Raw genomic sequence first — 72,089 nt, forward strand, 5'->3', positions numbered from 1 at the left:
GTTTCTTGCTTAATAAAGAAAGCTGGAATTACTCACTGCTTTTTGGAATATGAGTGCTGTATGATCACTTTGCAATGCTGAGGAAAAGAGTAGGGAGTCTTAGACTGTTCCTGGAGGCAGTAGTGTAGTTTGAGCCTTGGCACAGCTGGTATCTTTGACATCATCTGAGACCAAAGACTGTCAGGTTATTAGCTATTAGCTCTACATAAAGAGGCACCAGTTAATGCACGTTCACAGTTATTTGAAATTTCCATCCAGCAGAATAAATGTCCAGTGCACAAGTTATACACTGCACATAGCCTGAAGGAATAAATTTGTTAGTGCTTGTCAGAACCCCAGACTAATGCACTGACTTGCTCAGGGTCCTTCTGTACCCCTCCTACACGGTGCTGTATGTTACATACACAGGTAAAAAAAAAAAAAGAAACAACACCAAAATCCAACATTTCAGTTAAAGTATATTTGGGTTATGAGCATATTTGGGTCTAGAGTGCAACATTACCAATTTCATTGTCTTAAGATCACCATCAATTTGAGGTCACTTGGTGAGAATTTTTGTAGTGCAAAACTGAGTGGCTGTAGTTTTGCTGCTGCTGGGGACTTGTAGATGGTTATAGTGGAGTTAAGGGAGCTTCCTGCTATCCATGTGAACAAAGATTAGCAGAACTTGAGCATGTCAATACTTCTGTAGTGAAGGATGTTCCCACTTGCCTGTCCTCTGAGGTCCCCATTACTGAGATGCATCTGTGTCTAGGACTTTCTGGAAATTGTGGGTTTCTTAGGGCCAAAATAAACCTTTCTAATGTATTGTCCGAAGAGGGTGTTTGGAAGGGAAACCAGCTACAAGTGCACTAAGAACACTGCTAGGTGGGCTGTTAGGAACTCCTTGAGACCATACCACTTCTATCTTCCCATTCCTCCTTTTTTGAAGACATGTTAAGTCCCATGTAGCCAAATAGTAGTTTTATAGGGTAGTGGACTTCTTCTGTCTGTGTTAGCTAGAAAACCCATTTAGCACTTTTCTCAGCTGTTCAAATACAACATACTTGGTATGGCTATTAACGTGACTTTCCTGGCCATCACAGATAAATGTTTGAGCGTGGCAGTGATGTGCTCACAGCAATTTGTTGCTAAGTAGAAATGTTGCTTAGTTTCGTATCAGCTGAAGTCTTTTCAATGGGTACAGCTCCCATTCCAGATGTTCATTTTAAAAATTTAAACTCTGAAGCTGTGAACATCTTGTCACACTTGGCTCTGGGGACAAAATGTTGATAGGACAGAATTTAATCGAGATAAATGCAATGAGGTGACAATATTACATGAGGTTGACAATATTACAAGCTTACCGCAGACATTAAAAAATGTCCTGCAATGAGACACCTTAGCCTAACTAGCATGCTGCCAAGATATTTTTCTTAGGCATTAATTTTCCCAGCATCTCCAGATATACCCATTGTCCTGTACTTAGGGAAATCAGTACTTTTATCCTCCTTTGCCCTATCTTTCCTGAAGATGTGCAAACTCCTGTTTATTTCACTTCCTCCAGACTGCAGCGAATTAGTTCCTGATGCAACTTGATTAACTTCAGCACAGAACCTCTAAGGATTAGCTTATCCTCACCATTCTCTAAGTTAAAAAACAGTCAATTTAGTCAGATATAACTGACAAACGGCCTAAGATTCTTGCTTACCTTGATGTCAATTGTCTTCATAGTCTAAAAACGGTGTGAAATGACTGATTCACTCTCAGATGCTTAAATGCCCTCAGAGTGTTGTGATAGCCTCACAAAATTGAAAGCCTTAGGAAGCAGAGATCAAAGCAAGCTCCTTTGATAGTTTCACTGCTTGTGCAACAAATTTCCTCCTTATAGTATGGCATAATATGAATTCTGATGTCTTTCCAGTGATATTTAATCCAGGTCCCAAGTGGGATTCTTTTGGTCTATGTTATGGCATGATGGATGTCCCATAGGAGTGACTCACTCCTCCCTGAAGTCTCCTGGAACTGGGTCAGTATGCAACAGGATATTCATTAAAAAAATCCATTCCTAAACAACAAACCAAAATTTGCTGTTGAGTTACAGACTCGTAAAAATAGGAGGTGATTGTTTAAGGCTGAATGTTGAATCCTTTAAATGGAAACTTTAAAAATTTCCTCAAGTGTTTTCTATAGAGATACATATGAATATTTTACTTACAACTTTTACTATCTTGAGAGGAAGCACAAAACGATGTGACTCCTCAAACAGAAATCACAAATGTGATTTATGATTCAAATTGATCTATCAGTTTCTGCTGACAGAACTCATGCCTCCATCTAAACTAGCAAAACTTTTATTCTGCAATTCCAGTAGAATCATTGACTCAATAATATGGGGGTGTGGGGGGAGAGGGGAAGAAAAGGAAAAGAATCGTTGCCCTTTATTTATGAAAGCTCTACCATACTGCAACAAGAACTCAAAATATACCAGAAGAGTTTCTGAGAACAGAATGACAAATTGATTTGATTCCTTAAAAAGTAACTAGGTGGCATGCAAGTGTTCTTCTGGAGACAGTACTCTGTGGAACTGTCCTGTTACCAGAAGGACTAGGTAAATTCTGTACTGCTTTTTTCAAGAACTGCTGCAATGACAGTAACTCCCTTCCCTGCTTCCAGGAGCTTCTCCATATTTCCTGTTTATTAGAATTGCTGATTTCTAAATGCCAACTTGGGATAAGAAAGCAAGGACTGTCTCTATAGAAGCAGTCCAGTTACTTGCCCTTTTTAGTCACATCTCAAAGGATGTGAACACAACAAACTTCTCCACTCCCCCAAAAGTCAGTACAGGGTGGGCAGTCCTAGAGCAAATTTACCCCTGAAACAAGATGGAGGCTCTGCCTCAACAGTAGCATTACCTTTCAGGCAACACATTTACAGGTTTGCCTAAAGTTGAAAGATCTTCACCATTTTCAGAACCTACTTAGGATGTGCCTGTGCTTTGCAGTGTGGAGAGCAATGGGACCCATTAGGGTATGTCAAAATGTAGTGATATAACAGGAATACACGGAAGACCAGATGTTCATACAAGAGGCTCTCTTCTTGGAAATGCAGGCTGTTTGACACAAAGGGTTTCACCCTTAGTTAATATAAACAGGCAGATGCAGCATTTCCTCCACCTCTTGTACAGAGCTGTGCCAGCTATTGCCATCCCATAGAAGACCAGGTGAATAATTTCAGGGGACTGCCATGAAAAAGCATCATGGTGCAATACTCAGCAATTGAATGCTTGGATTTGCTGACATTGTTTGCAGAACTGTTTCCGGAACTGTGATTCTTTCACGGTTGTTTCACATTTTCCTAGGTTGAAATGGAAATTGCCTAGATTCTATTCTGGTTCAGCTGTAGTTGATTGACTGGCTGTAGTTGATTGGTTGTTACCATAAAGGTTTCTTTATTTCTTTTCTTATTCTCCTCCTCTGTTGCATTGGTTTCAGTTTAGCATCTTGTCCTCCAAAGTGTTTTCAGTTTGTTTTTTTTCCCCTCTCACATACAATTTCAAGCTGCTGTAAACAAGCTGTATTGCTGGTGAAACAGTTTGAAAGGGTAGCAAGGACATGAAAAAATTAATTCCCATCAGAAAAGAGCTTGAGTATCATGTGGTTAGGTAGGTATTTGTACTTCCAGTGTGGTGATTAGACCCTTCACTGTTGGGCTATAGGAGGGGATATGCAAACTTCTTATAATACAACTTTTTGATAAACTGCTAAGAGCAAAAATCTATCAGTTCTATCAAATTCTAGATACACTCTGAATCTTTTTGCTAGAAGACAGCTTTAGCCAGATGTAGTTGAGCAAAATTCCCCTTGTACCCAGAGGGTGGATTACTGTTCAGTGAGCAGTGGCTGCTGCCATCATCCTACAAATGGTTGTGCTCACCTTGTCCTGTGTCTCTATATCATACACAGTATGACATAGAAAGTGGCCACAGATCCTCTGGTTGAAAAGATATTTAATCCAGCTCTTTATGCTTCTGGTCCTTGGACCAAATGTCTTCTGTTTGAAGCACTGCTGAGGGGGAAAGTTCTTTTTATTCCCATCTGGTTATGATTAATCTTCTCAGCCAGGCTCCCTTTGGCCAAGGAGGGGCCCAAGACAAGAATGGTCTCTCACCCTCCTAATTACAGCCTTTACCCTTTGCTTTAACACAGAAACACTAGTAATTGGAGTACAGAAATGCCAGTAGGTATATGTGAATATGTGAACACGGTGTCAGTTTACAAGGTGATATGTTAGAGCTGATTCAAGCCTGTACACAATCTCTTTCTCATTACAGAGGTGTAATTAATCACATTGTCTCATTAGCGCACTACTGGATTAAACAGAATAATTTTAACCTTCCTGCCTATCTACTCTTACACAACAGACGCAAACTTCCTTTGGCAAATATGATCAAGCTTTTGTGTCTGTGTGGACGTGGCTCTGCAGAGATCTTACCAGTATTAAGTTGATTTTAGTCTTCTAATCATTCACCCGAACGTGAATGGCATGTTGAAGTCATTGTCTTGGAGAGCATCCCTGCTCCAGGCATCTCATTGGCTAAGCTGAGGAATTTAGCTGGCTGGAGTCCAAGGTGGACTCCTTTGCTGATAAGGGCTACAGTGAAAGGAGCTAAAGGTGAGACACTGCCCCTCCTCTCCCTTAGCAGCTGCTTTTCAGCTGAGGCTTTATGGCTGGTCCCACCTGGGCTACATGGCAGCTGGGCAGGAGCTGTGACTGGGCTCTTACCTCTGTCCATGACCTTGGCCCAGACTCAGACTTGCTGGCTCAGGTTCCTGGCTTGGCTTCAGAGCAGCCTGGTCACTGAGCTGGGTTTTGGGCTGTGTCTGGCTATGGTCACTGTCTCTGAGCCAAAGAGGGGAAAGAATGATATTCTGTTTCCTCTGCCCTAACTGAAGAGGAGTTTAGAGGTAAGAGATGATAAGAGAAAAGGCTAAGGTAGTGAGCACAGGCACTTGGAGTTTGCAGAGCCAAAGACAACTGCACTGTGCCAGGTGGGAAGCACATGAATTGGACTGGTTTGTTCCCAGATGCCTGTGTCTTTTAAAATGATAGGCTGCGTCTGGAGATACAGATCCAAAGGCCTCCCCCACCTTGGGCGACCATGGGAGCTGTGAGGCCCCAAGAGGCGTCCAAGGGTTCCCAGTATTGACTCAATACCTGGAAGGATCCAGGTCTGTGTCATGACTCAGACCTTGATGATGGGAGATATGTCAGGGAGGGATTTCCGCTACTTGTCATCATATTTCTTATTTTTCCTTTAATATTGGCCAGGCAGATTCTCTCCTTGAAAATGAAACAGAGCAAGTAAGTATGACCCAATTTTGTGTAGAATTATAAAAATAACATTTTTCTCAACAAAATTATATTCCAGACCAAGATTTTCTGAGCTTCAACAGACTTAAAAAGTTTATGAACCTTTGAGATTCATTTTGCTCACTTAATTAAACTTGTTTCTTGAGAAAGACAAAGGGTGATTTACAGCCGTGTTTAGCTTGCATAACAAATGGTGAGGACTTTGATGGGAAAAAGCTGGTGGGCTGGTACTTTCTTCGGTGTCCACTGGTTTCTCCCAGAGAAAACAATTCTCTAGGGTCATGCAGGACTTTGCAACTTGCATTAAATTGAAAAGATGTCTGGAGAGACTCTTAATAGGGCAGGAGGGAGGTTGGCGCCTAAGTGAATCCTTTTATCCCCTGCAGAGGCTCCTGGAGCTCAGCCCTAGCTACTCTGGCAGGGCACTGCATAGTTATCTGATTATAGCAAAATATATTCCCTGACTGCATCTGAAACATTTTTTTGTGTTTAATAGTATGTGCTGAGAAGACTGAAACAGCTTCTGCTCTCTCAGCCTCTTAAAATCCTCTTTTATCTAATGCATTTGAAATGTTTTTGTAAATGTCTTATACACATAATGGGCTTCAATCTGTGCCATTTCAGCCTTACACTTTTGAAGAGAAATCTTACATTAAGAATCAATGGTCAGACAGCAAGAGAAGGTCACTCCAAGACAGTCAGGCTTGTACTGCAGGAGCACAAGAGCAGGTTTGTTTTGATGCTACCCCAAGCTGGTAGGCTCTGACATATCCTGACGTCTCCAAATAATGAGAAGTCCCAAGCAAGGCTGAGCAGAAAAGCCCTAAATTATTTTCAAATCAGTGAATGTACTTGCCTGACTGTTTCTTAACACCTGCTCAACAGGGCTGGACCCTCCCCTCTGTCCATCTCCCTTTTATCCTCCACGCCACCTGCGCAAGCCAGATCCTCAGCTCCTGTGAGGTCAGGTGATATTCCTGGTTGATTGACATTGCTTGGGATTTAGAGAAGTCAAAGACTGCTTTGGTCAGTGCTGTGCAGTAGATGATGGGTTGAATTAAGAAATCCTGTTTCCCCAGAACCAGGAGACTTTGAGCCTTTGTAAATCCCTTTGAGCCCCTCTTTGAGCCGAAGTAAATCAAGAGTGAGTCCACTGGAGCCACTGACATTTTGTTAGTATAAAGGCAGAGAAGAACACAAGCATTTCAGTAGTTGCCACTTGGACCTAGATTGTCTGTGGATACATTTTTAACCAACATCTTCTAAACGTCCTAGTTTCAGTGCAATAATGGTGGGAACTCTAATGTAGGTGAGGTGCCAGTGGGTGATTTTGTCATTACTCAGGCAAGCCTCAGAGCAGAGCTTCATTTAACTCCTCCCTAACATCTTCAACCTTACATTTATTAAATTCCTAGTGTATTTCGGGCACAGAACTAATTGTTACCAGTTAATCAAGATTTTGAAGGGGTGTAGAGTGATTAAATCACATGTTATTGGCTACCAGTGAGATGCAGAGACTGTGAAGAAACATAGCATTTTCCTTAGCATTGAAGAATTGGCTGCCCAAGTAAGGGAGATGCTTTCTTCTGGACAATTTATTGTGAAATCTTTATACCTACATCTTATTTTCTAGGCTTTAAATTGTTTCCCTTTTCTTTCCTAAAGATTAAACCTGATCCATATTTGCCTATTTCAGCTACTGTTACAGGCACTTACCAAGTTGCAGTATTTTACATATTGCTGATTTGATTTCACTACAGTGCCTTTGATATCACTCCACACTTGGGGGTAAGACTGTAAACTGCTGGCTCACAGCTGTCAGTTTTGAAACAAGAAAGCAACTGTTGGAAAAAAACAGGTTTCATGCTCCCCTCCCACCTAGATTTGGTATATCATCTATGAAATTACACTGTTGTTACATCCCGGGTGAGAAATATCCAGCCAGCAATGGGGGAAAGGAGTAGTCTGGCACTTCATGTTCAGGGCCAAAATGAGAACCACTTATTTGGAAAATGCAGTAAAACAGAAGAGTTCCAGTTGAGGCAGAACTTTGTGTCCCCTAGGAGGTCCCATGATATCAGACTTGAAGGTCACAGCATTTTGCAAAACAAGCAAGGCAGACTTTTACCACCCACCAGTGAAGTTGCTGTGCCCTGCAAGAGGAATGGGAGAAGGCTTCAGGCTCTCAGACCTTAAGCCAATGCTGACACCATTAGGATTCATTTCATGGCTCCAGGACTCCTTGGAGAAAGTACTTGAAAAAATATCCCAAATTCTCATTGCATTTCTGGCACAATGAATAAATTTGGAAAGAAACTGGATGCTAATGCTCACTGTACACACAGATCTTCTCAAAGCATTGCAGTGAGCATGGTTGTGTATGAAACCTTTCTTTTCACTCCTTTACCTCCCAAGCTATTAAATTTTATACTATAAAGCAGGCCACAGAGCCTTACTCAGGAACTCTATGGGCTGGAAGGAGAAAGCATTACCATGACCCAAAGCACCTTCCTTATTGACCAGGATAGTTGGTGAAGATCTGCTTCCCCGGACATGGTCGGAGCAGGCTTTGCTTTGCCACCCGTTGGAGGCTTCCCTTTTGCTTCTGCCTCTGACTGAGTTTGCTGGTAGCATTCAACACCTTCCAGCATCAGGGGATTACACTTGTGTCCCAGCTGGCTCTGGGCTGCCCAGCTCAGGCTGCGAAGCATTAAGATGTTCATTCACAATGGCACTGCTTGTGAATTTCCCGTTTTATTGAGAGAATTAAATCAGACAGAGCTTGATGTTACCCTCTAATTACTTTTTACTTCAGAAGAGGGAGTTTTAAGTGTACCAGTGAGGATAAAAATTCCTGGAAACTACAGCCCTGCTCCTCCCCAAGGAAACGATGGCCATGGTCCTGTCAATGGAGCTGGAGCAAGGTTAGGCTGCTTCAGTACTGCTTCAGATACAATATTTAATCTTATTAAACTTTATTTTTTTTTCTATCAGTTGAAAGGGAAAGGCATTATTGCTGGAGTAAGAGGTCAAGCATCCCCCCCCCAAAAACAATACTGAGGGAGCTGCTGAGTTCTTCTTTTAGACATGAGTTTTGAGGCTCTCGACCAGTTGCAACTCACAGGCATTTCGCAGCCATGTTGATGACACATTAACTGACATCTCTTTAATCACAGGGCGGGGTAAGGTGGCAATACTGGGTTTGCTGAAATCAACAGAGAACCTGCCATTGATTTTAATGGGAGCAAACTTGAGCTTGGGTTGAGCTGTGTCTTATGTGTGTGTGTGATTAGGGAAGGGGAAGAGAAAGGGAAGAAGGTCTATGGCTGTGTTCTTCACTTGTTCTTTCCAAGCAGCTGGTGGTTGTAAGGATGCACAACCAAATGTCAGCTTCTTGAGTGTCTGTGGCCAGCAGTCAGGCAGGCACTGCTGCCATGTTCTGGAGAGCCAGCCCGAGGGATGGCTGCAAGAGCCACAGGGTGTCCAGGACAGGCCCCACAGCACTGGTGGGACGGGCCCTCATGGTGTGGGGCTGGGCATCACTCCACATGGCTTCGGGCCAGGGCCACTGGGTGTTGACCTGGCCTGCTTGAGGACTTTAAGAGCCAATTTACACTGCACTGGTCTCTGCCTGCATAAGCTGGAATGGGAATTGTGCCTGTGCTGCATAAAACAGCTGGACAACGGAGCCACTGGCGCAAGCTGTTGTCCTCCGCTACTCATTCCGTGCTCACATCCAAAAGGCACTGCTCACCTGGACACATGGTGCATGAATATTTCTTTTCAAGGGTGTCCTCCATACTGAAACCACAGCCGCAATTTCAATTCCATTTTTTATTCTGTAAAAGTTTAATATTTTGCTAAAAGATAGTATAAAAAAATATTCAACCCAACAGTGTGATTGGAGTAAAGCTGTATGCAGATAGGTAAAAAGATAGCTAGAAAGCAGGAAAAGCAGGACGTCTAATCACTGAAGAACAGTTATAAACAGCAATAAAATTAATATCTACATTAAACTAGCAGTGCAAAGAAACAAACTGGAAGCAGCTTTACATTAAAAATACAGCTTTTTAAATACAGAAATAGCACCAATTTACAAAAGATAATCAGAAATGTAAACGTGGCAGATAGATTCAAGTATAAGTTATATGATCATTCTCCTCAACAACTGTTTTGGGACAGAAAGGTTTCAAAAACCCTGCAGAACATCCTGGGTATGCACTTCGCCTCAGTGCAAATACAAATTCTGCTTTTCCAAAGCTACTTTCCTGATGAGATGTTCCTAGCTTATTTAACTTCTTACCTTTCAGTGAAGGTAACAATAGGAAAGGTAAACTCATTCCTTCGTGACAACCAACTCTTCCCCCTCACTGGTCTAGTTCAGCAGCTCAGGTACCAAAAGTAGCCTTGATCCCTTTGCTGCCCAACAGCCTCAGTGGTCCCACTCTATTTTAGTGAGAATTTTGCATTGTCAAAACCAAGACAGCATATCAACATCCTTCTTCTCCCAGGCCCAAAATCTGCTTTCCCAACCATGACCCACTGAAGAGGCAGTCAATCCTCATTTCCAGACCTGCTGTAAGGAAACCCAAAACTAGGAGCAGAAATTGGAAAATGAAAATCCATTTTCAGTCCCTGCATTTTCAAGTATAGTTAGGTTAGTTATGGCACACAGTAACATCACTGACAAAGAAAGGCAATTTTGGTGACGATGCTTCAATTGGAGCAAAGAGCCAACATTACCTCTAATGCTCCTCTCTGCACCCAGTTGCCATTTCACTAAAAGGCTGCACCGTACTGGAGGGAAAGAGAAAAGACAAGTTTGGAGAATCGGCACCCACCATGTCACCTGGAACCCTAGCAGCCTGTTTCCTGCCTTAACAGCAAGACATGCACGCTAGCAGAAGTGCAGGGGCAGCATTATGCTAATTATACACTGCTTTTCAAAGAAAAATTAATCTAAGTGGGTGTTTTATTATTTCTTCTAAGAAATAATACAGAAGGAAAAACTGTAAACTTTCATAATTGTAGTGTCATTAAAATATAAAAAAATTAGCAGTCTGAAGATGTCTCTTTACCACCCCTGAAATTTCCTATGATAATTCTGCTATAGATTTTCTTTCAACAAGGGCTAACCAAGCCCTCCTTAAAAAGTTGTTATTGGTCTATTCTAAGAAAAGGCCACATTACTCAAACTCTCAGCTTCACTAAAATTCTTCCTTAAATTTCATTTTCATAATACATTTCATTATAAAAATAAAACCCCCTCATCAAATCCCCAACCCTCAAACAAAGTCCTAGCTTCCCCTGACCACAAAATAGTACATCCAACAGCATGTCTACCCTTGGAAAATCAGTACCAGTACCAAAGAGAGCTGATCATGCTGGCCTTATGTTTGCTAAAAATCCAGAAAAACGTGATGTCAAAGCAACACTTTGTCTTTTAAAAAGGAAACTGCACAAATTTAATTGCAGCTTGTTCCATGAGTGAAAACATACCCAAGCATAAGAGCATTAACTCTTAAAATTATGTCCTATATTATTAATAGCACCATCCATTATTTGAGGACTCTGAATGTTGACTGTTAAGACTTTTCTTCCTCATTACCTTCTCCTAAGGAATAAAGATAATTTTTTAAAGTTTTTTTATAGTAATTTCAAAATTTGAGGCTCCTGCTCTTTTCAGCTTCTTTTTATGGTTTAGGTAGACAAGATCTCCCTTGTCTTCCCAATAAGCTCAAATGCTCTATTAAGTAGGTAAGAAATTCCTGTAAGTGAAGAGTTAGGCACTTAAGCACATACCCCTTAAGTAGACAGCTAAGTAGGCACTTAGTAGACTCAGGTTAGACTGAATCTAATTATGTGGTTAATGAGTTACCAGTGGTCCTTGGTCATAAAGTCTAGACCAGATGTTTAAACAGGAGATGAAATCTTAGCACAGTCCTCTCAGTGGCTTGTCACTCAAATTATTTTGTCAAACCTATTTGAGAAATCAGGTTTTGTATTCTTTACATCTAACTTGCATATTTTGCTTAGAGTAGAAGTAAAAGAAAAATACAACCCAAGGACTAATAACAGTTCATTAACACAACTATAACAATGTTAACATTCACAGTTATTTTGGTCTTAATATTTTTCATATGTATACATTCAATCATACTGTGTTATTATTAGGTTTTCCTAACCACAAGTGCTGGGCAAATTGTACAACAACCAAATGACATTCAAGTAATCCTACCCTGAGAAAATCTGTTATTCTGAAGCTGCAAAAATCCTTTTTTGCACTAATCCCACTTCAACATACAAAATAAATAGCAAGAGGCTGCACTGCGGAGGCAGGATTTGACAGATTGGAACCAAGAAAGCAGTTGCTCTCACAACTGCAGAAGTTTATCATTTTCACCACAGATTTACTCAGGGTAAGTAGAGTACATGCAAATAAAATGCTTACCCCAGATAAGTGCTAGACATCTCACTTAAAACCACGAATAAAGAACCCCTGGGGACTCCAAAATCTCTTTGCATTTCCTCACAGCAATAGCATTTTCCAAATTAAAATCCCAAATACAATTTGATGCCCACAAGGCTGTGTGAAGCACGGAATCTGAATTCAAATCACTACTGAAGGAACAATTCAGTAAAAGGATTTCAGTACCACGGATGATTTGTGAAGAATATGGTTAACAGAACCAGCGGATACCTGGGGAAGCATGCCAAAAGGAGATTTTAATGTGCTCCTCTTGCCAGGTAAGAGCTTGTTCTCTTGTAATCAATACAGGGTCCTAAGACAATCTGTCCACTCTTCGCAAAGAGTGGCATTAGTCAGGACTGGTACCAGAGATTTCCAGTCTCCTCTGCACAGAGCTGGCATTTCTGATCTGGTTGCCTTCGTTTTTCTTCCATGCCACAGGGTCTCCAAGACTTCCGGGAGTTTTGAAAAATGCCTCATGATGTGCAGGACGAATGCTCTTGGGAGTGAGGGGAGTTGATGAAGGCTATTTGTGAAACAAAACCAAAGTGATTCAGCAGGGTTTTCTCAAAGCCTACATGCAAGCATGCAAACAGAGGACAGCTGGGAGACATTAATCCCTGTACCCTGCTACTAGGGAGAACCACGCACATCCTTTCAGAAGCTCCACATGAAAAGCTATGGGCTTTGCCCCTGCTTTTTGTTCTGGAACTGTATGCCAGTACATCACTGCTAGAAGATGAAAGCCTCTATCTCATTTCCAACTTAAATTTTTCACGATTTGTTCATATTCATTCATTCTTATGCCAATCTTGTCTTTTAGCTTAAATGACTCTTTCCCTTCCTTGATGTTTTACTCACTTTTGTTATTTGTTAGCATCAAGAGAAATAAAAAGTTAGTCTTCTAAACCCTGACCACTTCTCTTTTAGGTATCACTCTACTGTAACCTCTAATGCTAATATCTGTAATAAGACTGGCTGCCAACCAGTCTCTTATTATAGCCTTTTTCTAAAGCTCGAAAAATATAACCATAAAGTAATGTTCATAAAGTTTTCATATGTTCAACCTGCTTGTCATGCATTAGACAATAGGAAAACGAACTATAGATTTAAGAATGTAAGCTGAATTAGTGTCAAAATGTCACTGCTAATAGTTGTAGAGACCCAGGTAATGCAGTGTGACTTGAGTGTTTCATGTCACTCGTATTTCAGATAAATGAGTCTTCCTTCACTTTTAGATTTCTCTTTTTTTTACCCAAAAGCCTGTTTCTATGGTAAATTTTTAAAAATAGCTTTATAAAAAATATGAACAAGCCCCACAAGAATAGTTGATTTCCCTCAGTTCTGATGCTGCTGTTATGTTTCCATTATGTAGTGAAGAGAGATCAGAACAGGGCTGAGGGGGTAACCCAGGACACTAGTACCTGAAGAAATGTTGCAGCAAACTGACTACTGAATTCTGACAAACAATCTTCCTATCCACCTGATGTGTTTCTGTAGCCATTGCATAACACACAATGGTAATGTCAAATGGGGAAATGACTTAGATTTCTGGGGGATTTTAAAATTCCTATAAGAGTTTTAAAACTAACCATTTCACTGTTCAGGACGAGATGCTGAGCTATGTCTTCAACACTGTCCCAAGCCCTGTGCCACTGTTACACATGGACACACACAAACTAAGTGGAAGACACCAGCTCCCAGTGTGCCAGCTCACCACCCTGACCCAGCAGCGCCAGCCTGTGGCACAAAATGCCTTCCCGCCCTGTGACCTGGCATGTGTCTTTCATCATCACTCACTCACACCTCTCCCCCTTACCTGCTGCAGCTTCAGGAGGGTCACCGGGTGCCCCACACACACGGGGGAGTCCAGTTTAACAGCACTGCAAGATCTTGTAAGCACAGGACTCAGGTGCAGCGCAGGGTGAGCTGGCTGCTGTAGATCCACGGAAGGGGCAGTTGAGACCTTGGGGGTGACCATTGCTGTGGTGCTTATGAAAACAGGGGTTGTTGATGCCAGGCTGGACATACTGAAATTCATGGAGGCAGCAGCTGAGAATGAACCATCGGGAACCGGGGAAAGAGGACTGGTGAATGAGGGAGAACAGACGAGAGGGAAGGAAGCCAAGGCTGCTGATGGCACCATGACACAGGGTACACTTAGAGAAGGTAACTGGTTTGAAGCTAGGCTGATGGCACCAGGGGCTTGGTTCGCAGAGAGCAGGAAATTAAAACTGCTTAATCCTAAACCAAAGAGAGAGGAAAAAAAAAGCATTAATACAGTTGGAGGTAAGTTATTGTAACTTCATCCAAAATAGGAAAAAGGTGTGAAAATAAAGAAAAGTCTGGCTAGGAAGTAAACTATGACAAAAATAATAAAAAATAAGAAAGAAAACTGTCACAAACACCTGACTCTTCTGTCCAGCTGCTTTTCCTCACCTTCTTCCACATCCCCCCCTACTGTTTGTTCACTGTACCCGCATCCATTTAATTTGGTCAAATTAAGTACCAACCACACACACCTTGTTGTTTTCTGCTTCTAATTTCAATTAAAAGTGACATCCTGGCTAAACAAACTCTTTTTTTCATTAACAAGAATCATATGCTCTGCTGTATGAAAACATTTACATTGCTTTTAATGAGAAAGAAACCCCAAACTAAACCAAACCCAACAAATGGGAGACACCCACAAAGACAGACCACAAAGACATTAATTTTTCTGAAAACAGCTGAAATATTGTGTTGAAACAGAAGCTTCTCTGGCTTCCAGTTTGTCTGACCTTCCAAAACACCAGGATCAGCATTTTCAAACTGACCATCTTCATCCTAAGTCATATCCATAGACCGCACTCTGTGCCACAAGCGAATCAAATACTAAAGGACTAGTCATGGCAATCTGCCACACATGTGCTGTTCCAACAAAACAGTCTTCCACTGCACACAAACCATGGTGGACACTAAATCCTATTGCAATATTTTCAGCTGCTTCCCCTCTATCCCTAGGGTGTCCTAGGATTGACTACACTCGCAGTGCCTTGGTTTTTGGGGGGTTATCAGGTTGCATCCTGATGATGCATGTTACAAGGCAGTACAAAGTTTGTAGGTAACTAAATTCATCCACTCAGGGGGATGCTGCAACTCTAATTTGGCCCCCTTACTGCCAAACCTAGACTTCCAGCTCCTCCGACTTTTGAATGCTGGATAAGCATCCTTTTTGCTGCACATAATTCAAACATGCAAAACCCACAATAATTATCTCTATTAATGTTTGAGAACCTCAGAAAAATGCCTGTCTTTTCAGAGGAGCAACAGTTCACATGGAGTCAAGAGAGTTCAGAGCTGTTAAACTACTACAGAGAACTGCCATCAGGTTTTTTGTGCCAAATATAGACTTATTCACCTATTTGTAGCACACCATATTTGCTCAGTGAACAGATATAGAGGTTTGGCTGTCCTTACCAGTGGTAGGCTGAACATAAAGATACTGTGGTTGGAAAGGTTGATTGGCATTTTCTTTAGAGATGTGCTCATTTCCTGGAGGGGGTTCATCAGGGTCTGTGTTCTGAGATCGTTTTTCTTGCTCCTGACAATCTAAAGACTCCTTGTTTGCAGCCTCTGGAGCAGCAGGACTTGCGAGGTCAAGATGGTAAGTTTCTAGATGCACAGCAGAGGGACAGCCATTTCCTGGGGTAGATTCAGCCTTGGGTGATTCCAAAGGCTTCTAAGCAAAAACAAAAGTGGAAACAAAGTGTCCAAACTGAAAAAACACAGTGCAATACCTCTCATGCACCCTCCTCACCTATGGAATAAAATGAGTATCTCTACAAAGATGCAGCACAAACCTGATTAGCAAATCACTAAATTAGAAATTTTGACTGAAGCGCCATATTAGTGATGCCTGAGCCCTATGCCCTTTGCTGTAGTTCACTTTCAGTACTTGGAAACACTAGATAAGAAATACCTGATCTCTGGGATTATTTTTTATTGATAAGGAAAACCACTTGCTTCAAATGATTTCTATTGAACATTCAAATGGCTTATATGATATGGCCTTGAGCCTGACCCCTACTTTCAGTAGTTAAGAGAACCCTGAGATAGCTACACATCACCTTCACCATCATCTTTCTCTCACCAGCCTGCAGTGGGCAACACCAAACTGGAGAGAGAGGGACTCAGGTTGTAGAGTAGTGGGAAAGTACAAACAACATTTGCTATAGCTCAGCGGAATAAGCAATGCTGCTGCTGTCTGGAAAAGCCCAAGCTAACAGAGGAAGATGAGGAGAAATAGTTACATTGACTTCTTCCCCTCTGACACATTGTTTTGTTCAAGACAATGATTAAGACACTGATTCCAAAGAGCAGCTGAGCATCACATCACTAGGCAAAGCAATCACAGTCCATTTTCCCCTAGCAATGTGAAAACATCTCCCAGTTAGTGCCTGTGCTTCCTGACATAGCTCCTTTACAATTTTATTAACATATGGGAGGCAGCATTTGTATCTCTAACAAGAGTGGTATAGTGAGTTTTCACTTCTGAAAACATTGTCTTTGGCAAAAGTCTTTCCTCGCTATGATAAAGCCTAAGTGATAACGAAAATCACTTTACCTTGGGTACTACAAGTGAGAGGGGCAGATCACTCTGCTCCATAGTCTGCTTTTTAGCAGCTGGCTCTTCATCATCTGCAGGTGAAGAGGGTGACGTGCACTTGTGGGAGCTGCGTTTTTGGCAGACAGTTTCGGCACTCCTGTTTCCCTTGTCTCCTGCAGTGGGCAGGGTCTCGCTCAAGTTATTTTCCTGAAGACCACCACACAACATAAAAAGGGATGAAGATGGGAAGCACAGGAAGGGTTGGTTGGGGACCAGGGTAGCTTTTCCATTTTCTGTTTTGGAAGCTGCTGGCGTGGAAGGATGTGGAGCCTGGCTGCTGATGCCAATTGGTAGTGAGAGGCTTGGCACCTCTGCCTGAACCACAGGGAAAACTGCCTGAGGCAAAGGGTTAACACAAAAATCAGAGTCCCCAGGAACTGGAAGAAGGGAGAAAGGTGAGGTTATGCTTGAGTTCCTTGCTGAATTTGGTATAGTTTCTGTGCCACAGGCTTTACTCCTAAAAAAAAAAAACCAGTAATGAAAAGAAGAAAAACATTTAGTCCAAAATTAAACCCCTATTTTATCCTTAGAAGCAAACAGGTACATTTTTGGACATAAACGTGGAAAAATCCCCCCACCCACTATTTTTACACAGTTTACAAGGAGGGTCACTGTTTATTATTTCTAATTACACAGAAGCAGACTTCTCAGGCTTTTGGTGGAACAATAATGCTTTTGGCTGCACTTGATTAGAGTCAATCATTCACAAATGAATTCAGATAGGGATAGGTGTAGAGAAGACAGATAAGAAACAGAGAGTCTTTTCCACAGAATCATGATTTGCTCAGCCTATGCAGACATATATAAACATACCTGAATACAAAGAACTACAGAAGCGAAAAAACAATGGTGGTACAAGTACAGGTGGGTATAAAATGACCACAGAAAACCCGCCACGCTGACATTTATCAATATTAAAATAGTAATAACAAGACTCTGGCAACTTTTTTATCTCAGTCTCAGCAATGGAATCTATCCTTAAACTGAGCATGACAAGCACAAAGGTGAAACTGGACAAGAGTTAACACCAACCTACCTAGTATCTTCCTCTATTTTCTGCCTGCAGACAGCTGCAAGATTTATCATTTTGGAACAATATTCATCTGAATTCACAATACCAGCTGAAAGAACAAAAGAGGTCTTCAATTAATCCCAGGTAGGTTTACCAAGCATATTTTCATACTGGCCATATAAAATAATTGCTCTAATTTTTCAGTCTTGAGACATTTTTATAACATTCACTAATCACCTAGAGCTAGAACCTGCAAGACACTCAGAACTCTCAGTCTCACTGGAGAGGTGTTCAGCATCATTATTTCCTATAAGAGGGGACTGTGAAAAGCCCTGTAATTGCTTTATCTTTTTCAACAACTATTCATTAGATTGGTACAGTAAAATTCATTACATTAGGAACCATAATATAAACAAGCATTTTGTGGCTAAAGAATCTATGCCAAATTTTAACATAAGAAACTGTAGTATAGTTAGTTAGTAGAGAACAGAAATATTTCCAGAAAACCAACTGCAGATTTAAGACAGTATGGCCCAGATTCACCTCATCTAACTTTAGGCACTTGACTGGAAGGTCTAAACCACAAATCTCGTCATCACATGGACAGGTAAATATAGATACCTCCCAAGAGTAATTCACATATTGAACTGAAACACTGATTCAGACAATCAAGTGCCTTAAATTGATGGGCTGTCATTTGAGCAGATACAGTGGCATACAAAACAACATGTTTCACTAGTAGTTACCTTGCCTCTCTTGATGTGGGCTGTTGGGCTCAGAACTGACCTTCCTTCTGGTCCCTTCACAAGGCTGTGCACCATTAAATGAAGCGTGACGTGTAAACCTTTGCTTCCCAGCACCACAGATCTGATACTGGGCACAGGCTCCTCTCTCTGGCAGAGAATCAGATCTTGGGCTATGCCCTCTCAGCTCATCTGTAGGGACATAATTTTATACAACAGTCCTTCAGGCAACATAGTTCATCATTTAGGCTTCTTCCATGTTACCAAACTTGGCCTTAAGGGAAGAGGTAGCCTCCATACTATTTCAATCCCCACAACACTGAAAGAGATTTAGAGCTCAGCAGGCACCAGTAGACAAGGTAAGAGCTTCCCTCCTATCCATTCCATAGTAGCCAGGAGGAGAAACAGTACTAAGATGGCATTAACATTATCCTTCACTTTTACTTGGTCCTGGCACTGGCCTGACCCAAATCTCAAAGCCGAAGGGCTTGCCTTTGCTCTGGCTTCCAGATAAGAATCATCAGCTTACAGAGACACTCTGTCCCACTGCCTCATTCTTTGCAGACAAACCTTTTGTACAAGGGGACATCTCCAAGAAACAGCCCTACTCTACCCTGGTAAGTCCCCTTACAAAGAAAATAATTCACTGTATAATTATTGTGGAATTACTGAGATTTTGCAACCCAGAAAAGCTGTGGACCCGAATTTGAAGATGTTGGCATTATCTGCCACCACTCTACAATTCCTGCAGTTATGCATAGTATATCTAAGTCAGTAGACACAGTATCCTTCAACATCCCTCCACAGCCCCAGCTCTTGAGCACAAAGTCTAATAAGGGCCAATGTTGACCTGGCAGCAGTTAATAATCACAGGGTACACAATGAAAGCTGAGCCATGCTTTACACACAGAAAGCAACCTTTATCACTTGAGAAGGGACTGTCAAAGCAAAAAGAAAATAAAAGCAAGCTATACAAGTTACCAGTCTTTCCAGAGAATTCCACAGGCCCAATCCACTTGAAGGCTGGTTTGCGTCCTCGTTCCTCTGTGACGTGAACTTTCTTGATCAAGCCTAGGCTGGTGAGAACGTTGGCGATATCATACAATCTTCGTACCTTTGCTAACAACAAAATGCAGAAATAGTTAAGATAGTCAGGTTTCAATGGATACAGTGTATAAGTACATGGTAATTTCATTCCAGAACATCACCACAGCTTTCACAGATGAGGTGGGTAAAATCAAATTGGGATGGACTTAGGCCACCTCCTATGAAGCCTGCCATGCCAGCTCCCACCTGATTGTCACTGCTGCTCAGGTTTAAGCTCCCCTACCTCATTTTGATGGAAATAGGTTAGAGAATGATTACATCAACAATTTTCCCAGAAAAGGCAGGTACCTTCACATGGGGTAATAACAAGCTGGGGGCAAGAGGCACAAGAGTCCACAGCTAATCCAAAGAGGACACATGTTTATCATTTTTAAAAATTGTAACACACTCAGAAAAATCTCTGTGACTCTAGTAAATAACATCTTTTACTTGACTATGATACCCACGTGTTGCTCAGTTATACTCCTCACATTTCTCCTGATATTTGGGGTAGAATTTTAAGACTGAAGTGCAAGTACTTTATTTTAAAAGTACCTTAAAGACTTAAAATAAAAGTCTTTATCTTAGAAAATTATTTACTAATACTGAGTTTTTCCATGTTGTCCAAGGAATTGAGGTACTAATCCCACTAACTGAAAAGCAAACTGCCATCCAGCTGTGAAAGACTGCTGGGGTAAAAAGGAGAAGTAACACATTTCTGCAGAGAAGAAAATTATTTCCATCAAATTAAATATCATGTTTCAGTTCAATAAGTTCTGAAACATCATTCAGAGCAATACAAGAAAGAGGGTTTAAGTATGAAAGAAGTCAGCCAAAAAAAAAAATCCTTCATTCTGAAGCTAAAACTTGGGAGATAATTGTCAAAGTGACTCTTCCCCATACCAAGCTGTTTTCACAAACTGACACTTGCAATTAAAAAAACCCAAACCATACTTCAGCAAAAGATTCATGACCCGCTCTTGCTGTTACCTACTGGTGTCAATCCAAACATGCCCTGGTTTTCTTTACTCACTGATTGATTCATTTGCCTCTCATTAGCCAGCTTACTTTTAAATTTGCTGTGGTCCACTGTATCCTGGGTTTCTTCTATCAGTATCTTTGCTGCGATGTCCAGAGTGACTATCTTGGTCTTGGAGACAAGGAACAGCATGACAAACTTTTGGCTCATAATCCGCAATGACTTGTCCTTTCTGCTGTTTGCAGAAGCTGTGTTACAAATAATACCCAAGCCTCTTAGCATATGTCATCCATCACGGCCAGAAAACTAGTAAGTAGGTTTCTCACATGCAAAAGGAGCAAAGTATTTACTTGTCAGGAAGCAGAAATCTTTTGAAAGGCAGCTGAGTAATGCAGACAGAAGTGTCTCTTCAAAAGGCAATAAAAATTGCAGAAAGAGCTTTTAGAAAGTCAGATTCCAAAGACAGTGTTATGCTAGGTTACACAGTTTTGTGCCACTATAATTTTGTGATTCCAACGGACTTTGTAACTTAAACCATTGTGTTATGTGGGCAGCATGAAACAGTGGACAAATGAAGATGGCACCTTCTGGCAGGATAGTGTTTACTGTCAGGTACAGGTGAGGAAAGAACTAGAGTATCTAGTAGAATTCCTGCCAGTTTGTAGCACAGAGGGAAAAGTCTGTCTTGAGACCTATGTTAGGGACAGAATAGAAGGATGTATTCCGCACTCTCCATTCAGCACCTTTTTGGGAAGGATAATTTTTTCCTATTTAATTTAAAAGTAAAGCAAGGGAAAAAGTCACAAGGTAAACTGAGAAAGAGACTTGTGTCTGTGTATTATCACACTCAACAGTTATCTTACCAGAGCTGCAATCTGGTTCTGAAAAGTCCAGTAATGATCTGTCCTGGGAATGAGGAATAGTTTCCTTTTTCCGTTCTCCAAATTTGTACTCTAAGTCCTGCTCCTTAGGCTGGAAGGTCATTAGCTCTCCATACTGCAGCTCTCCTGCTTCCTGAAGCATTTTCAGAGTTTGGCTGAGGTTGTGGCGGCCATGCCAACAGTACTGGTTCTTGGCCACACGGCTAACCAAGTGCAACGACTCCAGGACGTTCACTATATCATAAATTCGTCTCCGTTCAACTCCTGTTTTAAGGGTGGGGGGGAGAGGGAGGAAGACATAGATGCTCATCAGATTTAATGTGCTGTTCAGCAGAAGCGAACAGAGAACTGGCTGTTCTCTAATACTGAGTGTCCACAACACATTTTTCACTATTCACCTGAACACATCCATATTTGCACAATTAAGACCTGATTTATGTGTGGCCAGCCTCATTGTATGCTGCTCTTTGTCTATTTTCTTAACTTCCTGTCCAGCCATGGCTTCAGCCTAAAGCACTTAAACTGTGTTTAGAACTGATTGCAGTCTGCTCAGCCCCATTCACTAAGACTGCCTAGACTGCCCTGAGGTTTTCAGAGCATTTTGGCCCTTCCTGACAGAGAGCTTCAGAGCTCAGACACATAACTATGCACAAGCCTGTGTGTAACAGAGGGCAGTAAAGCATCTGAGCCTGGCACTGACATGGTGTAGAGATAAAAGTCCCTCATATAGGAACCAGTGGGAGTGTGGTCCTCTACTTGCATTTCCAAGGGCACACTTACTTTTACTTGCTAAGCAAGTACCAAGCAGAGGAGCATTAAAAGCTTCACAAAGTGCAAAGCAGCATAGGATGTGACCCACTGTTCCCAAATGCAGCAGAAATGAGTCCTCAGTGCTAGCTGGGTCTACACCTATGGGAAATCCATGAAATATGCCCAGCTTGAGTTCTGCCTGACTGATGTGAGCAAGGTTGGGGACTGAATAAGAACAGGTTGGTGGCTCTGCTCACTGTCCCGAGTACTTGTGTCCCATGCTGTTTGAAGCGTGGCTGTTATAGATAACACAGGGCACTATAAGGTGGTGACATCATCTGCACCTGAAAGCTCCTAACAGTTAATATCAGCAGAGCAGAACAAGTGCTAGTTAGTGGGAAAGGTTTTGAAAGACTTCCATGGGGAATGCAAGGTCTTGATGCATCTATTTACCCTTCTGGAGAATATGGATAATACCTACCAGCCTCAAATGGATATTAGGTGAAACAATTAATGAGTATTTCTAAGAGGGTGAAAATCTTGGATTGAAACATACTCCTGAAAAACAAGAGTACTACACAAATCCTGGTGTGTTTCAGGCATCAGCAGTATAGCCCCCTTCGTGCCCTTTCCATTGTTGTTCAGAGAACAAAGCAATATACATTTGTAGCAAAAGCTGTATCACATCCCTCATTTGTTACACAGAGAGCAGCAACATGTGAGTAATTTTGTTGTCACTGAGGCAAGTGGATACAAGCAAGCAAGGAAGAGAAAACAAAGGGAGAAGGACAAACACGCCCTCTCCTGGGAGGCAAAATTTCCCACAATAAGTTTTAAAAGAAAGTTTCTACCATTTAGAAAAGCAAGGTAATGTCACTCCCAACACAAAATAAAGAACTATTCATGTTCAGCTGTACAAGGCTGGAGCACAAGCATCGCATGCAAACACATAAAGGAGTAACTACAAAATCCCAAAGAATAATTAATTTTAAAAGTAATATAACTAATTACCTAATCTGAATTCTAGCCTATTTCCACTTCCCATTACTAAGTCAAATAAATGAGTATTTCAAGGCCTTTCTTAACAGAGTCACAGAGGACATCATTCAAATCTAAGATAACCTTGAGAAACATGAGATCTTGGAAGACATAATGTCAGACACGTTGCAGAAGTCCTGCAGTAAACCCAAGTAGTTTCCTACACCTAGTAGTTTGCAATCATTTCCTCAAATATCTAATTTTGACAAAATCTGTTGTTTATAAGTCCTTCTTCAGCGGTTTTTTTTAACTTCTGACTCCTTCAGTGTTCAATAAATTGAATATTTAAGAAAGTAACAGAGTTGGTAAACAGCTGGAGTCAAGATTTGTCCAGCGAAAAGTACTGTCAGAAAGCAGACTTCAAAATGGTAGTATTAATGGCCAGTCTTCGCAAGCGAAGATCCGGGGAAGGTCTTTACACCTTCCAGCCTGCGCATTGGATTTTTTAGGTGAGACACAGTGTGCGCGGAACTGAGCCCACCCTTTAATCCTAAGGTTCATCTGTCGGGGCCAAGCGAGCTTGGACGGTGGCAGTGAGGTCCTCAGGACGTAGATGGGTTGCCTTTAAGGGCTAACGAGCTCCATCTGCCCGGGGAGGCAGCAAAGACACTCAGGAACTTTAGGCATTTCCAACTCTTGATTAGTATGATTAAAAGAGCATTCAGACCATAGGAAAGGCAGATTTTGAATGTAGTCTGTTAGAAGATGATCTTTGGAAGGCCCACCCAGGTGATCAGTTACCCCATTTTTGCAGGTATACATACCAAGAACTGAAGCCACTTCATCCAAAGAAATAGTAGTTTTCTCTGTTGACAATGGGTAATTTGGATAGCGAGCTAGAAACTTTTGGCACAAAAGTCCTAAGCTTTTCTGTTTTCTGCTGGGCCTCTGCTTTTCAAATTCATCAACCGTGGTGTCGTCTACTATATCATACTGTTAAAAAATAAATGTTAACCCTTTAGTGCGGAGCTTTAAAAGCAAGACATAGTCAAGTGAGGCATATTTCAGGTGCTAGCAATATTTAAGCTCAGATTTTCTAATAAGGAAAAAAACCATGGACTTCTTGCAAGCACAGAGCACTCGGGTGACACACTTGCAAGCCCTTTTTAATTCATGACACAAGATATCTACAGAAAAACTCTTATCTGCACTATCATGAAATAATGGTCATGCATAAGGAAAAAAACCTGTAATACCAAAAACCCAAGACTCGCAGATGTTAAGATCCTACTCAGAAAGAGTACTTCTTTTTGAGAGTAGAAGGAATATTCCCTCAAACAGTTCTGGATCTAATAAACCAGAAGATGCAGAAGACATCAAAGAGTTCCTGCAAAACCTCTTTCAAAAGATTTTGCTGCCCTTCACAGTGACTTTATCACTCTAAGACAGCAGTGCTTGGGGAAGGGCTGGGGGCACAGTGCTAAGAGACTATAAAAGGCACTACCCAGTCTTTGAACCTTAAACTCAGTCAAGCTGTTATGTTAAGGCATTCTGTAAGATGGTCTGAACATGGTCTTTCTGTCCCTGAAGGGGTAAAAAAATAAAAAACAACAAAACTGTGATGCCAAGTATGTACAAAGAGGTATGTTTATTTATCACAAAATGAGAATGATGGAGGGTTTTTCTGGTAACCTTGGGGTTTTCTTCTGTGTCAAAAAAGGGAAAATAAGTTTTGCTCTCTGGCAAAGAAAAGCTGAAGCTGGTGGCCACATTTCCTTGCATATGGGATCTCAAACTGTCCTTTGTTAGTTGTGATTAAGTAACCTTGTGGCAGGCTGTTGCTCTGATAGAATTCTTTGAGTTTTATATGGTATGGAAATAGTAGTATTCTTACAGGAACACTTCTAGTTCTTTTATAAGTTACCTTTCTAAGCAAAGAAGATTATTAAGTGTAAGTTTTATTAACTAGAAAATATTTGAACTCTTTATAGTAGCCACCCCAAAAATGCTGTGTGATCTTAGCAGGCTCAGAGTGGTAATGAAGTAATCTCTAACATAACTATCTTTTACTTACTGGATGCTATTTTAGGAATAATCTTTTGTTATGATCATGCAGAATTCTCTAGACTACTGTAGTCACTGTACTTGCTGTAAAAACTACACTTCAGTGTGATCTGTGGCCTATCAAATGATGCTTCTCAGTAGGAGGACCCCAGAACTCTTTTCCTGTCACTGAAATCACCAGGGAAGGATATTATACAGGAAATAATCCAGGAGAGGAAAAGTAGTGGTTGGAACAAAAAGAGTATGAAAGAAGAAAACTGTAATGACAGTTACTACAACCTGACAACATTTTCTCCAGGGACATACTTCCCAAGGCAAGGACAGGGATCAACATCTGCATTGCCCAAATCTTGGTGAGTAAAAATCTTCCTAACACTTGACCACTAGTCTGGGGGCTGGGATGGAAAGAGGGAGAAAGGTTTCAGCTGACCACTTTGCAGGGTTGTTGTGGACAAGGTGTAAGATTTGAAAACCATGCTCTTTCATTGTTGAATTTATTTTTGAAAATGATGCCTGTTTAAAACTGATCTGGCAATTTACTTCCTAATGTGGTTCAGAAGTACTGAGGAAATATTCCTTCACTGTCCTTTTAAGTAATATTCAGGCTCTTGAGGAGGTCTCAGGTCAGTTACTAGTAAGACAGTTACTTTTAGTCTTTTGATGTCCTATTGCTCAGCCAGTGCTGTGCAGGCAACTGTCCTTGGGAGTGTCTTATCATTCTGGAGTTTTCTATACGGATTGAGGGATCGGCTGGAAGAAAACTGAGGAGCAATTTAAGGAAGGTCTGAGTCCTAACTGAACATAAGGTAATCGTGTTCTGAGTCTCACCTGTAATGAATCAGGTGTGTCACTCTGCTCACTGTTTTCTATGGGTCTGAAGAGCTCTTTCTTCTTCTCTCTGTCCCTCATGTCAGGGCTAGCAGCACTAACAAGCATCTTCAGGTTAGCAGTAGGGGTCCAGGGATCAGGCTGAGGTCTGTCAATGATCTTAACAGGTGTAATTGGATTTCTTTCCGGTGTGCAGCCTTTTTGCTTCGATAGATCAATTGGTTCATTCTTAATGGGAGTCTTTGGGGCCATCCTGGATCGATCAAATATGTTTTCCTATTAAAAACAAAGTTCTTTAAACAAAACAGGAAAGAAAACATTCCAACAATCAATTTCACCGTTCTTATGAAGGTAATTGTAGTGACTCATGCCTTGATACTCATAGATATATTTAGCACAGTTCTTCTGCCTTTGTTGGAAGTGGTAAAATATTCTACATGCTGCTGTACTGGAGGAAGTGTATATGAGATACTGCCTTGAAATACAGAACCTGAGGTCAACGAATGCAACTTGTGGTATATTAGGCTTTTAAACTCTGACTGTTATTACAAGACATCATTGCCCTCAAACATAAATCACCAAATCGCAGCAAAACTGAAATAAAGCACTGGTCATATTGCACTTAGCAAGAAAATACACAGTTCTGTTTGAAAGGTGCCTAGTTAAAAGCCATAGTGGGGATGCAGATCAAACTGTCACAAAATGTCAAACTGAATCGGATGTGACTTCTTGTGCAAGTGAGAAAAGTTTTGCATCTGCACTGTCATCTGCTGCTCAAAGAAACAAAGAAATCTCCGTAACTGTTCCTTGACTACAGCTAAGAGCTGCTAGAAGGAAAAGTCTAGTTCATCAGCTGATCTTTATCATTCCTTGAATGAAACTCAACTCCTTCCACTCCCTAGCTGCAATCAAACTTCTTTCATATTTCATCTTTGGATCCATTTTTGCCCCTTTCTCTTATTTCAAGAATTATCACTACAGATCAACTCATTTCAAGGGACTGACTGAAGCAAGCATCAGTGGTATCCTTGAGCTGAGATCTGTTTTTTGAGCAACAAGAAACACTACTTCATTCTAGCCTATTAGTGTAAATAGCTAATGAAGATTCACAGAATTAAGTAAACAGGATGCCACATTGGCTTTCTTTGCAGGATATCAGAAACTGTGACCCAAATATCCTAGGCCTGGTATAGAACTTCCAGAAATACCCATGCAGAAAGTCACACTTTTTCTTCTTGCCCAGGGAGATTAATGTTCTCTTTAGATAGTTCAGGTATCACTTAATTCCCCTTAATACCCTATAAACAGGACACTGTTTTCTGGAACTCTAGCTAATATTGTTCAGTGGTTTCTGGATTTAGCATGCACCTTGAGTGAAGTGAGACAGAAAGCAAATTGAACAGATTATCATCAGAAACCTAGAAGAGCTTATAACATGCTGTAATGGGTGATGAAACCCATTTGAAATCACAGCAAACTGCTTTTAAACTAAAATTCAGGTTTGAAGTTCTTAACTCTTCAGTGTAACTATGGCTCTTTGGTCTCAAACTGAGCAAGTCTTCCGGCTCAGATTAAGATTACAGCTGCATTTTTTTTCCAAATTAGTTTTAAAAGTCTAACATGACAACTTTGAGGCTGAATATTTTGTGCTGCAACAAATCCAACTCAGAAATGGCATAAAAGCCAATTAATATTAAATATTAAGTTATACTGGTTTGCTGCAAGAACTTTCCTAAGTTTTGGCTTTTATTTGAAGTAATTTAACTATTCACTAGTTGAGATAGATATTTAAATAGGTGATGCCACAAATCATCTTAACAGGTACAGTCTAGCTAGAAAGGAGAAAGAAGTTTTAGTAACAATTGAAACTGGCTTTTACTAGGAGCAGGTTTGTATCATTGAAACTGGAAACAAGTTTGGCACATCAAAAGCACTGTTCTCTGAGCACTGATGAAGAGCACGTCTGCATATGTTCATCTATGAATTACACAAAAGGATATAATAAATACATCTCTTTTTACAATTAACAGTCAGCCAGTTGTAACTTACTATACTGTGATAATTAGGGATCAATTTAGAGGACATGGTAGTTCTTAGTACATATGTTCACATCGTGATGGCACTCAATATATTCTCGCAATTTCACGTTTGGCAGTGAATCAATTACTTAAGTAATGGAGAAAGTCTACCTTCTCCTCAAGTTCCTGTTCACTGTGGCTAGTGGTAATGGAACTGCAGTGAGGGCAACTGAAGCTCCTGTTTCAGCACCTCAAATTTTCGTGTTTGTGCAAATATCACAGTGAAAAAAATAATGGCTCTACATGAGAAGCATGTCTACTCCCTTTCACATATTTATTTCCTACTTTTGTAATTGCCTACTAAGGTAAGAAACACTTTTACCCTCTCTCCTCTTTTTTCAATAACTGCAATGCTATACCATCGCCATCCATCTGTACTGCATAAAACTGCAAGGGTAGTTGATGGAAGCATGAGCTTGACCTTGATCCAAGCAGAGATAGCTTACAATTACAAGAGGACTGGAAAGGCTTAATGAACTTACTGTGTAACCAAGAATTCAAACAAATCTGAGATAACAGGAGTGGAATCTGACAAGAACTATGTGATCTTTGGAGGACTCAGACTGAGCATGGACAGCAGGACACAAATTGTGTCTATTTTGGGAGACATTACTGAGCAAGGTTATGCCCAAGACTAGATATCCTGTCTCCTGGCTGGTGAGGCAGTAGGGGAACAATGAGCTTGTTTCTCCTGAGTGGCCCCTGCTTAGCCTTTTGACTTGGGAACACCACTTTACATATACAGACCAGAAGGCAAGCAGAGTGGGCATGTGCATCAGCACGGTCAAAGTGGTGCTAAATAACAGGACCATACAATTCCCATGTCAAGTTAGGTCTGGTGGTTCTTACCTTTAGAACGGTGAGTTTCTGCAAGAGCCCACCACCTTTCCACATGGTACCTATTGGGATGCTTGACATCACTTAGTGAGTTTGACTTAGGTGAAAGCTAAAGTGTTTCCCTGGGAGTTAGTGCCAGAGTGCAGTCACTTACTGACAAGGGTGGCACGACTAGGAGTTCTTTCACTGGACACCCCACTGTTCCAAGTGCTCACAGGTAAGATGCTGCTGTACGGACCAATATGGCAGGGCAGAGCAGGTCCGATGGGCAAACCCCAAACGCTGCCCATGGGAGCGAGAGGAGCCCGATCCAGGGCCCGAGTCATCTCCCAGCCCCCCGGGTCGCGGCTCTGCACTCGCCCGCCGGTCCCGCCGCCCTCCTTCCCTTCATCCCTCCCTCCATCCCTCCTCTCCGCCCGGGCCGGCGCGGGGCTCCGGTGCAACGCGTTCAGGGAACCCGCGGCGCCGGGCACCGACCGGCCCGTGCCCTGCCCGCCCGCTCACCTTCTGGGCCGCTTCGGCGCGGCCCCGCCGCCCCGGCCGGGCGCTCGCCAGGTCCCGCAGCGCCAGCACGCTCACCTCCATCTGCAAAGGGAGAAGGCGCCCTTAGCCCGGCCCTTATGAGGAGCCGCTCCCGTCGCGGCGGGACGCGAGGGGAGCGCGGAGCCGGTCTGCGCTGCCGGGCGGGGAGCGGGCAGGGAGCGGGGCAGGGAGCGGGCAGGAGGGGGAAGGAGGGAGGGGCGGGCGGCTCCGCGGGCTCCGCGCCCTCACCGCGGCCGGGGCCGGGGCGCGCGGTGGGCGCGCGGCTGTGCCGCTCCCGCCAGGCGCCCTCAGACATCGCTTTACAATCCGGCCAATCAGGCGCGGCCGCCGGGGAGCCCCGGCTGCGCCGCCGGCCAATCAGCGCGCCGGCGGGCGGCGCGCGGCGTCGGGCGCGCGGGACGGGGCTCCCGCCCGCGCGGGGCCGTTTCGCTCCTTTTCTTGGCGCTGCCCGCCCTGCCCCGCGCGCCCTTCCCGCCACCGGCCCCGCGCCCGGCGGGAAAGCGGCGGCGGCTGTGCCGGGGAGCCGGGATGGCTCCTGCCCGCTGCCTCCGCATCCGCCCGTGAATTTGAGAGAGGGGTCCAAGGGCTGAGCCAGCGGCAGGCGGGTGCCGCCTCGGCCGCCCGGTCACCGGACCGCAGAAAGCGGCACCTGGGTGTCCGCAGTGGGGCAGCTCCGCAGCCCGGGCTGTGGTCGTGCGGCACAGCAGCCCCAGGCAGCCTGGACAGGCTGTGATCCTCCGCTGACATCCACTGAAACGAGCCTGCTACCGGGAAGGTAAAGCGAGCAGGCGCCATGGGTAGCGGTCTGGACACAAGAGACTTTTCGCTTTCTCCTCAGATCAGCCTGCTCTATGGTTTTCCCTCCTTTGGTAGCTCACAGCCTACCGACATAAGAGAAGAACTGAGAGAGACCCTTGTCCTAAGTTAACACATCAAATCCTGGCAGCCTGTGAAGCTGTGCAGTGCTGAATTTTTAGTTGTATCTGTTTTGACTATGCAGACACAATATTAAAAAAAGGATAGATAATTGTCAAAATCGTCGCTTTCTGCTGTGCAGAATGACTTCAGACTTGAATGTGATTGCTCTAAGCTTGAGAACCTTTCTGAAGAAATTTGCTTTGTGCAGTGTAATTAACTTTGCTTTTTAAAGTGAGTTTGTACTTAAGATTTTTTTTTTTTTTTTTGCTATGATAATGGCAGACATGCAGTTGCATTATTCCTGTCTTGTTTTGTTATGGGAGGGTTTCCTTCTCAATAGTTCGTGAGTTAGTAATGAGTTGTCACAGAAGAAAAAAATCCATTGCACTGTTCTGATTATAAAAATATTAATTTGGTAATTTTTGAGGAACATACAAACTTTCTTTTCAGTAGGGATACAGAAAACAGATAGACATTAAATCTCTTGCTTTAGCTGTAATTTATTTGCTTTTAATGTACTCTGATTTATTTCTTTTCAGCAAGTTCCAGTATACCGCAGTTTACTGAAGAGAATGAAATATAAACTCTAAAAGAACCTCTTTTTATAAAAAACCCCATCACCAACAAAACAACCAAAAACTATACAAACAAACCCTTCAAACTTTTTAAGCCTTACTCTTCATACTGTCCAGAGGAACACTAATTGCGTAAGTGCAAAGTATGTATCTTAATAGGTATTCACAGATACGTAGAGAAAGACAATTCTAAGATGTAAACTATTACTGCTGCTGTCACTCACAGGAACCCTGAAAACAGACTCATGAGAATTGTAAGATATGCAGAGTCATGGAAAATCTGAACAAGAATCTTGTGTTGCAGATGTGCCCAGGCATGCATTCTAGGCTCAGGTAAAGAAGTTGAGAGGAGAGTTTAGCAGCTGACAAGTTGCTTGTGTGCTTAAGTCCCAGTGATAGGAAATTGCCATCTGGCCCCTTTAGTCATCTACTTAAGCTAAAGTGACATAGAAAAGTACGTTCTCACACCCTTATCTTAGATCTGTCACAGGCAATTGTGTATCCGCTGTCAATTCATAACACCCATTATAACGTATTACATGCAGGGAAAATTTAATAGATCTAACTGCATTTGCAGCTCTAGTGCAGAGACTGCCTGGTTAAGACTTTAATGGTGGTTAGGGCCTTAATATTTGAGTCACTTGCTGAAATATTATGGCATGTGCTTGTAGAAGGTCATTACAATGATTGCTTCTGGCCTTAGAAATCTGGTAATTTATAAGCCATTAATCAGAATATCCCTACGTTGGCATGAGACCTGTGAGGCCTAAGTCCAAATACCTGTCAACCTCAACTACAGGCTATGTAGGCAATGGGGCACATTCTGCTTGAGATGTCACTGACTGGAATGGATCTGGGGCTTTAGCTGACACCCAAGACTCGTGACTTTTCTTACTGTAGGTTAAAAATGCCTCTGAATATAACTTGGGTTACTATTAAAGCTCTCCACAAGTCCTCAAGGGAGAACTAATTTGAATGAAGTTTGACACCTTCATTTAATTTTGCTGTCGTTTTACACACACAGCATTCCTGGCAGCAGAACCGCGTACTGCTTCGAAGGACACTGGCTGAAATTATTTAATGGCTGTTCTGCAAAAGCCATGATCTGTTGACGATGAGGCAAGTGAGTCAGATCTCTGATGGGCTGGAAGCCCAGCTTGCTTGATAAGTGAAAATCGTCTCCAGAAGGTGTTGTGGAGCTCAGCATAAGGATGAGAAGCAAAAAAGCGGAGTTGGAGGGTGAGAGGCATCACTCCTGTGCTTAAGGGAGGTGCTGGAGCCCACTCTGGCACTGGGGTACAGTAAGGCGTATGAGTCACATATATACACTAAGGTGGGAGAAGTGAGACATAGCACCACATGGACAGCTGTTGGACATGCAGTGGGTGTGCAGGGACGCTGGGTGCTGGTTTAGTCTGAGGAAATCGTGTGTATTTAGCCTGGAGAAGCTCCTTTTGTGGGAGGTATTGGCAGTGATTTGGATTCTTCTGTATAGGGATTCTTCTGTAATATGGAAGCAAGAATGTTCGGAATTAACATGTTAATATGAAGCTGTTACAAAAGGTGACGAACATACATATAACATAAAAATATATTATTTAATTATTTTAAAAATATTTTTATATATATATTTGCTAAGCTATGCTAATCTTTTCCATAAGATGAATACATAGTATTGTAATGAGTTTAATTCTTTGCTCAGTGAAATAAACAGAAACCCAGATCTCTGATACCCTAACTGGTAAACTTGTTGTGAGTTAATGAGAACAAAACTATGACATGACATTTCCTTTTCTATCTGTAGCAGCTGAAAAAAGGCAGCTGATTATCAGATAAGATTAATTGTTGCAGCCGTACACACATATATCATAATATGCTCCAAGATGATTTTTCCATCTATCTCTATATGGACAAGTAATCTACTACAACTGGCAGGAAGAAGTTAACAAATTGACTACTAGATTTAAGCACAAGTGTCTATTCTTGAAGGAGTTTCTTATATAATTTTTTTACAGGACCAAAAACCACTATCTGATTATTTATGATTTTGAATGAATGATACATGGACTAATATATATATTTTATTTAACATGAATATTATTAAGAATTAAACATTCCCATTCATTTCTTTCCATTTGTTCTAGACTTGAAAATACAGTATTTTGTGCAAGGTAGCGATGAAGGTACCCATTCTTCATGATAGAAAGACAATAACTTTGGCAGAGGAGATGGGTAAAAACAAATCACGTCAATGTGTTCAATAGTACTTCTCACCGTGGAATAGGAAATAGTTTTTAAGGTCTTTAAACCTGTGTGACTTCTTGTAATGCAAAAAAAGATGGGCCAAAGACGCAGTATTTCTTCTCTTTTCTCTCCTCTTCCCAGCTGCCTTTTCCTATGCACTCAGTTATGATGGAAAATTATATTTCTCTGTCTGTTTTGGCTGATATTTGAAATTTCAGCTCAAAAGCTACGAGTGAGGAAGAGACAGATCCCCATACAGATCAAATTAAAAGCTTTTATTTCCATTAAAAGCCAGATTGAGTCACCAGTTGCTGAGTCATCAGGGAAACTGTGTACACCAGCGCTCTCATCAGTTAAGGTAGTGGCGTGCCCGGTGTCTGTTGCTGATTGTTTCCCAAGATTCTGCTGGCTTAGGTATGATCTCCTCCTTGCAGCAGCTTGGAAGTTATCACCCTTCAAAGACCTCAGGCTGCCTGGGGCTGGGCGTGTTCTGCCCTGGCATGGACTCTTGACATTCAAGAACAACCAGAAGAGGTTGCATCAGGAGTGATTCTATGGACATGTGACATCAGTAGCTGTGGCTAAAATACAGAAGCAGGACTGGGAGTGGGACCTGGGCCCAGCAAGGCCCTTCTCCCACCACTCTGTGGGGTCATGTGCTTTTAAAGTTTACATTCACTGTGATACAGAGCCCCAGCTCTGAGAGGAGGGACAGAGAGGTGCCACAAGTAGACTACAGCTGGGTGGTCCAGTTAAACAACAGGGAAGATGTGTACATTGAAAACCTATCCAATAGAGAAAGGCATTGAATGAATCTCCCGTTTTCTGAGTGCTGTAGTTGCTTAACTGCTCTATCAGTATCATTGCTTTGTCCCTTGGCTCTGTCTTATCTATAAAAATAGTAGGTGATATCCCTGGACTCAAATCAAGGAAGGCGCTGATGATGCTTAACCTGAGGCTACAAGTTGGTAGAAGGTCTTCAGATCTTTGGTATTTCCCATTGCCTAATTCAGGTGCCATTCTGCTCACGGTTGCAGATTCACAGGAGGCAGCTGACTGTTTGCCTAGTGGATAGTGTAGGCAGGTGCTCCAGCTGGTTGGAAAAATCCCTTCCAGCAGTGGAGAAACTGGCATGGCCATGCCTCAGTCCGTTTATAGGTCTGATGTCACGGAACCTGTCAAAGGTCACATAAGGAAGGAGATAGCTGACTAAATCACATGGCCCTTGAATCAGCTTTGCATCTGAAAATCATTTCCAACTGCTGCTGTTAAAAAATCCTCCATAAAGGATTGCATTGCACTCCCGATGGTTATTGCATACTGAAATTGCTGTTTGCATACTGAAATGAATGTTCAGGTCTCTGTAAGGTTCCAATTTCATTATTCTAAGTGGGATGTAGTTTGCTTAATGTCCCATACCATAAACCTTCTCTGCTAGGGCTCAAGTAAATAACTTTTCATTAAAAAGAATTGCAAAAAGAATAAATGTGTTTGTTGCAAAACAGTTTTAAAGGTATTATAACAGTTACTGAAATATTACATGGTGATACCAGAAGGTCACCACGATAGTTGGTTGAAGCCCTGTCTTCCTGCACACTGTATAATATCTTTACCCTGGACAGCCCTCAGTCTAAAAGGATATTATTTTTCAGCTGGTTGCTACATCAGAGAGATGCTGTGTGCAAACTGTCCTCTTAGGTTACCTTTAGTGAAAAGTTCTTAAGTACCTCTGCTTTGCTTGTTTAGATTCATCCTAAGATAAATTGGGACCATACAGCATAGGATGCTATTCAGACACGAGACCATACACTTCTCATGCAGGTGCAGTCTCCATTGATTCACATTAGAAGTCTACAGTTCTTTGTTTCTTTTGTGGAATATCAAGAAAATACTGATACACAACCATTCCTGCCGAAAATTTGCAGGAAAAGATTTGTTGTTCCATAAAACTATCAGTAGTTTAACTCAAAGAAGGATGTACTCTGTGCTGTAAATATTCAAAACTGCTCTCTAGTGATTATTTACTATTATTTCATTGTGAAGAATGGTTCATCAGTGCTAGTTTCCTCTATGGACCTGCTACCTGAAAGTTTAACTATTGAATGGTCAGTGAAATAGAATTCCAAGTATCTTCTTACAGATGAATGGTTTTCCTTCCTGATTTCCTACCTAAAAGCAGGACAACTGCTTCCCTTAATAATTAAAAAATTTCTTTTGAGAGCAACATGGAAAATATGAATTTGAAAACCAGATCCTTATCTGGAAATTATTATCATAAATGTTATAACAGAAGTCTCAATATGACCCTAGTTATGTGATACCCAGGGAATTCTGTAAGTGTTCCTCTAGTGGAGGAACAAAAACAACAGATGGACAGGCATGACAGAAAAAGAAAGCCTCATACTTCTTAATTTTTTAGCATGGTAGTCCTGGCAAAGACTGACATATAAACTCCTGACTCATTTCATTTCTCTGCTCTGTACTCTTTGATCTGATATGATTGTCCCTAGATTATTAAGCCAGAGGGACCATTAGATCATCTGGTTTGACCTCACCTGTGTTGCAGGCCATTAAAATTGCATTCATTACCCCTGTATTGATCCCAAAGACTTATGCTTGGCAAAAGCTTGTGTTCCAGAGAAGCATGTGGTATTGATCTGAACACAACAAAAGACTGTGAATCCATCATTTCCACTATTACTAGTTTAAATATTATCCCATTGTCCCTGTTTGTTTTTTTTTTCCTTATTTCTAATTGAATTTTGTCTGGCTTAAGTTTCAGGTAATTAGTTCCTGCTATGCTTTTCTACCTTAAACTGCAAGGCCTTCAAGTATTGCTTTTTTCCATTGCAATAATAAGCAGGTCACCTCTTTCTCATTTTAAAAAACTCAGAATAAGAACCTTCACTTCTCCCTAGAAGCTATTTTTTATTTTTATGAAGCAGGTAATTTTGAGTACCATCACGTAGCACATACAGGACAACAAGGGAATCAGGCCCAGACATAATAGGTTTAGGAAAGGCAGGTCCTGCTTGACCAATGTGACCTCCTATGACAAATTAACCTGCACAGTGGATGAAGTAGAGGCTGTGGATGTTGTCTACCTACAGTTCAGTAAAACTGTTGACACCATTTTTCACAGCATTTTCCTGGAGAAATTGGCTTCCCATGACTTGGACCAATGCACTGTTTGCTCGGTAAAAAGCTGGCTGGATGGCCAAGCTCAGGGAGTGGTGTGAATGGAAATACATCCAGCTGGTGGCTGGTCACGAGTGATGTTTCCCAGTGCTTGGTATTGGGCCCAGTCCTGTTTAATATCTTTTTTTATGATTGGACAAGGGGATCAAGTACACACTCATTAAGTTCACAGACAACACTAAGTTGGGCAGGAGTGTTGATCTGGAGGGTAGGAAGACTCTGCAGAGGGATCTGGACAGGCTGAATCAATGGGCCAAGGCCAATCATGTGAGATTCAACAAGGTGAATTGTCAAGTCCTGCACTTGGATCACAATAACCCCCTCCAGTGCTGCAGGCTGGGGTCAGAGGTGCTGGTTGACAGCAGCTGAACATGGGCTAGTAGTGTGCCCAGATGGCCAAGAAAGTCAATGGCATCCTGGCTTGTATCAGCAATAGGGTGGCCAGAGGGACGAGGGCAGTGATTGTTCCCTTGTATTTGGCACTGGTGAGGCCACACCTTGAGTACTGTGTCCAGGTCTGGGCCCCTCACTGTATGAAAGTCATTAAGGTGCTAGAGCATGTCCAGAGAAGGGCAGTGGAGCTGGTCAAGGGTCTTATGAGGAGTGGCTGAAGGATCTGTGGTTGTTTAGCCTGGAGAAAAGGGGCTCAGGGGAGACTTTATTGTTCTTCTTGTCAAACAGTCTTTATCTCCTATATGACAACCCTCTTCACCTGCAAATTTTACCACTTTTAAACTTTTGTCTTTGTTTAAAGTTTGCACCTGCTGAGAAGATACCAGGCACTACTGTTCTTTCACAGCATGTTTTAAAGGCTTGCTGCTTTGGCAAGTTACCATGCATCAGCAAAAATGTCACTAGACTCACTGCCCATCAACCCAGTATGGAAAGGAGAGCAGTTCCCACTGGTCCTTCACGTTATATATACACTGGGCTTAAACAAAACTGCCTGGCTGGTGCCAGCTTCTATAAGGCAGGGCTACCAAATCAGATAAAGAAAATCACTTACTAAACAAAAAATGGAGAAAATTTGTACTGCCAGCAGGATTGAAGAAGCTCTTAGACATTGGTAAGGAATTGGTAAGATCCAAACTTAAAGAGTACCTTAGGCAGATTTCAGCCTCTAAAGTAGAGAGCTTTTGCCAAGACAGCCTCTTGTGACCACCAAACAGCCATTGTGACAACCAAACCCCAGAAGTCAGCACTTCTGCAGAAGAAGGAGACCTAGGGTTTTCACTTGAGCACTCCCTGCCACCTGGGAAGATACTTGGCTAGAGCCAGGGCTGAAACTGGGCTACCTACCCCATGACCATCAGCTGTAGTTACTGTCAATAGCTAGCTCTAAACTGATACAAACATATTTATATGGCAAGTACAGCAAAATGTATTTGCCTTTTGTAGTGGGAGTGAGTGATAATACACCATTTAGGCACTTGGGAATGTCAATGCCAATTTATAAGTCCTTGACTTTCAGAGTGGAATCCGAAATCCAGTGCTAGTCATATTCAGCATTTGCAGAGGTGGCTGCCACACTGAAATATAAAGCCCATGAGCATAGTGGGAAGCCCTTTTCACCCAGACAGCAGGAGATAACAAGGACAAGGCTGAGCCTTTAAGCGTAGTTATACAGGAGTTTCTGTCCTGTGTGATAGAGCCTGGTGACCAGTCTTCAGAGCATCTGAACTTTGGGGTGAAGTCTTGGAACTCAAAAGTGTACATTGCGCAGATGCTCTGGTGACTATGTGGCACATTATCTGGAGATTTTGGTTTCAGAAGTGTATTGCCTGGATGTTGAATGAGCTGGTGCGGTGCCATCTGACCCTGCACTCAGGCTAATAAACCCATATTTTCAGCCTCCTCCCTTCCATCATGGGTGAAGTAGTATTCAGAACTACTATCACTTATGTAACTTTTCTTTCTTCCATGCCCCTACTTTTCCCCTTTGCCCCAAGACCACTAGCCAGTTTGCTTGAAGCTACCCTAGATCTGTCATTTTATATGCAGTGATATCTCTACTACTTTTCAATATTTCATTTCTTAGAGTTCTGAACAAAGAGAGCTCCATGGTTCTTCAGGGGACTAATTGCAATCTGGCAGAGCAGTCGTGCTTACTGGCTGGACTGCTTCCACCCAAAAGCAGTGTTTCCAGGCTATAGTGTGGAGAAAGGCGGATGAACTCCTGCAGGGCTGTCCCTGGGGTTATAAACTAGCACTAAGCTGGTTCTGCTCAGAGCAATATGAGGTACCTCCACCTGTGGTGAGCTCTCTCTGTAATCCAGATAAATTGCCAATAAGTAACAGAGCAGAGCTGGGTACATATCTGAAGTCCTGTACATCTGTGTTTTTAAAAATAATGACACTTAAGGAGAGCAATGATCCAGCATTACATTTGATAGATAGTAGGGGCTTATTTGACCTGCAGAGGAATGAAGACATTTAGCACCTTCCAGAAGCAGACCCTAAATCTCTTAGTATTTGTAAGGATTCAGTATTATACTTAAAATGCACTTCAAGGAAAATAGAAGCCAGCTGATACTTATGGTTGGCACATGAAAGCTGTAATTTACCAAAATTTCCTCCCCAGTATGAAAGGAAGCTCTTGGAAATGAAATAAACTTAGATACCTATTTGTAATGATCCTGTCAGGGCTAGAGAACAGATAATATTGTTATCTTATATGTTCTTATAATACAACATTCTCTAAATACATTTCCACGTCTCTGATGCTTGTAAGCCAAGAGTAATATTTTCATCTTTCTCTGGTGTATGAACGAGGCTGTTTTGGCAGGGGTCAATCAATGCCATAAAATTAACACTATAACCCCAGCCTAATATGGTTTAAAATACCAATACAGAATGGAGGTATGAGACTGTTAAACACCAAGTACCATTTGTGTGATGTTCAAGACGTGTCCTACAAGCCTTGTAAATCAACTGGGGAATTGTCACGGGTTGAGGCGGGATAGCGACACGGTTTTTATGATACCAGCTCTTTATTACAACAGTGTAGCTACCTTTATACAGTTCTGGATGACACATGTACACGCACCATTGGTTTACCACTAACATAACAACTCATGATTGGACATAGCCACACATGTCCGAAGACAATAGGTCAGCATTCCTGACAGGAACCAATTCTGTGTTACAGTCCTTACTGCCCGTGGTTAACCCTCTGCCAGATGTAGGTGTTCCATCTTCAGTATTTCAGCTTACAGAGAGCCCAGAACCAACTGGGCTCCCCCACAAGGAACTGCTAGGAATTTGGTGCATTTTAAGACTCAACTTAGTACAACAGCTTGTCAATCACAGTGCAAAGGATCAGACATGAAACTAATTTACAAGCCCAAAAAGCCCATCTACCCTGTAGACAGTTGCTCTTTGTGTTTCCCTTTTTGCATTTCTTTATGCAGTTGTTGATGAGAGAGGATATTTTCCTGTGACTTTGCCTTTAGTGTAAAATAATATATTTATTATTATATTATTTTACACTAAAGGCAAAGTCACAGGAAAAGATCCTCTCTCATCAACAGTAAAATTCCCAAGTGAACTGTTCTTAAATGTTTTTTAACTTAACAATTGTGTGCTTAGGCTTCATATAGTTCATACAAAACAAATGGGAAATAAGACATTCTGCTAGAGCCCTTGGAGTGTGTTTTGAGCAGTGGTTTACTAGCAAGATTGTCAAACTCAGTTATTTGTATTATTTTAGAAAAATACAAACAATACCTCTCTTGGAAGCAGAGATAACATTGCCTTCTCTGAAATATAACTATGGCATATGCCCTGTGGGGAAGATGATAGCAAGAAATCAGAGGAAGGACAGAGAAGGAAATCACTTAGATTGGGTCTGGTCAGGCCTGTTGGCTGCAATTAGCTTGTGTAAACACACTCAGTATGCATTTTATTAAAGACCTCCATGTACAGACAATCTGTCAGTTAGAGGAAGGGTACCAGAGGCAGAGAGGTTACTTTGAGCACAACTGTACAACATCCATGTTGCCCAGCTATTGTAGTTAGTGCTGATGAGTATAGGGAAACATAGGAATGACCCTGTTAGACTAAGACAATAGTATGTCCTGCTCAGTCTCTGTGTCTTACAACTAGAAGTCATCATCATGGCTAGGCTTCGCGAATGAAGATTTGAGAAGGGCTCTACCCACGCTTGCTACAAGTGCCCTGATAGCCTCAAGTGAAGTACATAAAACCAGAATACCCAGGAAGTGATCTTTTCCCTGATCATTATTCCCAGATCCAGCGCTTTCAGGAACTTCCTGAGAAAGCATTTGCATCTAGACAGTAATGTTGAGCAGCCGCCTCTAAACTTAGCCTGCACAAAGTCAGTTTGAACTCAACTGCACTCTTGGCCACCTCAGTGCTCTGCCGTGACAAGTTCCACACTGTAATTACACAGTTGGAAAGTACTTTGAAATATGCTGTCTTCTGACTGAGTACAAGGGCTTTCTTTACATTTTGCTGCATGTTAAGATGGTGAAATTCAAAAAATGAAAGATCTGCTGTAATATACTACTATAAGATTGGTCTCCAAGTGTGTTAATGCTGCTAGTTGATTTGCAGGTGTAAATTGTGTATTTATGTGACAGTGCTGTTCTTATTGCCCAATAAGCTGTGTTTGAGCTGCAGTGTGTGCAACCAGAGGCTTCTGGTTCCTTTGGGAATTCAGTTATAGTGTGAAACTAACTCGTTTCAGCTGCTTTGATTGAGCAGGTGAAAATGGAAAATAATTTTCAAATCTTTGGGCCCTGGTAATCATTTGAAACCTCTGAATATGCCTGCACTAGAGCTTGCTAACAAAGTTTGCAATTGTCTGAAATGAGGCAATGCTTGAAGTAGAGAACAGTACTGTTTTCCTCTTGAATGGCTGGAAAGCTGCAAAAAATAGGTAGTCAATCACATGCCTTTAAAAAGCCACTTATATTCAGTGCAAGCATTGAATGAATTGCTTATTCAACATATCCAGTGTCTTCCTGACATGTCCTGTGTAGCTGGGAATGGCAGTAATTAGGCTTAGTGCAGCGACTTGTCTCTTTAAATGAAATACCAAGAACTGATTTTACTGGTACTGCCTACACTATCAAGGAGGAACGCTGTATCTAAACTTGAGAATTGGCACCAAATATTAAATGAAAGCTATTAATACTTTTTGATTTGGCTGATTACCAACAATGGCTAAGTATAAGCTCAGGGCTTACTTTCATTGCTTGGTGATTGTTAATAATCTAGTGCCTTTGTTTAACCCTTGTCACTCACTAAGGAATCAGAACTTAAAGAATCACCTGTTCTCACTCAACAAATATGGAAGAAAGTAATGAAAAAATTTTAGCATATATATTCTGGCGCTGTTTACAATGACCAGATTAGGTTTTACCATTCTTTTGTTGCTGCATCAACAACAACAAAAAAATGACTAGAGCCAATAAATCACTTGGAATACCAGCCTGAATGGACTCTGGGGTCCACACGTAGAGGCTTACACTCCCTGCCTCGGAGACTGGGTTATCTTGGAATAAGAACTAGACAAATCTGCCTCTGAGACCTGAACTTCTTGGCTTTCAGGAAAATATGATTAACAGCCATGAGGGCAGCTTGGTATCCAGAATTCAGGAAACGTTTTCAATCTTGCATTTCTAACCAGGTTACAGCCACGGAAGGATGCCTGAAGCACTTGTTTCAGGCCCAGAGGAGAGACGGGATTTCAGTTCATCCTGCAGTCAACTGGATTAAGCTTGACCCAGGCTCTGCACATCTTGCACTGAATACCTAATTCTGCACTTTCTGCAGCAGGACCTTGGCTTTAGGAATTCTACACACAGCCCGGCAATGCCCTTATTCAATGTGAAATTGAGATCAAATGGTGTTCATTCACAGATGCTGAGTGTTCCCAATTATGTTGGATCTGGACACTCCTGCATGTTTTAGAGGACTCCTACAGAAAGGTGTGTAGTGAATTGGTGTTCCTAGGGCACTAGAGGGAAATGTGGAGAGTGATTTGGAAGGCGAAGTTGCATCCCACTACCACCTCCGGTGAGGCATCTTGGTTGCACTTAGTCCAAGAACAGCAGGCATTCTCTAGCATTTATGTCATGCAATAACATGGCTTTTTGTACAAATCAGAGAACAATTGGGTCTGCTGCCACTGGCTGGTGACTGGTGACATTGACTCAAGGTCATAAGCTTGTTATCTTCACCAGAGATAAGCATGAAGTATTTACAGGCATGAAATGTCCTTGCACTGATTGAGACTTGATAACTTCTCTAGCTGAGGATGGGAAAATACCTATTTCCTTGGGAAAAGGCTTGTTTCATCAGCCTTGCAAACATGTAGAAAATTGGTTAAAGTTTCTGCATTCCCCTGGAAATTGGAAGGCATACTAAGTACAAATCATTCAGTAAGTACATGCGTGTGTACAGTGAGCTTAGGCACATCAGTCTTAGGTGTGCCTAATTGAAGCTCTCGAGGTTTTGGTTTTTTTGTGCTGCCTGTGTAGATGTAGTGTGATATGGAGTAAGATTTGATTCATGAAGATGCTAATATTTAGAAGGACTGGCTGTCAGTCAATATTGATTCTGGAAATTTACTGTTGCTGGAACGAATTTGACAGAATAAAAAGTCTGAGTGTATACCTGTCACTACTCATTTGTCCTTCCTGGCCATTTTTATAGGTGTGACAGTTGCATCTGAAATGAAAAAAAACATGTCAATAGTTCAGAGGTGAAAACAACAGTTGATGTAGAGGATGTGGTAAAAAAAAATGCAGTGGGTAGCCTTCTGTTTGCCAAGTGATTTCAATGAAAGTACACTGACATACCATCTGTTCAACGAACAAGGTAACTCAAAATGGAGTGTGAAAGGCCCTATTAAATCAGAGGGAAGGACAGAAAGACATGCTTTAGCTACTGTTTTTGAAATACCTTGTAACTATTCTATTCCTGAAGAAAGATCCATGACTAGACATTCAGCATGCTATGGACAAGAACTGTGAGGACTTAAGTGTGCACTTACATCTGGCCAGTACATCTTTCTCGTGCACTCTGGTTTACACCATCACCAGATTTGAGTTTAGAGATGATGTTGGCATTTTTGTCCCATACTGCAGCATGTGTTCTTGTTCTCCTGGTGATTTTTCCAGACATTTAATGCTCAATAATTCTTCTCCCTCATGGGGATTCCAATGTTCTGTACTCTATTTGTATCATGCCCATGACACACCTTTTTCAGATATTTAATAATTGAAATATTTACCTTTAATTGAGTGGATGGTATACTCTGTCTTTTCAGAATTGACCCTCTTGACTTTTGTTCTGGGAGACTTTGAAAGACATAATGGATTTGATACACTTCGTAGGACAAGTGTTTGAGAATTTTTTGTATCGTTCCTATCTTTCTACCCTACATGTTGTTATTGAGAACAGTAATATTGACACACCATTTTCAAGTGAAGACATTCACTTTTCTTATGAAAGTACAATATGTGTTTCTGCAGAGTATTTAAAGAGAGGTTCTCAGAAAAGAGCGTGTTGTGTTGTTGTGTTTTGCTGGAAACTGCCTTTTATGAGCAACTGGACTTCTCTGTTCAATATGTTGCAATATATCTAGTGTTGGGTCCAGATTTTGATCAACTGGATGACAGTAGCATAGTTAAGTAAAACGATATGATTAACTTGATTCAGCCTGGACTTTAGTCTTTAAATAATCTTGCTATTTCTTGATGGATGACGAGGATGTGACAGGAAAAGAAAATGGAGATGGAAAAGAAGTTAGATTATTTATTAAATGTTTAGTATGACCATGCTTCAGGTATAGTAATTTTCTTTGCTGCTCATTCTGGTTTGTCTGCCCCTTGCCTTTCTTGAGGACACTGCCAGCTGATCTGTTTGCCTGACTGCTCCTCAAATATCTGGAATGATTGAGCTTAACAGAGTACACACACTCTCAAATCCAGGTTATAGTAATTTCATACTTTCTTTAACAGACATGCTGGTTTTGGAGTTCCTACCCCTGGGTACAGAAAGATTACTTCTGATCCGAGAGGAGTTGCCTGGCCCAGTTCCCAGCACAGCTCCAGAAGTCCTTGGCACTGGGGACAGGGACCAAGTATCTGAAGGTGGGAAGAAGAGAGATGCAAGAGCTTCCTGGGACAGGATTGCCTCTTACAAAAGACCACAGGCAGCCCAAGGACATCCTGCCAGCCAAGAGGCTGATGATCTTTCCATAGCCCTTCCCCTCCTTCCCATCTTTTTATTCCACAGTTCACCAGCACCCTTTTAATAGGCTGATACAGCTTTTTCTGAGGATGTCATGCATGCCAGATCATAAGATCTACCAGGCTTTAAAAAATGTCTATTTGTGGCATGTTTTTAATTTAAATCCATTTTTAAACTGGATCATTCTACTGGTATGGTTTAGAGCATGACATGCTTACAGTTGCCTCAGCATAAAATTGGAGAAGAGTGAAGGAAATAATTTCTGGAGTCCAGAAAGGAGGGGCGAGGAGAGGAAAACTCTTCTGAATTGGCTTTGCAACAAAAAGAAAAACCTATAGTGTACCAACTATCTCCGACAGAAAAAGCATGAGGGTTTTGTTTCCACAAGAACTTGCTTAGAGAGCTTTCTCCCTTCAACTGGCACAGCTGAGTGCTGCAAACATCTGTGGGGCATGGGAGTGAGGTACCAGTTGGGTCTGGAAGATGCAACTTGCCTAACCACTTCAAAGACACAGCCACTATACACAAGCGCAACTTTTATCCACAGCAGACTACATCTCTAATGTGTCTTCACTTAGTCTGATGTACCTGATACTGGTATATGCCAAACTTTTATGGAGATCTGGTCTTTTCATGCAGTTTCTTACATTGCTCAGACAAGCACAGAGCTGTCTGAAAGGATCTTCAGATATTGCTGTATCAGAGAGAAGTCCTGTAAAAGCTGTAAAAGACAAGGCTGAATGTGTAGGAAGAAGCAGTGGAGCAATGGGATTTTTAAAGACAATTTCTATCAAGAAAAACTGTTTCCCCACATCTGAGCTATTTTAAAATGCACACTTGGTAATTTTTTATATTGGCCCTAGTATGTCAAAGTTATGGGTTTGATTCAGCAACATCTTGAAATTTTATGGCCTGGGGGTTTTGTTGCTATTTTTATTTTATTTTCAAACAAAGGAGGTCAAACTAGATGAGCAGAATGGTGCTTTCTGGGATTGAAGTGTATGAAAGATTCATTCACTCTTATTCATATTCTCCTTTATAGTTACAAGGGATAAACTAGCTACTGTAGCAAACTCTATTAAAAGAGGAAGGGCTCTCAGAACTGGTCTTGCTTTCCTGTTAACTGTTTATCGTTTTGCAGCTTTCAGTTGTAAATTAAATGCAGCATTAAAACCATCCAATATTAATATAAATACCTTTTGTACAAAGTATATAATGTTATACCACGTACTGGACCAAAAATATATGTAACCTTTGAAGCCAAAAGCATCTCTCAGGTGCTGGCAGTGTTAGTGCCTTTAGAAGTTTTTGCTTATGTTCCAGTCAGTCTTAAGTTCTTCAGACTCCCAAGTCAGCCATTTGAAACCAAACCAATCTAGTCATTGTTTTAGTCAGGTATGCCAAAACAACCCTTACTAATGGAGGGTGCATGGAAGTACATATCCGGTAGATGGATCTCAGGTCTTGACTTTGACCCTTCATATTTCTAAAGTGCTGGACTTTTCAAACAACTGAAGAATAACAGTTGGCAGTACATTTTTTTTTAGTTTGGCTGTTTCAGAAAGAGAGTGCCATGTAGCTGTCACTGTAAAGTCTGTGAAAGGGTAACTATTTAGACTATTAGTTGATGTCTAGTTCCATCACGTAGTATTTGAAGGATATCTCTCTAGAAGACAATTTAAAAGCCAAGTATCATCATAATAATTACTGAGGAGCTGTGGCTGGGGACACATGAGGTATGGGCAGTGACATTGCTTTGTTGTGTGACACAGAGCTGGTCACTGCACTGTGCTGTGTGTCAGTCTCTCTGCAAAGCAGGGATGAGGATGCTGATCTTGGCAAAGCTATTTATGAAAATAGCAAGATATGAATACTTATTTATGCAATTTCCTATTTATGCAATGTGGTGCAGGTCAAATTTGGACATCTTGAAACAAAATGTGTAGTCTGTCAAGGGGAAATGTACCTGGGAAAGCTGCTTCAGGATTACTGCCAGACCAGAGGAACAGAAAGTCTCAGCAGAAAGTCTCATATTTCTATTGCATACAGGCTCCTGTTAGCTAGTTCAGGAATGAATCACAGAATATTCTGAGTTGGAAGGAACCCACAAGCATCACTGAGTCCAGCTCTTAAGTGAATAGCCCATATAGGGTGTTCAAACCCACAACCTTGCTGCTATAAGCAGTATGCTCTAACCAACTGAGCTAATCTCAGAGTCACTGCTCAGGTCCTACCTGAAAATGACTTGATTTTCATCTCTCAATTTTTTGGCACTTGTGTGGCAGTCACTTTGAAAGGGGCATCTGTCGTTTCCTCCAGCAGTCTACAGGCCAGAGCTTGTTTTCACAGTCATCTGGTAGATGTTCCCAGCATGAGCTGTGTGTCACCTTCTGTCAAAGAAAACACAGGGAGGGAAGGAAAGAAAGACAAAGAAGGAATAATCAATTAACAAGAAAAAAGGTTAAAGGAAGAGAAAAATTAAGCAGGAAAGGAGAAGAGAACAAGGGGTCCCATAAAAATAGAAACAAGTGAAGAAAAGAGTAAGATTAGTGAAGGGAAGATAGTGTTCCTGTTGTGCATTTAAAAAGCAAAGCACACCTGTTCACAAGGTCTTGTGCCTTTTGTTCATAAGGAGGGGTAGCAACTGGAGTTAGGCAATGAGGTCTATCCCCAAGAAAGATCCCCACAAAAATGTTGACCTACTGCTAGCTTAATCACTGCAAACATTACACAACTGATAAAACAGCAGTGCCATTGCAGCTGCCAGGACAGCCCACAGCTCACTCTGCCCAGGAAGTCCCATCATCTCTGCTCTGTTACACAGTGGTGTAAATGGGGGAGAAATGTGGTCCAGCCTAGCCTGGAGCAGGGGTAGGGATCAGTCTGACAAGGCAACTGAGAACCCTTTAGGGACATAAAAGAGCAGGTTTTTTTGAACAAGTACAGGCTGTTCTTCAAGCTCATTAAATAGATTTTTGTTTTAGATCAACTCCCAACAACATAATTTAGCTGATTTCTGATTTTTACCATATGTAAACCTTGTATGAGTTGCTGGTAGTCAAAATTCTGGCTACAAGTAGGGTATAGTCCAGTAGATTACTGCTTTAGGAAAGAGCAGGTAGCTAGACTTAATTTCTCTCCTGAGGTTTTTAAAAGTGCCATGTCTCCATTTAGTCATAGCCATTCTAAGAAATATAACCCCCGGTCCTGAAAATGCCTTCATCTTTGTAACTGAATAATCATATTTTTTCCTGTGGGCCATTTAGAGATGTTGCAAAAGGCACCCTAAACCAAACAGATTTACAGGTAATTGTCATTCCTAAAAAACCACAGCAAGTTATGTTACAACAAAAGGCAGTGGGTTTCATATGCTCTTCCACATCCAGATCTTTGCTATACTACAGCACTATAAAAGCTACTAGTAAGGTGTTATAATAGAGGAAGGTGGGTGTCTAGAAGTGGGTAAGGATTCTGATTGTCTGACCAGGTGGTAAACATGTATATTTGGTTTTATTTGCTAGGAATCATAACACCTCTAAGCCCCTGGATGTACCTTTGAGTATACATTGCCCAGCAGCCACCTGTGGGACATGTAAGGGCAAATAGTGCTTGTGAGACAAAGGCAGCATATTGGAGTGGGACAGTAAAACAGGGGAGGTTATAAAAATCATTTGGCTGCACCAGTTATGAAGTTCAGAATTTATTTTTTTTTGTCTATATATGGGTCTCATCTTTGGGAGGGACAGTGCTAGCATATGAGTCCACCAGACCATCTTTTTCCTCTTATTCTCAACAAGCCATACTACTACACTCCACTTTCTAGACACCAGGTTGTGTTCCACCATAAGGAAATGGATGCTGTGTAGAAGGAACCATTTAATCTGAGAAGACATGAGCTCAGAGCCATAGCCACCACGGGGAGGGCACCAGTCGATGCATGTGGGAAGACAGTCATTGCCTATGAGTTCCTGGCTGTTGCTGCTGTTGTTCAGAGAGACTATTGCAGTAGCTGGAAAGAGCCTGAGGAGGGTGAGAGTGAGCTCAGATGCCAAAATACCTTGGTCAAGATATGGCTGGGCTGCTTCAGTTAACGTCTGGCAAAAGTGATTATAATGAGATACTGGACTTGCATGGATCCTTTGAAGGATCTGGGAGAGTTGTGTAGTTGGAAGCCTGCTGGTCCTGGCATCTGGCTGGGTCCAAGCAGGATTCCCTCTGCCACTATGAGGAAATTTCAAGGGTACTGTGCAGCCCCCTACTACTTTATGCTGAGAAGTAGCCCTGTAGGCATCACACTAGAAGTTATAGCTATGAAAAATAAAGGACAGAGTATTAATGTCTCCTTTGTAACTTTAAGCAGGGACTGTACCAGATGACTGCAATACAGACAAGGATTCCCAAGGACTGTCCAGCTGAATGCTTCAAACAGTCTATGGAGGCGGGGGCCTCCAGAAACTGATGCAGTTTTGACATTTCCTTTAGATTTTATATTAAGCCCCATAGTATTTGGTCTTTGTCCTGAAGTTTTCTGTGACAGCCTGTGTTCAAGGGAATCTTTTATGTTCATCATCTCTAAAGATAGATCCCGCTTGTCAGAAGAAAGCATGAAACCCAGAAATGCTAAAATTACCAATGCAAAAATGCAAAATAAAAACAGACCTTGTGATATACCTGGTGGCCATTTTTTATGTCAGTATAGTGGCTATCAACCTAATCCTGTCTTGTGAGCTTTGCCTTCAGCATGGAAGTTTCAAAATTGCCTTTTCCCCTCTTTCCACTGAGGAAAAGAGACCTTTGCAAATCCCCTCTTTAGTTGTGATCTGCAAACTGAGCATGTTCAAATTAAGGAAAATATTCCTCAGAATGAATTACCATGAAACATTTGTCCTTGTTCATCATGTCACTTGTTGAATGTGTTTTACATAGATTTTACATAAAATATCGTGAGACATAAAGGGGCCGTGGGCAGGAGCTAAGACATGGACCTTCTCCACCCATCCACAGATGAGGTGGGCTGCTTCTGCTCTAAGATCCATAGCAATGGGCTCCAATGTGCTTAGATGCTCCTGGTAAATCCATGAAGGAAGACAATGGTTGAAGTGAAGACTGAATCCTAGATGCCTAAAGAGATGTCCCGTGTTTTCAGGGCAGGCAATAATTTCTAACTGTTCACCGTATCTCTTGCAGAATGGGAACCCCAGAATTGTGACTGTCCATTGCTGACTTCTAGGTAAAGGTAATCTCCTGTTCTACTGTGAGTGGTCTCCTCTGGCTGTGTGGTCCTTCTGCCCATAAAACATGTATTTCCTGTGCTCCATATGATATTTTTCCTGAGTTCCTCCAAAAACTAGGTTTTTCCTTGATACAAGGGAAAAAAATCGCCAACCAACACCTGTACTAACTAATACCTAACCCCCAAAGATAGATAGTTTATTTTATGACATGCCATTTTAGTGTTTGTTACTTAGGTGCTTCTTAATCTGATCTTCCCATTTCATGATTTTCCTGCACTGTAAAGTTTGGGAATCATTCTTTGGTTTTGGTCTCTGTAGATAGAATTAGACACCTGCCAAAGTGACAGAAGTCTATCAAATACGTACTAGCATCAAGGGATTGATTGGGCAAAGGAATCCTTACTCTCTATATAAAAACATCAAACGGCTGACCTGGTAAAGCATTCACTGACTTCTGGGGAAACATTATAGAACTCTTTAGAGCCTTGAGAATGGCTAGACATGAATTATGCTGATATATGCCGACAATCTTATTTTATTGAGAAAGATAAGGATAAAACAGGAAAATAAATCATATTCAAGCAATCCAGAATACCAAATACATCTTCAACTGCATTAGGCACATATTTTTTATCCATTTATGTAGACAAATACTTTGTCTTGATCATAAATAAAATAAAAAGTGTGTTTTTATCACTGGTCAGTTTAAGCTTTGCTGCAGACATAATGGAACAAAAAGGCACAATAGCCTAAGGCTGCACATATTGTCTGAGGAGCCAATAATTTCTTTTCTTTGTGCCTGAGTGAATATTTATCTTGGGAGGAAAATGTTCTTTTACCTGGAAACAAAATATTTCTCAGTGTCTTGGCTTTGATTTTAATGCTGAACATATTTTTAGGAAGAATGCAGTTAAAATAACTGTTCTGGAAACAAAAATAGAGTCTAACCTTTGAAAGTTTAGTAATGTGAAATGTGAAAATCTAGATTTGTAGTAAGCTTCCATGTATCTGAGGTATTTTCTATCAGAAAACTTTAACAGAAATCCTCCTGAATCTGGTAATTTGAAAAACATATCATGTAACCCAACTCCAGTTATGGAATTTTAATCTATTTCTACAGGGACCTGTGTTATATAATTCCACAGTTCACCAGGATTCTGCTTCTTATTCAAGTACACTCACTGAACCAAAGAAATCTAGGCTTGACTCAAACTAATTAGCTTGTGAGGATTTACAAACAGCAGTCAAAATCTTGCCAGCAAAATATTCAGTGGGAAACAGTGTAGAAGCTCAAACCTCTCCCTGCAAATTGAACAGCTTTCCTTGGAGCTCCAGCTAGGATTCTAAGGCTTGAGGGGTAGCTTTGATTTAAACAGGGATTTCTCAGAGCACAAAATGAAAACAAAATGCTTAGGGACCAAAATGTTTCATAAACTTTTCCTAGTAGGCTGTGCTGAATATTTGAAAGTATTAACAGCTGAACAGATGATCAGTTTGCAGATGGAAAGTTCAATTGCCTTAACCTGGCTTGTGTATACACTCCTGACTTAGTGCCACAGTAAAGCAAAACATATTAAGATAAGCTAAATATATAGGGTTTATTCCTTAGTTGCGATGAGTCATAGGCATGCAGATGGTTAGTTAAAATCCTTCAGATGATGAGTCAGTTTCTCAGACCACTGTAACTCAGTTGTTGGTGGTTAACTTGATTGCCTGTGGTAGTCTGCCTGTACCCTTGCTAAACAATAAAAGCCCAACAGCCTTAATTTTTCATTTTCTGAGCAATAATATTGCACCTGGCATCACACGCACACCACCTGGGTGTAACACAGCCCAAGAATGTCCTTCAGAGCATTCACATCATACCATCGTTTCTGTTCCCTTGTTCTTTTTTGAATCTTGAGTGAGGTGGGAGCGTTTCAGTCTGGCAAATTCGTATATTTTTGTATCGACACTGAGTCAGCCTGAAAAGTTGTGAGTACAATTAAGGATTAGCAACCCAGCCAGCTTGAATATGCTTGTGTTCATGGATCTGCCTCCCCTCTCTGAGTCTGCATGGTGTTCACCAGCACAAGGCTCTGCTGGTGAACCTCAGGCAGACTCAGAGAGGCGAGCCAGTTCCACAGGCACAAGCATGGCCAGCCCATCTGTTACAGGATGTGATACAGGCTCTTAGGGATAATTCTGCTTCCTTCATGTAACTCATGCTTCTATCTTCAAAGGAGGATCTCTTACCTAATAAAACTCAAATTTGCTCTGTTCTAGAGGAAATTATGGATTCAGGCTGGCAGAAAACTTTAACAAATACATATCAATATCTGTGTTTTTCTTTTCTTTCAGTATGATTTTCTTCAGCATTTATCTTCACTTGATCTAGAAACCATGCAATACAGAACTCAACCTCCCATCAAACCCAGTATTTTTTAGTAAAGCCACTGCAATTGCTAATTGCTGGCTGTCTGGCCTGTGTTAGGGGACAGTCACCATGGAGGGGTGAAGGATGTCACTGTTGTGACACTACTGGAGATCCCAGTCTGCTCTGAGGAGCAGTGTTACATTGGCAACATGACTAAATAGAAGTTCTGATAAACTATAGACTCTAGAGTAAAGATTTACTCAACAAGCATTTTACTTTTCCCCTTAGCAAACTTTTCTTCCAGACATATATGCTGCTGCATTTGCACTTGTCTTTAGTTATAGCTACACTGGGAGACTCCAAAACCTCTCTGGGCAATCTGTTCCAGTGCACAGTCACCTTTGTGAGGGAAGAGAGAAGGAAGAAGCAATAGGTTGTAAGTGATTTTTTCTTTCTGGAGATAGTCTGTGAATAGCAGAGGAAAAATACAAGGAAGACATTTTATCTTAGAACATATTTTCAGATCATGTTGATGGATATTATCTCTTAGAAAACAGAGATATTTAAATAACTTTATAAAAAGGTTATTCCAGAACTGATGGAAAGTATATTAAACAATTAATTGTATTTCATGAAACGCCTTTTTCCTTCCACTGCTTTTTTCATTCACCAAACCTCGTATCTAACTGTGTTTCTATTGCATTTTTCAATACTTCTTTACATGTAGGTCATCTCTATTAGCATTCAGTACCAATTACTTTCCCAGTCAATAGTTGCAACAAGTAATATAGTAACCCTACACCTGCTCAAGTGCTTCCTGCACAAAGGTTATCCAACCCAGTTCCTACTGAAATCATTGGCATAGCTTTTAATTGGCATTTGGTCAAACTTTTAATTTTATAGACTTTTTGAACACTGAAGCATTTCTGTATTAGACAAAAGGAACACAGGGCCCTCACAAAACTGAGTTGTTATTTATGAGTTATACTGAAAGATTGCTTGTTAATTACCATTAGTTATTCAGTTAGTTTCAGCAGCCAATGGCATATTATTGATCCTGCTTTAAATCTAAAGACGATTCTCTTCAAAGCCTCCTCTTTCATTGTGTTATAAGGTCTATTTGCCATATTTTAAATGAGGTACCTTTTATCCTTTAGGAAGTACTGAAAAAAATTACCAGCTTAGGAATTGTTTCAGAATAGCAAATTTCCAGTAAGTCACAGCATTTTATCTTCTGACAATAAAAATGCAACACCTTTGACCTTTGTTAGGACATAGCAGTTTATTCATTCCATTGTTTTTCATTCTATCTTCTTTGAGGGAGAGGGAAAGTAAGTTTTTGTTTGTTTGGACTCAAAAATAGACAGGAAGATGAGCAACACTTGACAGAATCATCTCAGCAGATAAATAACTGTGCCAGAGTATACACAGATATGAAAAAAAAAAAAAAAAGATGTCTGCAAAGAAATTTGAAATTGATTTAGTGAGGAGTCCTGAGGAATACTTTCCACTGCTTTATTTTAAATAGAAGGTCAACATGATGAATAATGCTGTGTGATTAGCAGCAGAGATAACTGTGAGCAGAGTAGTTTACCCACTACTGGCTGATGTCGATTGACAAGCCCTGTAGAAAGGGCAGGATTCCTAGAGGTCTCTGAATTAACAGCCAGCTACTTCTGGAGTAAGAGAGGAGGTGTGATTCTTGAGCCTAATACATGTCAGAAGCAAGGACAGAGGGGTGGAGACGGTATGACATGAGTGTAAGGTGCTGGGGGTTCATGCCTGGCAGAGTTTTAGGCAAGTTTTAAGTCCTTGCTTAACAATAATATTTTGTTGCTAATCACACAGCTCTAGCTTCATGATACTAAGCAGGTACTGTTTTAACCACAACATTTTTATATATATTTTTCCCCCTAGAATACTTTCTGAAATTTATTCTTCTGTACAGTAGATCACTTGCTTACATAAATGGAAAAGAGAGTTTCATCTAATTAATCTTTCAGTTTTAAGTTAAGAGAAGTGAGGGGAGAATAGGGAGCGCAAGTCAAGCTTGTCTACCATTGTTTGAGTTAGGAAAACTTGAGTTTCATCCCATCATCTGGGATTACAGGTGGGTTGAAGTGGGTTGAAATTATCCATGAAGTCTGTAGCAAAAAAATAAGATTTTGTCAAAAAAATGAAGGCTGGTTGTTGGGTGTTCGGTTGTTGTTAAATAAAAGTGGGGGAGGCTGCGTCTATGACAAAAATAGCATTTTCTTAAAGGAATCAAACATTCCTCTTTATAGCAGAGCTAGTGTCTACAATAGAGAAAATTAAAAAATATCTGCAGTGGTTTAATTTTTTTTTCCCTTATTTTTCTGCCCCCCCCCCCTTTTTTTTTTTTTTTGACAGTTCACTGTAAAGAAAGGGGGACAGATTGCAGTTCTACTTAACCTGTGCAGAATGTGTTTGCCAATGCTTACAAAATCTGCTTTTGGTTTTGGGGAAAGAAATCAGTTTTCTGTTAACTTTGTTATACAAAAGGAAGTTATCTCTGCTTTGGATTTATTAAATTAAATTTACACATTGTCTCAACTCCAGGTAGAGACAGATAAACACCAGAATGCTCTTCTATTTTCCTGATTATTTACAGGTTTTAACTTGTGTTTTTAAACACTGTTCATAAAGCCGTTTTCTGTATACTTGTATTGGGTTTGTGTGGCCAGGTTTTGGTAGTGGGGGGCCTATGGGGCTGTCTTCTGTGAGAAGCTTCCAGGAGGTTCCCCCATATCCACCAGAGACAATGCCAGCTGGCTCCAAGACTGACCTGCTACTGGCCTAGGCTGAGCCCATCAGTGACAGTGGTAGCATCTCTGGGATAATGTGTTTAATGCTGTGACATGGCAGCCATGGAAAAGGAGTGAGAATATGTGAGAGGAACAGCCCTGAAGACACCAAGGTCAGCGGTGAAGGAGCGAGAGGAGATGTTCCAGGTGCCAGAGCAGAGATTCCCCTGCAGCCCACGGTTCAGCCCATGGTGAGACAGCTGTGCCCCTGCAGCCCATGGAGGTCCACAGCGGAGCAGAGATCCACCTGCAGCCCCTGGAGGACCCCACACTGGAGCAGATAGATACCTGAAGGATGCTGTGACCTCATGGGAAGCCTGCACTGGAGCAGGATCCTGGCAGGACCTCTGGCCCTGTGGAGAGAGGTGCCCACACTGGAGCAGATTTGCTGGCAGGGCTTGTGACCCTGCGGGGGACCCACATTCGAGTAGTCTGTTTCCAAAGGACTGCAGCCTGTGAGAGGGACACACGTGGGAGCAGTTTATGAAAAACTGCCATGGGAGAAAAAAACTCCATGGGAGCTGGAGAAGCCTGTGGAGGACTGTCTCCCACGGGAGGGATCCCATGCTGAATCAGGAGAAGAATTTGAGAGGCCTTCCCCCTGAGAAGGAGGAGCAGAGGCAACATGTGATGAACTGACCACAACCCCCATTCCCCCTGCACTGCTGGAGGGGAGGAGATAGAGAAAATCAGGAGCGAATTTGTGCCCAGCATGACATAAGCATGCTCAAATTTCTTGACCACATCAGTGAGGTCTCTGGCCTGGATCTTTGGGAATTAAATCACTTTCTTATTCTGTTGACACTAAAATTCCATTTATAAGATGTATTTATAAAATCTGCTGGCATAAGCTTTTTGTCCCTTTTGACCTTGTGCATCAAACTCATATTCTGTAATATAGGTGCACATACAGTATCCTAGCAGGAAACTGTAGCGAGTAACCCAATCTATTCTATGATTCTATGATTCTAATTCAGAGTTCTAGTCCTCTGATGATGGTTGTTCTATGTGTAAGTGTCCTTGCTGATCCACCTGCAGATACAGTATGCACTAACCTCATGGGTTAGGAATAGACAGAGCACTGTAGAACATGATCAGATTACCAGGGGTCTGGAATACCCTTATTGTGTGGTATTAACTTCCACACCTCTATCTCTGTTGCAGATCTGTAAGAAAAGAAATGTTGCTGCCTCTGAATCATAGAATCATAGAATCATAGGATATCCTGAGTTGGAAGGGAGCCACAAGGATAATGAGATTCCAGTTACTAGCCCTGCACACGTCACCCCCAAGGATGACACCATGTGCCTGAGGCATTGTCCAAAGGCTTCTTCAATTCTGTCAGGCTTGGTGCTTTGACCACTTCCCTGGGGACCCTGTTCCAGGTCTCGACCACCCCTGGGTGAAGAACCTTTTCCTGATATTTAATGAAAACCTCTCCTGACACAACTTCAGTCCGTTTCCTCGGGCTGTATCACTGGTAACCAGAGAGAAGAGATCAGTACCTGCCCCTCCTCTTCCCCTCATGAGGAAGCTGTAGACTGTAGTTGGGTCTTCTCCAGGCTGAACAAAGCAAGTGACCTCTGCTGCTACTAGTTTGGCTTTCCTTCTAGACCCTCCACCATCTTTGTAGCCCTCCTTTGGATGCTTTCTAATAGCTTTATATCTTTCTGATATTGTGGTGCCCACATGTTGTGAGAAAAAACACTTGCCAAGAAAAGAAAGAAAGATTCACCATTAAGAATAAATATAAGCTGAAGAATGCACAGTTGCTTCTGCTGTGAATCCTAATATTCGATTTAAAAGCCTCAGCAGTGCAGGAGCCATTCAGATTTCTCTCTGTCTAGAAAAATATTATATTATGAAACTGGAATTCATAACATTCCAAAAGCGTATAAAACGAAACATTAAATAGAAATTTAACTTCTCTCTTTTGAACATACTTGTAGTGCTTTTAAATGCACCCATGCAAATTAGTAGTTATAGAATCTTTCTTTTGACCTTGATGGTTACCAAATTATTCAGGATGGACTTTTCCATGCACGTTTCAAAAAACAAACTGAAACCACCTAAATCAACAATTATTTCTTGTATCTATGTATTTCTTATTGTCATGCTTTTGAAAGTGTTAGTAAGTAATACCTGTTGTAGATTGACTCTATGTCAGTATTTTATTTGCAGTTCTTCAAATTGTACATAATGCTGGTCAAAGGAGTGTGATACCTCTCTGCATGGAGGCAAGGGGAACACTGAGCAAAGAATAATAGAATCACTTAGGTTACAAAAGATCCTTAAGACCCTCAAGTCCAACTGTTAACCCACACTGCCAAGTCCCGCTAAACCATGTCCCAAAGTGCCCCATCTTCATGTTTTTTAAATACCTCCAGGGAGCATGACTCAACCAGTTCCCTGTGCAGTCTGTTCCAATGCTTGACAACCCTTTTCATGAAGAAAATCCTAATATCCAACATAAACCTTTTGTTTATATCAGTATCTATATCATATATATCTGTCATACATCAGCAGAACACAAGAATACAAACTGAAATTCTAATGGTCACTCAGTGCACCAGATAGCAACTGGGAGAGCTAAGTTATGGGATGAGATATTTGAATGGTTAATCTTAATTCACAAAAGTCTTGCTTGGTTCTATAATTCAAAATTCATTCTTCAAGAAATTAATCTATAAAACAAATCTTTTTACTGAGCTTAAACTTGGAAACACTTTGAAAGTACAGGACTCTCCCTAGATAACCTGTCAAAGTTATTTGTCTCTCCAGACAGATTGCCAAGCTATTTTATTTGTGTTCACACTCCAAAGGCAATCTAATAGAAGTATGTGAAGCATGAAGTAAAACAGTGTGCACATGAAGTCTGTGAAATAGAGGGTGCATATTTTTAATTGCTATTGAGTAGACAGTTTCAGTTGCCCCTTTCTTACAGCCCATCCTTTGGCTGAAAAATCAAGCATATTGAATGTTATCACTGCATCTGCTTCATCTGCCCCTCATATATGATGTGTAGTCCAAAAGACAATGACTAGGTTTCAGAAGGTTGAAAATTTCCTTGCAATTATTTCATAAGATAGCATGAAAACTGGGGCAGAGGGAGTCCAGGCTATACAAAAGCATTCATGAAAACTGTCCCCTGGTAATACCCAGGGGAAGCACCAGCTGTCACTTAGAAAAAAAATTAGATTATTAAAATACTACAAAACAAAATAGGTGCGAGCCCACAACCTCCACTCCCACCCAAATCTTGTTACTTCCACTGGGGACCTTAGGGGTCAGTACTTCTCTGCTTTCAGCATCCGAATCTGCGCATAAAAGCAGTATCAAAGTGAATAAGGGGGAATGGAAGGAGAAAAGCTGTTTTGTTTTAAGATGATCATGGAAGCAATGAATCACCAGGATGCCAACAATAAGTAAAATATCCATTCCAATGAGATCACAGCTCTTTGGTTGCCTGTCTTTTCCCTCTCTAACCTATTGCTATCTACAGGGACTAACTCACAGATGTTCCTGTCATTCTTCTTTCTGGGGTTAACTAGGATCAGATCATGAGTAAAGATTCCCTTTTAAACCTTGCTTCTTTCACTGCAATGCTCTGTAATAAGTTTTCTAGCATCTGTTCATAGACTGAAGCCTTCCCATCCCTTTGCTGCCTAGCACTGAGGAAACTCAAATAAATCTCCTTGGTGTGCTCTATGCTTGCAAAGATGCAATCACTTACCTCCAATAAGTCCCTACTCACCCAAGGGGTTAAGAGCTGGCAGCCATACTTAAGAGTCCACCTCTAGGGCTGTTTTTGTTTCTTTGTTTTTGACCTCTGTGAATTTTGCAACATGTAGCCGGTGAGTGTGACCCTTTTGTGCTCTCTCAGTGTACACCATGAGCGTCCAGGAGGACTGGCTTGCATCACAGCTGACTGACACTCTGGGCACTGCCTCTGGGTAGGTCACCTCTAGGGTGCTGGGCTGCTTAGGACTCAGGCCTCCAGTACCAGGCTCAACAGACTCTGATTTCTCTCTTTACCTGGAAGAAAATTGTTTCTGAAATGCAGTGACAAAGGCTGCTGCCTTTTAGGAAGGAAGGTCTGCCTCATTACCATCCTCTTTCTTTGAACGGCAAAGCTTCCCCCTGCAGTGATTACAGCTGCAGCAGTGTCACACAGAGCAGTTGTCATGGGAGTTTGCTGCTTTCATGGGATGCTGCTCTTGTCTGTGATACCAGCATTGTTTAGGAGGCTCCTACATTTACCCAGGACAAGTGACCGCAGTGGGTACTGGCTGAAGGTGAAAATCACAAATTCACCCAATTCCTTGCTGCAGCTGCATTGAACAGATACTGTGACCTCTCCATAATGTGGCTCCCTTAAAAGTCAAGATCTTAATGCTTCCTAGTGGAAGGGAAAGAGGATGTAATAAGGATATTCATGGTGTTTAAGGCTCTGGAGTTTAGTCCATCCTAAGGCCACATAGCTAAGGTTTGTCTGTAGTGAACTCTTGGTTTGAGCTATGTTAAATAATTCTGCTGCTCTTGAGTCACCTCTCAGAGTCTTGCATCTCAGATCTACAGGATTTCCAACCCAAGCAAGGAAAATGTTCACGGAAATACCTGAGTGGGCATTTGCTGGTCCAGTGCCTTCCTACAGTGCATCAATAGATGGCAGCAGGCAGTACCTCCAGCAGCAGTCTCCAAAGCAGCAACAGCAGCAGCAGCTGATGACGATCTTCCCTCGCATGGTTTGAGATTTAAATCTACCTGCAGACACTTCTTAGGATGCTGTCCCCATGAAAAGAAAAACGTGTTGGATCTCAGGTAGAGTGTATGTTGTTACTGTAGTCTGAAAGCACTAAATAAGTATTGGCTTCTAACACAATAGTAATGTAAGAAGATTAAATATTTGGAACCTAAGAGATTTTGTGCTACATTCAGATGGTTTCTTGGCAGCCTTGAGTGTTGACAAATCCCACTTCTTTCATTCCTTCTTGAGTTGGATAACTTTGCAAAAGTCTGGAAAGGGTATATACTATTCTGAGAAGAGAAAATGGCAGGTAGATTCCATGTATTTAAGAAGATAGAGAAAAAAATGCCTTAAAGAAGGCTAATGTGTTTCATAAGTTTATGTGTTCCCTTTCATTCTGAACATCTAAATTGTGAGTTTCAGACAGGGGTTGTTTGTTAAACTGTGTCAATCTCTCTCAAGCAATGAACAGTAGCTGCAGGTTGTATTAAAAATGAAGCTTAAATTCCACATGGAAAAATATAAACCTAGATCAAGTGTTTGTCCGAATCATTTCCCTACTCATTAAAAAAAATAAAATTAATAAAGTGACAGGGGAACTTTTGGTATGTCCGTCGTTCATAATGTCATAGGATAGAGCTGATACTATTCACTGACTGGGAAATGCAGTGTCTGGAATTTTACTGTGGGTCCAAGCCAGAGCTGGCAAAAACCTCTTTTGCCTGTGGGAGCTGTTGTGCTGCAAGGCACTATGCCCATAGTTCAAAGGTATAGCTTTGTTTATTTCTTCCTAACGAACAGTTGCATTGCACTTCAGAATGGTTGTGCCAGAAATTACCTGTAATGACCACAGTGATGGAAGAAAGCATCATTATAATACAAGGTTTAATGTTCCATATAGTGGATAGAATTGACCCCCTGTGGTGTGTTTGTCCTGATGTGAGACTAAAAGTCTATGTAAAATATCAAGCTTATGGTCAATGACCAAGCTTCTACCTTGCAAATAGTATTAGCAAACCCTTTATCAAGAAGACATGATGTCTCTCTGAGCTGGCTCCACAGTCACAGGCACCAATTCATCATACTCATTTACTGTGAAAACAGCAAATTTCAGTCTGCAATGTAATATAATGCTTTGCTTCCCAGACGTGTGCAATCTGAAGAGTTGAAAAAAAGAAATTTAAAGTCAAGTTTTCATGTGAAATGATGTAAACATAAAATTCAATTAAAGTCAAGGTGAGCTGTATAAGAAATTTCTGACCTCAACCTTTAAAAAAAGACTTTAAGGATATGTTCTTAATATGAGCATATAGGATTCCAATCAGGAAGAACTAGCTGAAGGAATACATCTGAAACCTATGTGAGCCCCCTGCATGGAGGACTCTATTCCTTTTGGGGGTATTAAGGTTCTTGGCCCTCTCTTATGTCTCTGCCTTCACAGCATAAGTAATTTTTATTTTGACACTTTAGCTGTATTACAAGGTCTGGGGAAAGGACTACAATTGCTTGTTAATATTTCAGGGCTGCTGTGGGCCTAGACAATTTTCAGACTTGGTCTCACTCTGAATGTTTTTGCATGAAACTGTATAACAGAGAGAGAGGAAAAAAGAGTGAACAGAGAAAAAAGGTATTAGATGAATGTATAAAGACCAAGAAAACTGGGTGGTTTTTTTAATAGCTCCAGGAAAGCATTAAGGAGAGAAAGAGAAAGACTGCAAGTTTTCACACATCTTCTTAAAAATTATGATCTGGACAGCCATATTTTTGGTTTGATATCACTTTTTAAAAATTATTTTCCAGACAGATAAAAACGGGATGAATTCCAGAGTCTATACAGCTACTGAACATGAACCTGCTGCCTTGCCATCTCTTTTCCTGTAGGACATTTTCAGAAGCACAATAATTGAGGCAGAATTGCTCTGTATGCCTATAGTCCAAGCTTAGACGTGAATACTGTCAATATAAGCATTAACACACTATTCTAAATTTTTCCCGTTTGAAATAGAACCTAAATAGCAGAACAAACCCAGCTGCAGATACGAGCCATCAATATCTTTTCATTTTATGTTTCACAAATATGGCAGAGCTGCTGTGTTTGTAGTTTTCCACACAGCTGAAAAAGTCAGCACTGAATTACTCACCAGCCTTAGGAAATCTTTCATATGTGCTGGTTTCTGTGAGCTGTAGAGCACCAGTGTTCACACTCCAGAAGACTAAATCACTTCTTTCCTCTATCGTGATATATATCAGGATGAGTGTGTCTTTATGGTGCCTGAGCGATAAGCTCTCAGCTTTACATCTGGTCTCTGCTGATTGTTCTGGAATTCCTTCACAAGTCAGTTGAGGAAGCTGAAAAGATGTGTAAACAGGGAATGAGAAATGTCTGTGATAAATAATACCACACAAATCCTCTTGCACAAACAAGGGCTCTTCAGCTACATCACACTTGAAACCTGCTGTTTATTCTGCTTGTGGCAGAAACAGGAGATGAGACACTTCACCAGGGCTTTTGGTTAAAGGGAGGTTGCACTGGAAAAGGCCTGAGGCCATTTCTGGGGGTGCAATTTGATGCTGTGGATGGTTTGATTTAAGAGCTAATTGTCCCTGAAAGTGGCACTCCGTGGCTCTTCCTGAACTCACACCACTTTCCTGGTGCTGGCACTCCTGTCTGCCCAGAGACTGTTAGCTGAATCGAGAGTTACTGCCAAACGGAAAGCGTAAGGAAGAAGGGAGAGCAGGATCAAACCTTTTAGCAACAACTACCTCTCTTCTTTGCTTAGCTGCATTATTAACAGCACTCTTTGGGCCTGGAAGAACATGCTGACCCTTGTAAATCCAGCGGTTTGTATGGCAGAGGCTTCTGCACATTGCTGCATACAGGGAGGATAGATTTTGCTCTCTGATTCCAGGCTTACATCGGCAACATTTCCCTTCTTATGTGGAATTAGCAGAATTTGGTCTTCTGTGTGGACTGAGTAGCTGAAGCTCGTATGTCCAGTAATGCTATTTTTGACAAGAGATTCACACCAGTCCAGATAACAGTGCTGCTTTACATATCATGTGTGAACAGCAAGCAAGAAGAACAGGAAGTTGAAATTGCTGCAGTTTATTCTGAGCTTGCCTTGATTCAGTGCTAGCCACTGAATAATTAGCTTAAACCTAACTGGAGTAAGGTGCATTTGTTGTAATTCCAGCTCAAAATGCACATCCCAATCTCCAGAGGGATTAAATCTATCATTAACGTAGGACAGCAGCTCTCCACTCAGCACCGAAGGGCAGAGCTCAGCAGGAACACCCCAGCCTTTGAGGGAGTCCTGAAAGGCATTCCAGGATCATGAAGCCATGGCTTTGCAACTCTCAAGGGACTTTTCTGAAGGACCAGTGGAGTTGTGCTGGAGTGCACAAGGGTCAGCTTCACCTGCCTGGATGATACCTGGTACTGTACGCAATGCTCTAGAGTAATCTGGACTCCACAGGTTTTGGTCATTTTTTAGGGGTTTGTTTTGGTTTGTTTTCCCAGCCCTTTCTTGGATATGCTAAGATATCTCAAATGCTTAAGATAATGTCTCCTTTTGGACAGCTGTGAATGTTCTGTGACTGACCTCTCTGAAAGGTATGGCTCCAGGAGGAGATGCACAGCTTAGAACCACTGTCTGAACAGTGTGAGAAGTTATTCAGCTTTTCAGTCCCATTTTTCTTGTATTTTCTCCTGGCTAGGTATGACAGTTCCCTGCTCAGCAAGGTGACTTAGCATTGTTCTGCTGGATGTCTGGCGCTCCCCATGCTTGGTGTGAGAAACTGTGTGTCTCCACCAAATAGCAATTTTCACTGTGGAAACTGGGCTCCTTAATGTTTGACTCACCCACAAGCTTCAGCCTAAATTTTCTCAGGATCCATGACATAGGTCCTTTTGTAAATTTGCATCCATCACTTAGTCATGTGCCTCAGAAGCCAGAACACTGGATCCTGTGGCACAGCTGAGAAACATGGGAATGCAACCCAAAAGGACCCTAAATCTGACCTTAGTGGTGAATGCTTCAGCAGAAGGTGAAGCACGAAGTAGAGGAGGAACAAATCCAGTCAGATCCCTGGGTCACAGAGATAAGGGAGCAGCCAAGAAGGAGCTCTGTCACTGACACTGCTGACTGCAATGGATGTCAAGCTCCTGATACATATTGGTGTTTTGCTCCAGGAATTCAAAGAGCAGTTTGGCATTTCTGTAGACCCTCGAGTAGATGTGCGTCTTGGTTGGAGAACAGAAATATCCCACTCCATCTGTATGTGCTGCTGCTTTTCTATGTGGAAACTGATGCAGTCTCTCCCAGAACTCTCAAAATAGCATATGGAAATTTGTTCTTGCTTTCATGTTCATTTTGTTCTGCCTTACACCTGTTAGACTTACATTTTCCACAAAAAGAAGCAGCCAATGCCTTTTTTTTCAGAAAATAACATTTTATTTTTTGCCAGAGCCAGCTGAACACCTTGAGCTCCCAATCAGTTTAAAAAAAGCTGTTAATCTAAACCCACAGATAAGTGAATCATATTTAAAGTGGTCACTTCTTCCCAGCTAAACAAATTACTTTTCTTCCGGAGTAATACAATCTTCTGTTATGTAGAGATTAATTTACTGTGTTTAAAAGACCGGAAGTCTTAACCTTTTAAAATATCAAGTGTTTGGGAATTTTTATTCAACAGTTGAACTAGCAGAGCAGTTTATGAAACAAGACAAGAAATGCTTCTTCTGGCATATCTTCAGAAAACGTTTGAAGTGTTCCAGCATTCACTTAGATGAAGATTGGTGCTGGAGAATTTTTTTCTCTAGTGTCCCTAAACCAATCTATTTACTGCCATTACTGCTACAGCTACAAATGGCTTACGTCTTCAAAAAGTCAATTAGGAGACTGTCTTTGAATCTCTCTTCTACCTAACTCCTGTCTGGTTAGGTGTGTTGCCAAGGGAGCTGCATTGTTTCCTAGTGCAGCAACTGAATAAAGTTAAATCTGTATCTTTCTATGTGCTAAAGAAATAGAGATGTAGTTATGTATGCATTACCTTGAATATAAATCATACAGAGATCCCCACCCCCTCTGTCTGCTACAAGGCATGCATGAAAATGTCCCTCCGGAATAGAAATAAAACTGTAAAACACCATGTCTGTAGCTAGAGATGAGTCAGATGCAGATCTTAGAAGTGGATCCAGATTTCAAATGCCACCCAAATCTGTGTGTGTTTGATCAAAGGTTTTGGTTCTGACCCAACTATGAATCACCATAACATCTTGGATAAAATCATGAATCCATAAATCTCTACCATTTTATATGTCCGTGTAACCATATGGAGCTCCTTTCTCAAACTGAAGCCATGTGAAGCTGGGTGGATGCCTTGTTGGGCGTTACAAGGCATAGGTACGACTCCAGCTGCAAAGCTGTCTTGTGGCCTTGGGTACACAATTCAATCCTGACTGTCATTTCACAAGCAGTGGGGCGCAAAGGGGAAGCAACAGGGCTGACCTTGCTGCCTGTCAGGTGCTTGGGGAGGGCGCATTTGGGAAAAGCATGCTGTGGCACCTCAGGCATGCAGATGCCGGGTTCAGCCGTCAGACTGGAGGTGCCCTACAGTGAAAGGCCTCTTTCAACCCAGCAGCAGGCTCTGTAGTGTGCCTGATGCTGATCCTCTGTTCTGCACACGAGGAAGAAGCGGAATAGCTGGGCTCAATTCCCCCTTTTTCAATGCAGCTTCTTGTCCTCCTCCCAAATTAAAGCTATCTTCATGTTCTTAAACAATCCACTGGCTTGATAATCCTTCTGTCAGTGGGATAAATGCTTCTTCCACAAAGTTGATAGATAGGGAGTAAAATACTCTTTAAATTTTGCCTCACTGAGATCTAGCAGTTACAAAGGCACAGACTGAGCAGCAGTGGGGAGATGTCTGAGATATTTTGTGGATTTAGTCAAAACTATTGGGTGACCTTTAATTATAATATTTTGTGTGTGTGTGTTTGTTTTGGTGTTTTTTCCTAAGTAAAATTTAGGTTTGAATTAAATCTCCTTATTAAAATACTTGGTTTTGTTTTCCAGCTTTCATCTGGGGTAAAATGTTTTGTCCAGAATATTTTTGTCCCATTTTCACTATGACAGACAAAACAAGGCATTAAGCACCGTTCCCATAAATGATGCTTGCTTTCTCTTCTACTATATTTACAACTGCCTTTTTGGTGAGCACAGACGTGAATCGAAGTACCAGCTAACCTTCAGGTCAGACACAGGTACCAGACTTGAGTTTAGTCAAGTCACCCAACTCAGTTTGACCCGTTATGTTACGCCTCCATATGTCACATCCTTTGGAAGCACTGTGCATATATTTTGCCATTCAGAGTAAATTAATTAATTAATGAGCTATAAAAGCATGATGAGGAGTGCTAATATCTCCCTCAGTGAAAAAAGGATCTTATGTACCACTGTGTAATATGGTATTAGGCTTGGCTGAAAGTTATCCCTCTCAGTCATGAATAAACATGACTTAGCTCAAATTTAGTATGGGCCTTAAAAATCAGCAAGTGATTTTTGTTATTAGAGCAATGGAGGAGATATGTGGCAGGAGAGTTATGTCCTTAGGCACTGTCCACCCCCCTGCACATTGTTCTCGTTAGAGACGGGATTACTAAAGCTAGGAAGTATACAGAAACCTTCCTTGTCTACCTTTAGGGGAAAAGCCTGCATTAGTGTTTTTAAGACATGAAGTGAAAGAAAGTATTACTTTCAGCATACAGTGACATTTCCAACTCTAAATAGGAATGTTATTTCAAAGGAACATATTTTAAATCACAACTGTTCCACTTTCTGACTAGCAAAAGAAACTGAAGGGGTGATGTAGGGGGCATTTAGGATGAAAACTAGAACAAAAATTTGAAAGGCCAGAAAACTTCCAGATGCTTTAAAAAAAATAAAGAAAATGCTCTAAAATGTTTCTGAGGCATTAATGTTGATCGCTAAAAGCTTCCAGTTTGACAGAGACACTATTTTATCACCACAGTACCATGCAGAGAAAATCTGAGCTCATGAGCACTGCATGGAGATGCCATATGGGAAGCATTGTAAGCCTCTGGCAAATACTTGTATCAAACACGCACTTGTGTAGTACCTTCTGCAAGCAAAACATAAAATGGCAACAAACAGAACCTCCCAGCACCAGTGGGAGGCAACAAATTACCTTCTCCACTTACAGATGGCCAAACGGGACCCACCTGTGCTCCCATAGCCTCATCTCTGAGGATGTAGCATAAAATGTTGCTGCTCTAAGCCAGTGTTGTATGTCTGTGGTTAATGAGCAAGGCTTGGAGGGAGGGCTGATGAGCCCAGCACCTGCCTGGGAGGAATATGATCTGGATCAGGCTCACAGGCCACCCTTCTGCCTAGGACTGTCACTTCACAACTGGTAAGTACGAATACTCTGCAAAGACACAGGTGCTGGTATAGTATTTATTTGGCAATTCAAGCCTGTATACATTTTAACACTTCTGTCAGAAATAAAAATGTGAATCAGCTCAGATTGTGCAACAACACTGCAGCATCCTTCAGTGCTTGGGGGATCCCCTCCTCCTCCTGTCATCCCTTTATCGTCACACTAACTTGCCACATTAATAAGCTTTATCTTTGCGGACCACAGACCTGTCAAGGCTCAGAGTGAGGAAGCTGGTCTTCAAAGACCAGTGAGCCAGATGATACCCTTTATGGCATTCACCCAGGAAAGTCACATGCCACAGAGCAGAAATGTAAATCAGTCCTTCCCAGGCAGACTGTGAAGCAGGGTGACTGTTATCGGGTCCATCCATAATGAACATGAAAAATGGGAGCATCAGTCTTTCCCTTTTCACATATATCTTTTGTGTTTAGTAGTCTTCATGAGCCTGGAATACTGGAGCACCTTTATTGAGCATTAAGATATATCAGACACACCATTAATTCAGCTTCATAATGCCATTACCAAACAAGCAATTGCAAGTGTCTAAATTAAGCTTTGTAGTAGGTAAATATGGGGAAGCAACCTTCATTCAGCCTATAAAGTTATTCTGTTCAAAACTATCCTATGTTTTAATAATTCAGGTGCCATGTAGAGTGCTATGAATTCCTCCCCAAGCATAGCAATTTTTAAGTGTTAAATTTTTCCTAGTTATTTTTAGAGGGAAGTAGTTGCAATACTGCAACTGTTCATTCTACAGACTCCCATCAATAACACCAGTCTCTCCCTCACATTACTAATGTTGAATTTAGCAGCTGTGTACACAAGCAAGAAAATCTAACTACAGGGTTGTTTATTGCCTGGAGCATCCACTGATAACAATAGAAGGGATACAGTCTTTATGGAGATCTTATAAGCAAGTTAGATTATGCATCCATAGCTTAATTTAGCTCTCTTATGTCAAGGCATTATGATACATTTGCTAATTACATGGTCATGTACAGTGTTTTCCACATTCAATTCCTGCTTCAGTTGTTACACAGGATGCTCTGTGATGGGCAGCTGTTCAGCAGTCCTCTTTTTCCAGCTCTCCCATGCTGTGTCACTCTGACTAAGCACTGAGCTGCATGAAATGGAGATAAGCAGTTCTTCCTCATGAGTTCCTCTGAAGCACGAATCACTGGGAAATCGGAATTCTTCACAAATATCAACAAAGTTATCTTTGGAGCTCCCCTGTGATAACGCTCAGAAGGTATTATCCCATTTCAGAGGCATGGCTGAAGCTCATGCAAGTCTTGTATCTACTGCAATATTTGCCAGAATTTGACCCCCAACTCTGCCAGAAGTTATTCAGTCTCACTTCAGCAACGCAGGCTGAGAAATAAAAAATGGATGCTTGCTTTACAAGGTGAGTGCTTGAAGCCTCCCTCAGAAAAGCTCTGAAATGCAGCAAACTCTTAACAGTCATCCCTGGATGGATTCCAGACTAACTCATAGTTTTTGCTGACTCTCAACACAGATCATCTTCCCAGAAGAAAGCTGAAGCAAGGATGGAAGGTTTTGAGTGGCTTCATGAAACATACGCTTACAAAGGGAAACGGATAGTCACATAAGCCATCAGCCAGAAGCAGAGACCTAGGCTGGGAGGGGGAAATCCGTCCAAGTCATTAGTCTAATAAAAGAGGGAGGAAACTGACAAGAAAGCTTAGTAACTACAGCTCTGTCTGCTCTGCGTGGGGTACATCTGAACAGCAAAGCTGTCTAAGCAAGCATGAGTGTGTGTATAAGACAAGCTCATGCCTCAGCTGTGAGCAAGGGGAGTGTTTCCACTGAGGCCTTTCCTATCACTCTGGTGTTACTGATGTTAATTAAATTTTTTGGCATGTACACCTGCCTGCAAGCCAGAGCTGGCCTAGACTTTATAGCTGTAATGTTACATTGATGACTTCAGATGGCAGGTCATGTCTTTGATTTCAGCAAAGTTGTGTGGGTTACAGCCATAGGTAGCAACAGCCCTTCCTCTTTCTGTAACCACATATGAGTGATGCAGCAACATCCCACAAGGGACAATCAATAGACTGAGAAAATTAAAGCTGGCAAAAGGTATGGCTGTTGACATAATAGTGTTTGTGATAAGAAATCTATCACTTTCAAACAGTCTTGACTTTCAAAATGTATTTATTGTTGGATTTTCCATACTTTCCAGCCCAACTGAGAAGTTTTGTGCATACCAGATAACATATATACATACTATATGAGATGAAATGCTCTCAGGCATATGGTGTGATGCTTGCAGCTGTTCTGTGCAGGGCAGGAGTTGGACTTTGATGATCTTGGTGGGTCCTTCCCAGCTCGGGACATTCCATGATTCATTGTAGACATTTCAAACTCAGTGAAAGAGTCTGAGCACAAAGGAAATGTCTTTTTGCATAATAATCTGTGAAATTCAGTGCCATGGGAAGTCCTGGAGGATGTGAACATTCAGGTTACAGAGAGCAGATATTTATACCAAGAAGCAGAATAAATACATTTAGAACAGTAAGCTCCTTAAAAGATTGGTGTGGGTGAAGGACAGCCTGAAACCTCATACTCCCAGGTCGAGACACTAGGGGTCTGGAAAAAGCTGTCCTATAACTCTGTTTTGTGGAATTTAATGTATCTTTTGAAGTGTCTTGTGCTTGAAACTTGGAGGCTGTGAAAAATCAGTATTTCAGCCTGAATAGGATCCATCTCCCTTTGCATTAGACCCATGTAAAATATTCTTCATTCTCAATAAATAGAGCAATTTAAATGCTGACTGGCAGTGCAAGAACTGACACCACAAAGCATAGTAGTAGCTGTGGCTTTTCTTCCTCTGAAGTGGTTGAATCACCTGCAACTTATCTTTCACATGGTAGCCTGAAGATCTTGGTCAAGGACAGGGAAGTGGGTGTTTGATTCCTACTTCAGTCTTAGGAAGGTTTAAACGTATTACTCCCAATTTTAAAGAGACTGTGTTACTCATTATGGCATAGACAAGGTAAATGGGGAAAAAGGGCTGGAGAAAGGGCAAGACAGTTTTATAAGGGCAGGTTTCTTTACCTCTACCGGTGTAAATTGTGCCATTGTAAAAGGCAAAAATCAATGGTCTAAGAACATGATTTCAAACAAGAGTCTGTCTCTTACACCAGAGAGGTGGGGACTCTCTGCTCTGGATTATACCTAGGAGTAGTTTTATTGAACTTTTCCATTAATCATTGAATAAAGTCATTGGGAGGAGGAAGGCACCAAACCTAACAGAACAGAGCTTAGAGTCAACTCTGGTAAAGAACCCCCAAATCAAAGACCGGATAGTTGAGGCTAGTTATACTTGATGACATCACTCCTCAATTCCCTTGCACAAAGGCGATTGAGTTGGCTCTGTCATTAAGTACCTTGCAGGCTTGCAGACAGATGCTCAGTTCCTATAAATCTTTGCATAGCCTGGTATGAAGCGTTTTAAGTAAAAATGGATAATTTGCTTATTTGACAGATCTGACATCTTGTCAACCACATTAGGCTGTCCTGTAAAAGGGATTTTCTCATGCCTGTGTGTTGCCTTGATCAGAAATGCAGCAGAGCCATTAAAGTAGCACCTACAATTTCGCTTACCTTGACCTCAAACTTCAGTGCTTTCTACATATGGCTTCTTTGTAGGCCACCACACGTCTGCAGAGAGAGGACTCAGCTCCTGCATGCACAAGGACCAAATGCTGGGCACATGTAAGGAGGCAAAGCACATGGGTCTCAGCTTGATGGATGATGTGCCAGCAGGTTTTGTTGTCCAGCAGGATAACATGTCCTCAGCATCTCCATTCTAGTACAGAGCACTTTTTACCCCTGGCCTGACATAGATGGGAGACATTTCCTTTCAATTCACAGCAAAAAGCAGCTGTTGTCCTCATATCTCTCTAAAGAAACAGCCTTCTTCTCCAAACAATCTCTCACTGTAGACACACACTCATCCCCCCAGGGCTGGGATGAAACCATTTTTCCTCACTTTGGGAGCTGGAAGCACATTTAAGCCTGCCAGCTCTGATGAGGTCCCTCGGCTGAGTCCCAGCACCTGCACTTAATTTTCCTCTGGAGCAGGTGGGGCTAGTCATATTTCTGGGTTCTTAAAGAGGTCAGACTCACTGCCATGTGTGTGCCAGAGACTATTTGGCTTGGTGGACACTGTATCTTGTATGAGACTTATGCCAACTGAGCAAATTTTGTGGTAAACTGTCATCATCATCTCACCCCAAAAGGAAAAGGCTGTTTCTGGGGTCTGTAAGAGTCCACTTTCTGCTGCTCACCGCTTAAAATGCCATAATTCAAAGACCATGTGTGAAAAAATTAAGGATACAGGAAATTTTACCTCTTAAACGAAGTAGCATCATTTTGAGTCCTGCCTACTATCTTCAAGGCATTATGGCAGGCCAACCTGGAAGTGCGATGAGCCTCCATTGGCCACAGAGGGAAGAAGGCCTCTGGAGATCTGTAGTGAGTAAAAACGTAAAAGCTGTTATGTTTGTATCACTCTGTGGCTGTTTGCAGCCTAATTCACAAAGGCTTTTACACAGCCTATATTACAGGCTAAGCCCTACTCTCCTTTACATCCTCGCAATTTCACTGGAGGTTATGAGGTTGTTTATCACATTCAGTTATTAAGTGGGAAACGTTCAAACACTGACAAAAAATAAATCAAATGAGTCATACTAAAGCAGGACTATTCCTTGCAGTCTCCACAATTGTGCTGTTAAACCCTGAAATGGAGGGTTTAACAAAGGCTGGACAACACTGTCTTGCAGTCTCTAACCACTTGCATTTTGCAGTAAGGTTTTAGCTGTATGAGCACTGCAGGATTTGGCTGTCATTGAACTTCTTTTTAAATGTTACATTCACTTGAAATCTGACTGGCAGATTTTTGTCAGGAAGGAGATGAATGAGATACTGGCATCATGGTAATAGATTGTTCAAAATTCAGATTTACTGTGAATCTGAATAAAAAAGGCATCATTTTGTATTTGGCACATCATTAAAGCTGTGTCAATTCCCAGTCT

General features: G+C 41.5%; 1 protein-coding gene across 1 annotated transcript; it reads right to left on the reverse strand.

Annotated features, from left to right (window-relative positions):
* Nucleotides 1–9,269: 9,269 nt before the first annotated feature.
* On the reverse strand, nucleotides 9,270–29,485 carry E2F7 (E2F transcription factor 7). The gene is made up of 13 exons (XM_050324439.1): nucleotides 29,477–29,485; nucleotides 29,210–29,290; nucleotides 25,791–26,066; nucleotides 23,723–23,891; nucleotides 21,153–21,434; nucleotides 20,379–20,537; nucleotides 19,206–19,343; nucleotides 18,228–18,416; nucleotides 17,506–17,590; nucleotides 16,428–16,926; nucleotides 15,281–15,542; nucleotides 13,641–14,065; nucleotides 9,270–12,347 (listed from the first exon to the last, which is right to left on the reverse strand). The coding sequence occupies exons 2-13, from the start codon at nucleotides 29,288–29,290 to the stop codon at nucleotides 12,171–12,173; spliced, it is 2,742 nt and encodes a 913-aa protein (XP_050180396.1). The 5' UTR covers nucleotides 29,477–29,485; the 3' UTR covers nucleotides 9,270–12,170.
* Between the last annotated feature and the right edge of the window lie 42,604 nt (nucleotides 29,486–72,089).

This window comes from Myiozetetes cayanensis, unplaced genomic scaffold, assembly GCF_022539395.1.
Source record: "Myiozetetes cayanensis isolate MyiCay16 unplaced genomic scaffold, myiCay2020 scf3, whole genome shotgun sequence".
NCBI classification, from domain to species: Eukaryota; Metazoa; Chordata; class Aves; order Passeriformes; family Tyrannidae; genus Myiozetetes; species Myiozetetes cayanensis.

What these genes read in the sequence shown, in the direction of transcription:
- E2F7 (XM_050324439.1), bottom strand. Translation starts at nt 29,290, where the DNA reads ATGGAGGTGAGCGTGCTGGCGCTGCGGGACCTGGCGAGCGCCCGGCCG. An exon ending in ACACACCTGATTCATTACAG is followed by an intron (nt 23,892 to 25,790) that starts GTGAGACTCAGA and finishes ATTTTTTAACAG; the next exon opens with TATGATATAGTAGACGACAC. An exon ending in CCCTCCTGAAGCTGCAGCAG is followed by an intron (nt 12,348 to 13,640) that starts GTAAGGGGGAGA and finishes TTTCACAAATAG; the next exon opens with CCTTCATCAACTCCCCTCAC.